The following is a 65,375-nucleotide window of genomic DNA, read 5'->3' as shown; positions in this document are numbered from 1 at the left end:
TCCTCCGGCGTCTGGTTCGTCTTCTCCGGCGAGGGCAGGCGGCTAGGGTTTTTGTGGTCAGGTGTGGGGGTTCTATTTATACCCTTTTGCCTTTTGATCTCAGCCGTCCATTTTGATTAAATCTGGGCCGTCCGTTTTTGATTGAATCTGGGCCGTCCGTACGATTGCATCTGGGCCGTCTGTGCGCACGCTTGATCTGGGCCGTCCGTTCGCGCGGGGATGCATCTTGGCCGTCCAATCACGCGCACGCGGATCGCCCACGTGGCCCGTTCCCTGGTCGACGTGGTCTTGCCACGCGGCAGGTCCTGGTTGGCCAGGGCTGCTGACTGGGCCGCTGACGTGGCTGCTGATGTGGCACTTTTTTTTTTAACTTAATAAATAAAATTAATAATATAATAATAAAAATGCCCAATTATTTGGGCGTTACAAATAATACATGCATTCAAAACTATAAAATTAATCAAATTCTCCTGTCTTTTGGCTCCAATTTGGCCATGTGGGTGTTTAAAATTGAATTCCGAGCAAATGAGAAATTTTTTACCTCTTTTGGCGATCATAAGTGGCTCCGGCACGGCGGTGGGTGGCGTCGGCTGGGTTTTCTTCTCCGGCGAGGGGGTCTTGCGGCTAAGGTTAGGGTTTGGTGTGAAGAGGGTTATTTATACCCGTTCTCTTTTAATCTGCGCCGTCCATCGCATTTGATCTGAACCGTCTGATCATGATTAAATAGGAAGTAGATCTGAACTGTTGATCACGTGTAAATCTGACCGTCCGATCGCATCTGGGGAGTGCACACATCTGGGCCATCCGTGCATACGGGAACAGATTTGGGCTGTTTGATCGCAGGCATGTGGATTGCCCGCGTGGCACCACGTCAGCATCCGTGGCCACGCATCCCGTTTTAGTTCGTCGGGGTTGCTGACCGGGCATCCTACGTGGCACAACTTTTCTAAATTGTATTTTGACCTTTAATTTTTTATTTTTCTTTCAAAAATACCCATAAAACCCAAAATTTCACTCATTTTTCTCAAAATTATTTCCAATTTCATCCTCTATCAAATTTTCTTCATTTTTACACTAAATTAAAATTAAAAAATTATAATTTTAAATTAATTTAATTTTCATTAAATTAATTTTGAGCATTACATTTAGTCTTAACCCGTCCAAAAATTATACTTGATTCATAAACTCTTCAAATAGTTTGTGCTCATACCAGACAACCTTAAAATAGAGTAAGACTTGTGAATTATTAGTTTTGATAAGGATGGAATCATTGTATGAGGGCATTCGAGGGAGTACCTGCATTATGTTATTCGGGAAGGAGGCAAATTATAGTTATAAAAGTATTATTTAACAATCTAATTACATATAATATATGACCAATACTGCTATAATAATTTCACTTCAAAGATAATTTAGTTATCATTCTTATTAGTAATTTAAAAATGTGTTAACTTATTATCATGTTTCTTATTGTGGATGTCTAAGTTCGTTAAAATAATAAATGTACAAAAACTATACAATAAAAATATGATTATGATAAAATTGTGATAATGAGACTTATTCTTTATAAACATAATTTATAAAATCCTAATCTTATGATCAATCTAAGATAGACATCATTTAATTTGAAGAGGTTTACATATAATATATTACTTTTTTAACAAATATTTAGTTTAGAATAGTGAGTATTGGTTATACTAATTTAATATCTATATATTAAAAGTAAAATTTTATATCAGTGGGATACTATTAAAATCCTGTTTTGATAGATTTTAGTGATAGGTAATTAATATATGTTAATGATAGTAATTGGATGATAATGACACAAGATGAGAATGATAAAAAAAATTTATATTTGAATGATTGTGTATTAATGTATATTAATAACGGTTGTTTGTTTGGATAATATGATGATATGGTTGTATTTTTAGTCAAATTATTATTTTACCATTACCTATTATATGTAATAGTAAATAGTATATAAAAAGTATGTAATAAAAAAAATTATATACGAATATAATTAAATTTGTATTTAAATAAATAATTATTATACATAATTAAATTAAATTTTTATATTTAATAAAATAAATCATTATTATTTATATTATCATATTAATTTTATTTTAATAAAAATAAAATTATTTATATATTAGAAACAAATAGTTATAATTATATATTACTATATTAAATTTAAAATTATTCCAATAAATAAAAAATTAAAATGTATTTGAAATAATTACATACTATGAGTTAATTTGAGGAAATAAGAAGAGAAAATAGGGTGTTTATTTAATGATGTAACTAGAATTAAATATATTTTATGAGGATATAATGGAAAAATAATTACTTGTCGGTCACATACCACCGATTCGGTGATTTTAAAATTATCCAAATTTGCCAGTCAGATGTCATTTGTTACTATCTCATCAGATTGAAAGTTGAAGCAAATATGATTTTCTCACACCCGTAGAGTACCATACATTAATTGATTATCATTTACCACAATCCAAACATGGTGTAAATGAAACGGTCCGTGAAACATAAGGAAAATAAATTTATAAATTTAATACAGAAGCGTATAATAACGTTAAGATTTACATTCCTTACACATAAATTTGAATGCCCAATAAAGTTACGGAAATGTCCATTTCATAGCGGTGTATAAAAAGAAACAAAATAAACGTATGTAAATAGTAAACAAATGTTGTTGGGAGGTTAACCTCCACTAGCTCTTGATGGAGTCCGGGAGACACCTACTCACAGCTCTCCTGTTGATTAGGATCTGAGTCTGGATCTTCTTGATCTGAAATAGTTAATAGGGGTGGGCTATATTAGCCCAATAAGAATATTATACTATTCACCGATACGAAAACTGAAGATTGGTAAAAAAATATAAAACAACTAATGAAACTCTTAATTTAAGTAAGTTCATTTATCACAAGAAAAATTATTTATTGCATATTTAACGTTATGATATTTCTAAAATCAACCTATAAAGGTAATAACTCAAATGACATTATGATCTCTTGTACAAGTGAACAAGAACAACAACTTTCTCTTTTTTATCTACTTACTGGTACTTCTGGAGGTCCATAGGAATGTCACTCTACGCTTGAACCCAATATCTAAACTTGTCGATTATCCGGCCATTCCCATACCCGGTCCGGTATGAGTGCAAAAATGTCATCCCTTGATACCTCGTCCGGTATGAGGGTGAACCGAATCGTCCCCATACCATGTCCGGTATGAGTGCTAAAAATACTCTCGATACCCTGTCCGGTATGAGGTGACATTCACGGTAGAGTTTCTTATGTAACCGGTTCATCCACCGTCTCCCAAGATATCCAGTAAGACAACTATTTATTAATTCATATCATCAAACAATTTTTCATCAGTATATTAATTTCACGTTTCACAATCAACCGTAAATCACGCAACACAAGTGATATATGTATTGAGGAAACATAACTAAATCATTTAACTATTGCAGTATATTATCATATATTTAAAGCTGTACGTGTAACGACCCCAGAAATTTAAAATGAAATGTATATTAAAAATATCAAATGCGGAAGCGAAGTCAAAAATTCGATTAACATCCCTTACACTAAAACCAAAAACGTGCTCACAAAATATAAAAGATCAAACTACCTAAAGGAGAAACTTGAAAGTAAAAGCTACGAATATGACTATGGAGTCTTTAGGCGTCCCCTTCGTCGTCCTCCTGCGGAACCGGCTCGGGAACAATGTCTTCCTGATCTGAAATGATTAAATAAGGAATGAGCTACACTAACCCAGTAAAGACATCATGATATCTCACCGTCACGGAGGTAAAGTTGGGTAGAAAACACAAAAAAACCAATGGAGCATAACTTACAACAAATTCTTTTATCAATAATAAATCCTTCACCATCCACTTACCTCGGTGAAATTCATAAAACAGTATACGAAAGCAATAACATTATCATCATCATGAAATCATATATGAACTGTATAACATAATACTTATCAAGCCTTTTGTAATTCAATCGTTACACAATATATTTTCCTCATTTACCAGCCCACTAGTATCCATGGGGATCCATAGGGGTCCCGCTACCCGTTAACCCTTAACACTTGAAATCAGATTCCAGGGCCATCCCCATACCCCGTCCGGTATGGGCGCCAAAACTATAAACCTCATTACCCCGTCCGGTATGAGGGTGAAACGGGCCGTCCCCATACCTCGTCCGGTATGGGCGCCAAAATACATAAGATCTCCATACCCTGTCCGGTATGGGAGACCACAATCCCGGTAGGGTTCCCTACGGATCTGGTCCGTCCACCATCTCTCAGGATATCTAGTCAGGCTGACCACATTATACAATTACCCATTTACATAATCTTTCATTCTCTTTTCCCTCAGTCAGCATCATCAATCCACATACAAACAAGCAAAACGATAATTTATGTCAAACAGACAACATACAACATCAATATCCCAGTCATTCAATTCATAATCAGTAAAACAGTAAAATATGCACACGAAAATATAAAATGAAAACATCAAACCTAATACTGCATTTAAAATTGTAAAACAGGCCAAATAATAGTTAACCAACAAACACACTAGACTCGGGCTCCATTAACGACCTTAAGTAATTTCACACATTCGTTGATTCATGAAATACCGTTTTATCATTTATTGAACTTTAATACCGTGATAGGAAATAGGGTGAGGGGTCCTTACTCGTTTTGGGGTCCGAACACGGCTTCACAGTGCGCCTACAGGCTGTCCCTAATTTTCCCTGAATTTTTTACGGGGAACTGAAACGCACTACTGGTACCTGCACGTGTTCCAAAAAATCCCAAATTAGGCCACACTTGCATCGGTCCTTGTGATAAAACAACCCTCGGGCCCTCGGGGGGCCCAAAAATTACGGAAAATCGAAGCTTACCGGCGGCGGTGCTCTCGGGTGCGGCGGCTCTCCGGTGAAGTTCGTGTTTTGGTGATTCGGCTCCGATTAACCTGTAGAGAAAAGAATGGTGATCACGGTGATATAAAAATTGCATCAAACGGAGGCCGGGAAGGGCCTCATCGGAGGCAAAAACCGAGAAGGGGTGCGGCGGCACCGCTGGGTTTCGGCCGTGTTTTCCAGCCGTTTGGCCAGGATTTTGGCTCCGATTTGGCCACAGGGGAAATCAGCGTGGAAAAACGAGTCGGGGGTATGAGATTACCTCGATCGGCGGTCAAAAATCTCCCCAGTGCGGCGGCGGGTGGCGGCGGCCGGCGTTTCCGGCGTTTGGTTCGTCTTCTCCGGCGAGGGCAGGCGGCTAGGGTTTTTGTGGTCAGGTGTGGGGGTTCTATTTATACCCTTTTGCCTTTTGATCTCAGCCGTCCATTTTGTTTTAATCTGGGCTGTCCGTTTTTTGATTAAATCTGGGCCGTCCGTGCGATTGCATCTGGGTCGTCCGTACGCACGCTTGATCTGGGCCGTCCGATCGCGCGTACGCGGATCGCCAACGTGGCCCGTCCCCGGTCAACGTGGTTTTGCCACGTGGCAGGTCCTGGTTGGCCGGGACTGCTGACTGGGTCTGCTAACATGGCCCTTTTTTTTTTCAAATTCCCGGGCGTTACAGTACGAGCAAGTAATCAGTTAAACAGAACATATAAACGACTAACCGATTCTGACTCTATTAGTGACCTGTAATTATTCTCAAAATTTTTTAAATTCCATAAAATACCATATTATTGATTTTTAAGCTTCAATTCCGTAATAAAGAATAAGGTGAAAGATTCTCACCTGAATCGGTGTCCGAAATCTTGTACTTTCTATCGCGTCTCCTAGCAGTTCCCGAATTTCCTGACTTTTTATGTGGAGATTAAACACGCTTCTCGTACATAAAAAAATACCCCAAAAACTCAAAATCAGTGCTAAAAATTCCTTCTGACTAATTTTAAAATTTTGGCACGGCGGCGGTACCGTGCTCTGGCGATGGCACCGCCACCCGCGGCAGTGGTTTACCTCAGCCTGGCCATTTTCGATCGACTTTAGAGATATCCCTACGAAAAAATACGTTAAGTAGCATCGGTTGGGAAAAAAATTAAAAAAATTGAAACCTATCGGTGGTAGAGTTTTCGAGTGTGGCGACTCCATCGATTCTCCTTCGCGATTGGGATTCCTCATTCGGTCAACCTGCAGAAAACAGAACGGTAAATATAATGGTAAAAAAATTACATGAAACAGAAACCGGGTAGGGGCCCATCGAATGAGGTTGCAGGTTTTGGGCCGTGGCGGCCTCGCCGGGCTTTGTCTGCAGTCTTCGACACATGCGCCATTTGTTTTGCTCCGATATGGCCACAAGGGTGCTCAAAATCGAATTTCGAACGGGTAGGAGAATTTTTATATTTTTTTGCTGTCGGAGGTGGCTTCGGTGCGGCGGCAGTTGGCGGTCGGCTTCCTTCTCCGACGTCTGGTTCTTCTTATCTGACGGAGAGGCTGGCGGCTAGGATTCAGGTTCTGTGTGATACGAAATATTTATACCCATCCCACATTAATCTCGATTGTTCATCTCAATCGATCTCGTCTGTCTGATCGCGTCTAAGGAGGAAATGAATCTAAATCATTCATCACGTTTGATCTCGACCGTTTAATCGCGCCTAAGGGAGAAACAAATTTGGACCGTTCATTACGTTTGATCTCGACCGTTTGATCGCACCTAAGGAGAAAGTCGATCTGGACCGTCCATGCGCGTGGGATTGATCCTGGGTCGTCCGATTATGGGGCACGAAGATCACTAGCGTGGCCTCCCGCGTGGCGCCAACGTTAGCTCACATGGCCATGCGACACGCTTTAGTTCGTCGAAGCTGCTGACTGAACAGTTCTACGTGACTGAACTTTCTCTAATTGCATTTTGACCCACTATTTTTAATTTTTCTTTTAAAAATACATTTAAACTCAAATTTTTACCATTTCTTTTCAAAATTATTTTTAATTTCGTCTCTAATTCGTTTTTTTTAAAATTTAATTAAATTAAAATTAAATAATTTATTATTATATATATATATTCATAATCCGTAAACATCATCTCGGACTAATTTTTGGGACCGGGTGTTACAGTAAATGTACTGACATTTTTAGTAACTGGTATCAATTATAAAATTTTTTAAAATTTTAAATTTTTTTACTTGATCGTTAAAACTTAAAAAAATTTATAATTAATGTTAATTTGTATGGAAAAACAACTTAATATAAACATTCTATTTTAATATATTTTTAGTTATTTTAGTATAATATTTATATTTTATATTTTAGATTACAAAAATCACTTATCTAATAATTATTAAATGTTTTTAAAAAATATACAAATTTAATTATTAGAAAAGTCACACCTCTTTAAATAATAAACTTTTAAAATAAAAATAGAACTAAACCGAATTTGAAAAAGAACACTAATGAAATTGAGATTTCTTTCTTCAGTTTATCCTCATGTCCCCACGGCAAAAGCCCGACGGCTGATTTCTTCCTCTTCTTCTTCTTCTTCTTTGAGAGAAAGAGCTGTCTTCCTTACTTCTTATGCTTTAAGAGACTGGAAAAACCTTTAAACCCCTCGGTTGAAGGAAGCAACCAGCTAGCTTCAACGAAACCCACCAGAAATCTGCATCAACAAAATGATGGAAGCCCAATCAGATGGTAACGATAACGCTGCCATTTCCGCTATCAAAGACATGCGTACCCGACTGGAGACCCGAATCAACACCCAACACACTACCCATATCCACCGTCTCTCCTCTCTCCAGTCTATCATCCCTAACTTGGTTCCATCTCTCGATCTCTCTCTTAAGGTTATCTCCTCCTTCAATCACCGCCCCTTCACCCCAACTCCTTCTCTTCCCAGCGCCGACCTCAAAAAACGTCACCAACTCCTACCCGAACATGACCCCCGCTCACTACATGATCCCAAATCGGCAGCCAACTTTTCGGGTCCGGGTCATAAATCGAGTTCTATGGACCCGGGTTCTCGACCCGAGGCGGAGAAGTTCGCACTGGACGAAAGTGGGAGCCCGTTGTCGGTAGTGAGGGCGATGGTGGCGGAGTGTTTGCTGCACAGGGTCCCGTTCTCGCCGATTGATTCCTCAACGGTGTTGAGGAAGCTGGAAAACGACCAGAACGCCACGCCAGCCGATAAGGCTGCGCTTCGGGAATTGGGCGGAGAGTCTGGCGCGATACTTGCAGTGGAGATGGCTCTTAGGTCAATGGCCGAGGACAATGGCGGAGTCGACCTCGAGGAGTTTGTGGTCAGTGGCAAGTCCAGAGTCATGGTCTTGGCCATCGACAGAACGAGGTTGCTCAAAGAGCTGCCTGAAACGGCAAATTACCATCAGCAGCAAGAAACCACCACCAACAACAGTAGCACTAACAACAGCTTGAATAATGCTAACGATATGAACCGGATGGAGACCCAGAACCAGAGTGATGCTGGGGTTTTTGGGATGGGTAGTGGCTCGGCACCGAGGCCCGTACCCGACATGTGGATGGGACCCGGGGATCCGCACATGATGTATGCGGGAAGTGGCGGGTCACTAATGGGTGGTTCAAGGACTGGTGGTGGTGGTGGCCCGAGAGGAATGGCGATGATGGGAATGCACCATCAGAGGGGTATGGGAATGATGGGAGGGATGGCAGGTAGGCCTCCTCCAGCATCGGTACCTTTGGCAGGGCAGAGGACGAGGACAGAGGAAGATGATATAAAGGACGTCGAGGCTCTTCTGAGCAAGAAGTCTTTTCGAGAGAAGCAACAGTCAAGGACTGGTGAGGAGCTATTGGATCTTATTCACCGCCCTACTGCTAGGGAAACCGCCACTGCTGCGAAGGTATTACCAGTTTCCTTTAGTATCTGCTCTATTATATTTTTGTTGATAGAGTCAGCACTAAAAGTTTCTTGATTTATTTTGAAATGGCTCTATTTGCTTGTTCAATGAATAGATATGAAGCCATGGTTTCAGTTGGTTGGGAATGAAAAATGATTTAAAGGGTTAATCTTTATTTCTTTCCCAGTCTACGTGTGTTCGTGCTGGTTTATTCTGCTATCAATTGCATGCCTTGGATATATGTATTGTAAAATTATTAATTCATTTAAACAAGTGTTTGTTATCGATGTCTCTACGTTTTATCTTGTAGATCATCTCTGTGTTCCTTGTAAGCTTGTAGTTAATTTTGTCAGTGACAATAATGTTAAATAATTGTTTCAGTTCAAAAGCAAAGGTGGCTCTCAAGTTAAGTACTATTGTAAGTACCTGACAAAAGAGGATTGCCGTCTTCAATCTGGTTCCATCTTAGCATGTAACAAGGTCAGTCAAAGTATAGTTTCCAAACTTTGTTAGAAAGCCTGAGATAGCATATATTCATTTTGAATTGTATTTCCTTGATGTAATTTTGGTTTCCCCAATTGAAAATCTGGTGAAATACTTATTCTGGTTACGGCATCTTTGATGGAGCGAAAATATACATGTTAAATTAATGCTACATACTTCTATGCTAGGGGGTGAGATTTTCTTTTTGAAGCTTCTACAACTGAATTTCATTATATCATATTGGAGCCTGGTGTTTCTTTTTACTGCATATGAACTTAATACTTTTGATTTGGTGATCAACATCTTAGTTGTTTTAGTTCTCACCATTTATTCCCTAACTATTTTGTGCTACAAACCAAATAGAAAAGATATTTTTTTGGAGGATGTCTGGTTTTAGTTGGGAATATGAGAGCCTACCCACCCCTTGACTGTATGGCACTCTCTAGAATGACAGAACATGGCAAGAACCTAATTTATGAGTAGTGCACCATTAAGTTTAAGTTTACTGATCCTTATTGTTTCTACCTTTCGCCTTTGATATAAAATATGTATGCGAGCTTGTTGTGTGTTTATGCATTTTAACGTAGATGGCATTTATGCCATAAAGCTTGTGAGACTAGATAGAATAAGAGAGTGAAGTACCATGTTCGGTAGCAAATATATGGCGATTGAGCTGTACAAAGAAGTGTCTATTGGTGAAACAATTTTGTTCCTACAAAATGGTGGAACTCCTGAGGCAAACTATATTTTATCTCAAATATCCCCCTTCTCTCATCTTCTCTCTAATCATTTTTTCCTTTAATTTTTACACTGTTTAAAGGTTATTTTTAAATCGAGTAGCACATGCATGGCCCTAACTATGGTAAGATTGTCACTTTGTCTTCAACACCATTGATAATATCAATGTTTCTTTTTAATTTCATTAGAAGTTATTTTAATTTTAATAGTTCAATTTTTTACCGAAACAATTTAAATTGAAAAAATCAATAGTTAAGTTACTAGTTAAGTAAATATAAATTAATTTTATAAAATATTTAAATAATTTAAAACTACAAAATAAAAAATAAATTAAATAACTTTAAAATACAAACTAAAACAATAAAAAGTGCAAAGGCATTTGAGTAATTATATACTGTATTGTTCAGTTCAAATTGAAGTGAATCAAACACGAAATTTTTTTGTTCGATCGTGTGTAATTCTATTCTATTCTATCATATTCTGTTCTATTCTTGCACGAACACTGCCATAGTAGTGGAGAATCATGTTTTGATGGCTATTGATCCTTTTCCAGCATGAGCAGAAGGGAAACTTATTAATGCTTTTGAGTGAGAACTGTATATCTAATGGATTTCATGACAGCAGAGAGTAAAAGAGTTGTTGGGTCTAGCTTGTCCTGCCTTCCCTCAGAGAACAAGACTTTCTTGTGACAAACAATTTTGTTATTTATCCGCATTGATTCTTAAGAATGTATCTAATTCTATTTCAGTGCTTACCTTTTAACATGTTCTTATAATTCTCTCTTGACTACAAATAACATTGACTTATAGTGGCCTAGATAATTTTTATTGACTTCTTTAATTATTTTCAGCGTCATTTTCGGCGATTAATTGCTCCACATACTGATATCAGTTTAGGGGATTGTTCATTTTTGGATACTTGTCGTCACATGAAGGTAAATACTTTACTTTACCTTTCCCAACACTTTTGACTTGGATTTAATTCTATCATATGCTATAAAATGAATAAATTATCAAATTAGTCCCCTAAGTTTGATACTTGTTACAATTTGGTCCCAAATATTTTTTCGTTATAATTTGGTCCCTAACATTTTTTGTTTGTTTCAAATGTTTAATTTTCTTCCATTTTTTGACAAGAAAAGCTAAAATGGTCAAGTTATATTTGGATGCTTTTAAAAAACAGTTCAAAAGAATGACTTTAATTAATTAATTAAATTACTAGATTAAATTAATAATAATATTAGACCTATTTTACATTGTTACTAATTCATTACTTTAGTTTATTAATCGAAGTCATTTTTTTTTTCAATTATTTTTAAAAAGTATCTGAACATAACCCAACAATTTTTAACTTTTTCCATTAAGAAATGGATGGAAACTTGGTGTTTAAAACAAATAGAAAACATTGGGGACTTGCTTGACGTTAGGAAATTTGACGTTTAAAATAAAGTCATTTTCTTTCAATTATTTTTTTTAAAGTATCCAATATAACCTAACCATTTTTAACTTTTTCCATTAAGAAATGGAAGGAAACTTGATGCTTAAAACAAATAAAATACATTAGGTACCTATTTATAACCAAAAAAAGGACCAAATTGTGATAAGTGCCAAACTCGAAGACTATTTTAATAATTTGTTCTAAAATTTGTACATAGCCTTGAGTTAGAAAAAATTTAATATATCTTTTCTCCCGTTGCTAGACATGCAAATACGTTCACTATGAGCTTGACCAAACACCAGATACTACAATGGGTCCTGAAAAATCATTGAAGCCTCAACGAGCTGATTATTGTTCAGAAGTGGAACTTGGTGAACCTCAATGGATCAATTGTGACATTCGAAACTTCAGAATGGACATTTTGGGGCAATTTGGAGTTATAATGGCAGACCCACCATGGGACATTCATATGGAATTGCCTTATGGGACAATGGCTGATGATGAGATGCGAAATCTGAATGTTCCTGCATTGCAAACTGACGGTCTCATTTTCCTTTGGGTCACTGGACGTGCAATGGAGCTAGGACGTGAATGGTATCTTTTAGTTTTGCCGTTTATTAGCTATTGCATTGATTAATATCGTAATAAGAATGTTTTTTTTACAAGAGAATCTTGAAATATGCTGCAGAATTTCTGTGAACTTTTTTTTTTCCAGATGGATTTTTGGGGCTGTTTCAGTATAGGATTCTTTTTGTTCTGATACTAAATTAAAGTAGGTCAAATAAGGTTGATTTGTCCAATCATAGTTTGGAAACAAAGACCTAGACATCACACCTAGGATTTCTCAGACATCACAGCTAAAAGTTTTAACCATCACAGTTAAGAGTTTAATTACATTACATAACCATAAAATTGAGAAACTTTCAAAATGTTGTTGAATAGTTGAATGCTCTTATCTTAAGAGGTTATAATTATATTTATAGAATGTTAAGTAGGTCTTTCCTAAACTAGATCATGAAATACCAAAACTAAATTAGGAATCTTATTTCTAACAAAGTAGGATTATTAATACTAAAAAGATTATGACTACTAATCCTAATACAAATGGGACACATAAAAACAAATAGGAAATCTAAATACTAAACAATAAAATCCTAAAGTTGCCAAAACTATAATAATAGACTCCTGAATAGTATGATATTCAGGAATAACCCATTCAGCATTATGTTTCCCTTGTTGGAGAAAGAGCTTATGAACCCATCTGAGCAAGTCGTGCTCCAAGAGCAATCCATAATAGAGATGTCCCAGAGCTTGTATTTACATAGAAGCTGTCCAACTTTCTGAAGGGTCATGACAAGAGCTTATGAATGAGCTTCTCGAGCCACAGGAAGGGAAATAAAGACTAGGAAGTTAACGATAGCCTGTTACAAATGTGGCAACCATTATTTCCTAAGACACCGTTACCCAAACAAAACTGTAATAGCGATGGAAGAAATTGCCAGCAAAGAGCTGTTGGAAGAAAAGGTACCTAAAAACTTGACCGAGGGTGTAGAAAACTCCATAGGCGCCTTGTCCATCCAGGCAATAGAAGGGTTGCTGTAGGAAGTACCCTCAAAAGCCGAGGAAAGTTGGTAGGACATGGCATCTTAGTTCTCTTGGATAGTAGATGTTCGCACTCCTTGGAAGAGGCAGTGGCCAAATGGATCAAGATTCATGTGGTTAGCAATAAACCATTAATAGTTATGGTAGACAACTTGCAGAAAATGTCTAACAGCATCGAATATCCAGGAGTCTCCTGGGCAATGTAAAGATGGAAGTTGCTATAATTTTCGTGTAATTCCATTGGGTGGATATGACATGATATTGGGTGTCAATTAGATGAAGCAGTTCTGCCCAATAATATCCAACTTTATTCAAGCCACTATTAAGTTTAACTATAGTGAATTACTCGTAATGCTTCATGGAAGCGATTCTTATGGGAAGTTAACCACCGAAGTAAAAGAGACTAAGGTAAGGAAGTGGGCCAAGCAAAAGCAAGTAATTGAAGGCAGAACCATATTTTTGGTGATGGAAATTGCAAGGGAGATACAAACTTCAGAGACCTCCAACAAAGCATTCGGAGCATTACTTGACCAATATAAGGACGTCTTTGAGGAACCCAAGGGTTATCTCCAATCAAGGCCTTCAATCAAACCATTTCGTTGGCTCAAGAGAATACTATAGTGAATATACGTCCTTACAGATATTCGTTCCACCAAAAGAACGAAATAAAAAAGCAAGTGCAAAAGATGTTGGATGAGTCACTCATCCGGTCCCAGTTGCAACCCATTCTTATCACCAATACTATTGTTCAAGAAGAAGGATTGTCCTTGGAGGTTCTGTGGTGATTACAAGAACTCAATTCTCTGATCATAAAAGATAGGTTTCCGATGCCCATTATTGATGAGTTTCTTGATGAATTACACGAAGTGATTGTATTTCTAAAATTGATCTTTTAACAGGTTATCATTAGATTTGTGTGAAGGAAGAAGATATACGCAATACAACTTTTAGGATACTTTGGATCACTATGAATTCAAAGTGATGCCTTTTGGCTTTACTGATGCTCTACTCACATTTTTGTATCTCATGAATCATATTTTCAAAGCTTTCCTGTGAAAATTCGTTCTTGTTTTCTTCGATGGCATATTAGTTTGCAACACCACTAAACAAGAACACTTCTAACAACTTGAAGAAGTCCTGAAGCCTTAGAAGCAACAAATTGTATGCCAAATAGTCTCAATGTTGCTTCTTCCATACCAATCATTTGACATACTAATTGACTTGTAAATATTTGTTAGTACTCGTGAATTAATGATAAACTATACTTTATATTTAAAAAAAAAAATGTTGTTTCTTCCATGCTGAGGTAGAATATCTATAACACATAATCTCTCGGAAGGGAGTAAAGTTGAATTCTTGAAAAGAGAAGTCATGGTCAATTGGTAGACTCCACAAACATTGAAGGTTCTCAGAGGATTTTCTTGCCTAATAGGGTACTACTCTAAATTCATACAGAATTATGGAATCATAGCCAAACCACTTATCAATTTGTTGAAAAAGGGTGCTTTCCAATGGAATGCAGAGGCCGACCAAGCCTTTCAACTATTAAAAAAAAACCATGACTTCCAACCCTGTCCTAAGACTGCCCAAATTTAGGAACCCATTCACTATCGGACTGACGCCAGCAACGAAGAAATCAGAGTAGTCCTAATGCAGGAAGACCAGCCTATAACATTCTTAAGCAAGGCTATAAGTCCCAGAAATGAAGACAAATGAGTATACCAAAAGGAACTCATGATAGTTTTATATGCAGTAGGAAAAGTGCGGCATTTTTTGGAAGAAGTTCCTTTTGTCACCAAGATTGACCGAGGCAGCTTGAAGTATTTCTTAGATCAAAGAGTATATTCGATGGTACAACATAAGGGCGTCTTGAAACCATTGGAGTTGAACTATACTATCCAGTATAAACAAAGATCATACAACACAGCTACATATGCTCTTTCAAGAAGAGAACTGGAGGATCATATGGAAGAAAATGTTGTCCATTGTATCTACCACTACCTCTGCTTGGATGCTAGAAGTACTCAACAACTTTACCAGTGATCCATTTACTCGACAGTTACAGAATTGATGGTATCCCGTCACAGCAGGCCTCCCTTCAGACTGTAACAAGGCATTGTCAAGTACAAAGGGAGTTTGGTAATTGGCAACAAGGAAGAACTGCAGAGTCAGCTACTTCATAAGTGCCACAAATGAACTGTAGGGGGAGACTTAGGAATCAAGACCACCTACGAGCGAGCCAAACAACACTTTTGTGGTCCAACATGAAGGATATCACTTCAATGGGTCCAACAATGTGATATTTGTCAATGTTGTATGACAGAAAGGGTCCTTATACCTGGTCTTCTGTGGTCTTTGCCTATACTCTCTAAAACATGAACTCATATATCCCTAGAGTTCATCGAACAACTTCCCAAGTCCAAAGGAAAAGACACTATCTTGGTGGTGGTACAATCCATTCACTATCATAGCAGTTGCTTGGTGCTATATGGAAATTGTGCACAAATTATATGGAATTTCACAAGTGATAGTGTTCAACAGAGATAAGATATTCACTGATCTATTTTGGACGGAACTAATGAAAGCCGGGGGGGGAAAAACTTACACTTCAGTTTTGCATATCATCCACAGACGAAGGACTAAACAAAACGACTCGACCAATGTCTCAAAATGTATCTACCTTGCATGACCAATTAGCAACTCAAAACCTAGGCTAAATGACTGGTCGCAGCAAAATGGTGGTATAATACTTCTTACAACACAAGTTTGAAGATTACACTGTTCCAAACACTTTATGGGTATGCTCCTCCACATTTCTTGGATGTTGTAGACCTTTACTCCGCTTCGCTGTGAATGGAGATGTTCATGTTCGAAAGAGAGGAAACTAACAAAAAAAGTTCAGACAAAAGTTTTTGAAGGCACAATCAAGGACAAAACGATACGCAGACAACCATCAAAGTAGGAGAGGTTTTGAAGTTCAAGACTAGGTACTACAAACAGGGTTCGGTAAGACAAGGAGGTAGGTCTAAATTATCCACCCCCCCCCCTCTCTACTTTGGTCCTTTCCAAGTCACATAGAAGATTCAAAATGCAACATACAAGCTCAGGTTGCCAACAACTTCACGAATTTATCCTGTCTTTCATGTATCCTAACTCAAAAGATATGTTATAGGCAAAGAAGTGATCATACAAGACTTACCTCCTAATACTTGTGAAGGCTTAGTGTCTAACCTCCCAAGTTGTGCAACAAAGGACCGTAATTCATGGAAATCAGCCTGTGGACCAGGTCCTTATCAAGTGGGAAGGTGCTCGAACTTAAGAATGCATGTGAGAAGACAGGATGTTCGACATCAATTTCCAAGTCTTAATCTTGGGGACGAGGTTGCTATTCAAAGGGAGGGTAACAAAACTATTTTTTTTTTTTTTTTGAAGTATTGTAACAAAACCATTAGGAGTATATTATAGGGATAAGGGGAAAATTGTAATAAATGTACAGGGGCAAAAGAGTAAAAAATGCAAAAGGTAAAATAAGGTTTTCCTCACCACTTGCACAGAAGGTTCTCCTGATGAAGCTGATAGTCAACTTTTGTAACACGAACCAGTTGCAATGGTTTCAACTGACAGATTCTCCTCTGTAACGGGCATGGACTAATCATTTCAAATCAATTCGAATCTCTCTTCTCTCTTTCTCTCTTGTCTATCATCTTTTCTTATCCGAATTTTGTCTGACTTGGTAGGAATCATGAGTAAGGGTTCTGACATACTAGTATTTATTAATCTAATTCTACTTTGGAAAATGTTACTTAAGGGATGTTATAAATGTTGTGCCATTTCACTTTTTTGTGAGATTTCATTTATTCAATGTACTTAGAGTTTCTCAATTTTCTAGTGTATAATAATTTAAGTGTGATGCTTAAGCCTTCTCAAGTGTGATGTCTAAAAAACCTCTCTGTGGTCTTATAGTTTTCTATCTCCAAATTTGTACGTCGATTAATTGACTTTAATTTATCCTACCTCAGAACCAAACAAAAGGGAATTGTTATTCACATGTAATGGCTATTTCTTTAGTACTCATTCTTCTTGGTTCTGCCAATTAAACAGGTTATTAGTTTTTAATCACATCAGTATCACTTGCTTTTTGCAGTTTGGAACTTTGGGGGTACAAGCGTGTCGAGGAGATCATCTGGGTGAAGACTAACCAACTTCAACGAATAATTAGAACCGGGCGTACCGGCCATTGGCTCAACCATAGTAAGGAGCATTGTCTTGTCGGAATTAAGGGGAACCCAGAAGTAAACAGGAATATTGATACTGACGTCATTGTTGCTGAGGTTAGAGAGACAAGCCGTAAGCCAGATGAGGTTCGGGAACAACAGTACCAGATTTCTTAATAGTCAATTCATGCTGCAGCCTTGTTTTTTTTTTTTTTTTTGAATGTTGGTGCTTAATTGTTATTGGCCTAATGCTTCTGCTTTTTTGCTAGAAGTATTTCTCTAGGACTGTCTTTTTGCAAATGTCATCTTGTTACTGCCTCTGCGTAGTTAAATTTGCACAGAATTGTTGAGTTGATCTAATTCATGATGGCAGATGTACCCTATGCTGGAGAGGATAATGCCAAGGGCAAGAAAACTGGAATTATTTGCTCGAATGCACAACACTCATGCTGGGTTAGTTATGTTGGCTTTTAGCTTTGTCATTAAATGATTTGTAGTTTAGTTCTAGATTTTAGAAGTCTCGATACATTATAATGAATTGTCAATGCTCCAGAAAAATGAAGGATTTAGGTGAGGATTGAACTGGGACCATTCACAAATAAAAAAGGGTGGTCTGAAGGCACAAACCAAATGCAACAATTTATTAGTTTACTAAACTATGTTTATCATCATAACTAGGATTAATTAGGATAAGCTTTTCTGGCCTCATTGGTCTCTGTGCAATTAATGATCCCCCCTTGTTAAGGTGGCTGGACCATCTGCTGCCTTATGTATCATTCTTCTTTTTTGGCACAAACCCTGCTGCTAATCGCATATGGAATTAAATATCAGGGTTTGCAACTAACCTGTCTTGCCAAAAAAAAAAAAAAACATCTAACACTTGTTTGATGTTATGGTTCCTTATTTTACTACCTTAACCAATGGCTAGCTATTATACTGCACATAAAAGATGAGATGGTTATGATCTTGAATTCTTATTTTTCTTGTTTTCCATCAGATGGATGTCACTTGGTAATCAACTAAATGGTGTACGATTGGTGGATGAAGGCCTGCGGGCAAGGTTCAAGGCTGCTTACCCAGATGTGGATGTTCAACCTCCTTCCCCGCCCAGGGCTTCTGCAATGGAAATAGATTCCAACGCTGCTGAAACTAGGAGCCCGTTTGCAGTAACTGAATCAAAATCGACAGGTTTGCAGTACGGAGAGCCTGCAGCTCCAGATGCATCCTATGCAGCTGAAGAGAGACCAATGGTTGTGGATGCTGATGGAGTCAACTGAATGCCACTTATGAAGTCAACCATAGTCTGGCAAGTCAGACCTTAGTCCATGTACTGCCATCGTGGGTGATTGTATCTTCAACAACTCTGACATATCCTTAACTGGGAGGGCCTTGCCATCAAGTTTTCCAGTCTGCTAACTATTTTTTGTTAGAATGGCGGATGGAAAATGTGATAAGAGGCCTTTTCTATCTTACCACCATTTGTAAGATCTGAATCAGAACACTCTTTAAGAGTATCAGCACTTGGGAGGTATGCCACTAGGCTATGATGCTGGAGTCAAGTCAGCATGTTACAGAGGCTTTCGTAAGCCGTTAGATCATGCTGGGAAAAGCATGTTATTTATGTGGCATTAGATCAGGTTGTAAGCCATTGGCTGTTGATATGTTTTTTACCTTCGGAAAAGAAAAAAGAAAAGCTAAATACAGAAATCAGAAATTCACCTTTTTTGTTGAACAGACGTAGAAATTTTTGGAATTGTAGAATATGGTTTTTCAGTCTTCAGAGCAATTAGGGATGGTTTTATTTTTCCTCTTTCTAAAAATGTTGGTGTGGAGTAATCAAAATAAGACTAGTTTTTTCTTTCATTACACAATTTGTCATTCTGTTACTTAACAAAACTTAAAGTTAGGATTTAATAAATAGTAAAAGAAAAAAAGCATACTTGAAACGCTCTGCCCTATCCAATTACATGGTTTATTTTATACAAAATAAGAAAAATTATTGCAAAAATATAACATAGTGGACATTATGTTTTTGTATTGATGTTAGATTTATTATATAACTAATTAGTAATAATATTAAAAATTACAAATATAATATTTACAATGTAACTTATATGATATATTTTTCTGTAAGATTCAACGAAAGATAAAGAAAATTAATATAATAAAAAAAAACGTTTCCTATAAAAATGTCAAACCTAAAAATTTCATTAAAAATAAATTAACTTTATTGTCTATTACTATTTATACTTCATTTATTAAAATAAATTTAGAAATTAAGATCATAATTAATAAGGTTAATTAATTTTAACCTTTAGACATTTATATTATATATCTAAAATTCAAAATTCAATCAAAACTAAAATATCAGAAAGTAAAACAATTATTACTAAAACCAAAATTTATTTGTTGCCTATTAATAATTGTATTGAATTATAAAAAAAAAAAAAAAAAAAGACAGAAGAAGAAAAGTAGATTTTAGAGGAAAGAAAATTAAAAAAAAAAGTCTTGATTGCTTAAATAATTAAAAATTATTTTATGTGGTTTAACTTTATAAAAGATAAAAGATTAATTGAAAAATTAACAAAATATGACAAGTTTAAGTAATAAAATTAAAATTAAAAGAAAAAACTTGTTTGAAATTTTTAGTTCATTCCTCTTTTGTTCATTTCCCGATTTTAAAGGAGTGGAACTATTGGAATATAACCAATAGCAACAAATTATGTTCTGAACATATATAATATATATATGTTCAACTTAATATTAATATAAATATTAAAATTATAATTAAAGAAAAGGAAGTGATAATGGTACAGATACAGATTTTTTTTGTTGTAAATATACATATTAAAATAAAATTAGTTTAAAAATTAAAACTAGAAAAAAAAAACATAACAAAACATAATTTTGGAGTTTGGTTTACTAAAAAAAAAAAAAAAAGAAAAATTGGTGCTCAACAAATACATTTTACAAGTGGAGATATGATCTGTATACAAAAATCTGAGTGCTTACCTTTTCTCATGGTCCTTTCCCAGAAAAAAAAATAAAACCCAGTTACAGCAACAGTAGCTTGATTCAATCCATGTCCAAGTGACAAACAAAAATATGAGAGATCTAAGTTGGATTGAGTAAAACCCTTCACATGATTAAGCCAATTAGCAACCCAAGAACAGCTGAAAGGAAAAGTGGAAATGGTGGAAATGAAGAAGAAGAAGAAGAAGAAGAAGAAGGAGGTTGAGGGATTGAGCCAAAGACAGTTGGGTAAGAAGGTGCAGTATCAGGAAGTTGAGAAGGAGACGTGGCAGAGGCGGCCAACCCAACAGAAATCTGCAGCTTCTGTCTCTTTTCACAGTGCCCTGCAGCCCCACTGGTAAAGTATAAATTCCCATCTCCACTGATGTTGAATAAAGAGTTTCCATTGTTCATGTATAAGATTGGATCTTTGATGTTGCAAGACTTGTAAGATTCTTCTGTCACTTGGATAACTGAATCTTGACTTGGTGGGTACAAGAACACTGTAAATCAATCAAAACACTCAATCTAAGTCTATATATATACAAACACATCCAAATCTTGAAACAACAGAAAAAGAAAATACTAACAGAGAGAATCTCCAATCTTGAAACTGTGGTACTTTGACCATTTGTTGTAAACCTGTGGATTAACTTCGCTGGGTACTCCCCAAGCATTCAGATCTCCAACCTTGTATTCCAGGGAATTAACCACCAAAATAAGCTGAAAAGTACAGAGCAAATACCATCCAAGATTGCTCATCCTTCAACCTTTTACTTTTTTTCTTTTTCTTTTTTATTGCCTAAACTCCCTCTTCCCTATTAAAAGATTTTGATATTTATATACACTCAAGTCCCAAAAGACCTAGGATATAAAAGGAATTTTAATATTTTGGAGAGCAAGGGTTGGAAAAGAAATCAATCATTTGGCTAACAAGGGCACATGGCCAGTTGAGATTCGTGAAGTGGGGATGTCTTTGTTTTAATATATATATATATATATATATATATATCAAATATAATATTTGAGAAGAAAAATGCCTCCCTCCCAATCATCCTCTAACAAGCTAATTAATCATGGGGAAAAATATGGCTTCAAAAATTTTAAAATCTTAATGAACTTACAGCTAGCAATCAAGTGAATTCTTTTTTCTTTTTTGAAATAAAGCAATCAAGTGAGTCCTTGATAGCAGATATAGACATCAATGGGATGGGGGCATGTTATTTTTTTCAATTCTTTTCCAGATTTTCTATTACCATGTTTTATACTTCAAGAAGAAGACATTTACCGTGATCCCAGCTATTATGCAGCATATAATAATCTTTCTTTTTCTCTTTCTAAAGTTCCTCTTCTGCCTTCTGTATAAGTGAACTTTTTTTATAAAAACAAACACCCATATGTGCAACCAAACATTGAGTAGAACTATATGCTAAATTGGATCATCATAGTATCAATCAGTCACTTTATCCGTTCAATCTGGACAGCATTAGCATTGTTTTCTAAAGCACACAGACACAGACACTGTATGTATGTATATTGCCACAACAACCAAAAATTATCTCCTGCAATGAAATTGATAATGATACAACTGCATAAATTATGAACAAGAACAGGAAATCTTCATTTCACTTATTAATCATTAAAAAAATAGTTGACTGCACCATAATAGCTGAGAGAAATCACAAATAATTGTGCATTTTCGGCTGGATAGGGGAGTATTTCCTATAGTTCCTTGACCTAAAAAACATATCCTTCACTCTAAAAGCACCACTTTTCCACCATCAAAATTTCTTTATCAAACACGGAGTTGACTCATATTCCTCACTTATTAATCAGATTGCAGACAGCTAACTGGCTACACTACAACACCAGAGAGTAAGAAAAAGTGGCTGCTTGCAACCTTGCGAGTTCCAAAGGTCTAATTCCATGAAAGTAATTAATCATTTAATGGCTCAGACTCCGTGTCCCTTTCTTTGATCATTGACCAATCTTGTGATCCTGCATTAAAGAAGGTTACCGATAGTAGTTACAATAACTAAAGATGATTATGGCCATAAACAATCAGACAACCATTCAAGGAATTTTGTCAATGTGCAAAATAAAAAGAGAGTTCTGAATCTGAAAATACAGCTGGCTTCCCAATGCTTTCCAATAGTTGGCTTGTAAATTATCAGTTTGTGTATTTTGAGTTCAGAGTTCAAGCACTTAGAAGAACTACAAATGATGAGGACTTACTTGACTTTTGGATCTCAGAAATCACTGTAAGTCGCCTTTGCAAAAGAGATGCCACAAACAGGAAGATTGAGCACATGCCAAACATCACAGTGATAGGAAATGCGTCGACCTTCAAACAGGGAAATGGTAGAATCACTCCCAACATCAGTAAAGAATTACAGCATTATCCAATGCCTGAGCTCTCCATTTATTTTTCTTCATAATTTATAAATAATATCTCTTGAGGAGTGTGGTTTTGTAAAGTAGGTATTATCTTGATGATGCCAATTAATGTCACGCCACAAAAGGGATACATCTCTTAGGATGTAACTTAAAAAGGTCTTATGGAAAAAGACAAGATTTTCCTAAATGCAATAATTATGAGGTGAAAGTAAATTAAAGTTCTTAACTGGAAAGGTTGGCTGAATGGAAAAAGGAAATGAATGTAATGGACTCACATTGTACAGCACAACACACACAAAGATGTTGAGTGGAATGCGAAAGAAGTTCATTATAGTGCTTCTAGCCTCCTCTGGAATGTACTGGGACCTCATCTTCATTATAGATGGCCAAAATATTCCAACACATGCTTCAAATGTACAGAAGCCAATAAGCTGGATAGACCCAGAGAATGAAATCCCTCCACCTTTTACACCAGAAGGTGCTACCAAGAACTGTTCAAAATTGCATTCAAATTTTAGAAACCACCATTGTATTCATCATGTTTCTGATTGATCCACAAACACAAGGAGAGAGGGATTCTGAACCAAACATACATTTGTTATGATGGGAAGCAAGAGGGATGCTGCAGAGATTACAAATACAATCTGCATATAACTCTCAACTCTAAGGGATGTGCGGGCCATCAGTCTTGAGGCAACTGAGCTTCCCATCATTGAACCCAACATGAATGTTGCAAAAATGAAACCATGTGGAATTTCTTCTCCATTTGGGCTCAGTGCTGGAGTCCAGAGGAACACAAAGGTGTACATTGAACCTTCAAAAAGGGACTGTATGGCACCAAGCAATGCAATTTTCTCATCTGATTCCACATGAAACATCAATTAGCAGACTTCCCACAATGAAAAAGAGGAAATCGAAAGAATGAGTTGGGACCCAGACAAAAGTATTTATTTTTGTTTTCCATCTTTTCATTTAAAATCAACAAAAGCAAACAAGAAAATGACTACAGGAACTACATGGACATATTTCCTGCAGGACAGCAAAGCATAAGAATATTGACCGTAGAGCACCTAAAACCCTACTCATCGATTGTAATACTAAAAATAAATCAAGAAAACATTTAAACACCTAAGCCTAAACTGTCATACTTCACATGGACAAACAGAGAGATAATTATTGGCTCAAAGATACAATCATGAAGGCAATGTGAGATTTTTAGCTTAAGAGGAAATTCATTAGATCCAACTCTACCAAAGATTACTGGAGATTCCAAATTACATCTACAAAAAGTTGATTATGATTTCCTCATGATTATGTGTTCAAGAAAAGGAAGTGTTCGAGCAGGTGCAAATGGTACCAAGAGATGATTTCAAAAAAAAAAAAAAAAAAAGAGTTACACAGGTTGATTAGCACTTCCGACAAGTACATGGTATACTAATAAGCTTGACTAAATGTCAAAAGCGTAAGAAGAAAAGATTTGACAAGCTTAGTTTAAGAATAGTTAGATAATTTGATTGCCATTGAGATACTATCATTATCAAAAGAAAAGTATGAATTCACCAGAAGCTATGGCAACAGCAGCGCCCCTGAACTGCGTAAACAAGTCCTTATTTTCTGAAGGATCTCCATAATTTTCAGACCATGATGACATTATAATTGCCATACCAATTGTAAGAAAGCAAGCGGCGGCATCAAATGGAGCAACTGGGCCTAAGCTCAGAGTGTCTACCAGTAAATTACCAAACAAACCAGATAAGATGGCAACTAGCCCATTTCCGAGAAATATTGCCTTGGAGAATGTCACTGAAAGCCACAGTTGATCAAAACCCCTCTGCAGATATCAAAATATGCAATGACAGATAAAATCAGGAGAACCTTAGGGGTAGAAAAAGAAGAAAAAATGAAAGGACAATTCAATTAGATGATAAAGACCTTTTTTCCCTAAATAAAAGAACATTTAAAAAATAATTTGAGAATCTGCTGACCATGATGGCTCTTTAGACATGACAGTTTGTCCTTCACCAGATGATGACACTTATAGACAATGGATTATGACTCCAAAACTCGTTCAAACACAGGTTTGCAACTTTAAAATACATATAATGGAAAATATTTTGCAATTTGGCATTGCAGACTCCACTGACAGAAATATGATTAAGCTAAAATGTTACAGCATATCATTTAATTTCTGAAATTTTAATATCAGGGATCTGAATATCAATTAACTGTATAAGCTCGCAAAATTTATAGCAAATAATTAAAAATGAGACACCTTGTTGTGCTCTGCAACAAGCCAGGACTCAAAGGCTGAAAAGAGCAGAGATGTTGCGATGCCTCCCAATATTCGTCCCACCATTAAGACTTTGTATTCAGGAGAATGCTTAGTGATGCAACTCAGTATATAGGTAATACAATAAGTGATGCATGCTCTCTTTCGACCCCTAAAATTGGCTCATACTAATCAGGAAATGATTTAACAAGCAACAATTAATGAATAATACAAGAACAAAAGAAAAGAAGCTCTTACTGTTTGTCAGCTAGAGACCCAACAATTGTTCCAAACAACATGGAGGATCCAAAACCAGCAATAAAGAGTTGGCCAATATCTCCCTTTCCAAAGCCGTATGTACTATAGAGATAGTAAACATATGGGCCCTGCAACCAATCCCCAGCTATTGCCAGACAATAACTCAATTAATCACCACAAGAACATAACTGCTAAGCAATAACATAATATCACCAAGAAAGTAACATAATCAGACAGTTCTGGATGGTATGAAAATATAGTTTTTAACATTTCATTTGTTCTTCAGAGAACACACGGTTAGGCTGAAAACAGAAAATATATATATGAAGCAGACCCAGTCTATTGATTAAAAGAAAACATATAAAAAGCAGAACCAATTGCAAAATCATAACTAAACGAGGATGTTATACCATGAAAAAAACCAGATCAAGCGGACATTGGAAAACAATATCTAGAGACAAGCTGCAAATAAGAAGGGAAGATACAGAAACTACTGCGACTAGTCCATATACATGAAATCAGAGAAAACATAGCCGCGCATTATAGAGCTATCACTTTGATGAGTTAAGCTCCAACTATGCAATAAATCAAATGAGGTACACAACACCAAACAATCGGAAAGGAATATTCCCATCTAAGCGCTAATCAAACTACAATCAGCATAATCTCATTTCCTTTTTAAAAAGTGACATTAATGTGATAATCTGTGGGTAGTAAGAGAAAGAGGGGATCGAACCCGGATCAATTAATCATCAATAGCATCACGTAGTTCGTGGCAATTGGCAACAGCTAGCACAGAACCACGGGAGAAAAAGTTGGTAGATCTAAGCACGTACCCATCATGAGAGAGTAAACAACGAGGTAGTTGTTTTTGAAGGCATTGAAAGCAGAGGAAGTATTGATGCGATCTTTACTGGTTTTGCTCAGCTCCAAAACTGCCACCAGTGCTGTTAGCGCCCCAAATACCAGGAAATAGAATGCCTCCATTTTCAGTTACAAGGATGGATCGATCAGCAGAAGCTGAGAGGAGGAGAGAGGGAAAGCGAAGAAGATGGAGAGAAAGGGGTAAGAAAAATTAGAAGGGAAATGAAAATTTCATGGTGGAGTTGGACAAACACCAATGGGTTCTCTTCAAAATTCTAAATCAAAAGGCTGAAGCCAATGGAGAGGGACCCCTCGATTCATCATTTCCCGGGGATTTGCAATTTTTTTTTTCTTTTTCTTTTATTAAATTTTCCATTCTCACCGGTCATTTGTTAAGAAGCTTGAGATGGACTTAGTGCGTATATTTACACTAAACTCATTTTGCTAATAAAATTATAAATTTATATATGTCTTAAAATCATTTGATATCCATTCTACCCATAAATTTCTTTTATATATTTACATACCTTTTTAATTTTAGAAAATTTTATAATTACATACATTTTTAATTTTAGAAAACTTTATAAGAATATTAGTGCATTTCTGCGAGCACCCATTCTAGATTAACGTGTGCATTAAGGTTCTGTGGTGATTTCTGCATAAAAGGAGGAATTTTAGTGATTTTCAGCGGTGACATGTGGTTTTCTGGTTGCGGTGCGTGCGGCGGTGTCTGAACTCCAATGGTGGCAATGTGGTTCTCTTTGTTTTTTGTGTGTGAAAAGGTATTCTGTTTTCTCAGAATTTTTGGCTTATTTACAATATTTTTGGGGTATCTCTGACTGTTGTATTTTGGGTCTGAGTGGCATATTTCTTGTAATTCCTGAATTGAAATGGATATTGTATGCTATTACTGCCATGAATAAGGGCATATAAAATGATACTGTACGAAATTTCATAATCGCAAGATACAGGCCACTAATATTGTTGTTACTATTGCTAGCTCATTTTCTAAGAGAATGTTATGATTTTAGCTGACAAGTATGCTAAATTCACTCGGTACTAAGAATCTTTGAATAAATTTTTTGCTCTTGTTAAATTAGAGAAAAAATGTTTTATCTCATCATCGAACAGATGAGTGATTGATTCTGATGTTATAGATAACATGACAGGTAATTGTAATATTTTTTTCTAGTTTTTGACTACATAAAATACTTTTTCCTGTAACTATTATTGATGGGTCGACTTATAACATTGTGGGTTCCGGGACTACAAAACTAACTTCATCTGTTACCTTATCATCTATACTAAGTGTACCTAAACTTGCCTTTAATTTGATTTCTGTGAGTAACTTGACTAAAGATTTGAATTGTTGCATTACATTTTTTTCTGATCACTATGTTCTTCAAGATCTTATGACGAAGTAGATTATTGGTAAACAAAATATATCAGATGATCTCTACATTTTTTATACCTGAATGCCTCAGTCGGTTGCCTACTCTAGTGTTATATCTCTATTTGAAGCACATTGTCAATTAGAACATCCCTATCTACCTGTGTTGAAAAAGTTATATTCCCAGTTCTATGATATACCTTCACTAGATTGCGAGTTATGTCAGTTTCTAAAATATTATCATAGTTCGTCAGGTCTAAGAGTCAATAGACGAGTTGAGTTTGCTTTTGAGTTAGTTCATTCTGATGTTTGGAGCCTCTGTCCTGTTTTGTCTAAAATAAGTTTTAAGTATTTTATTACTTTTGTGGATGATTTTTCTCAAATGGCTTAGATATATTTTATGAAGAATTATTATGAAGTATTCTCTCATTTTAATGTTTTTTGTTTTGAAGTTAAGATACAATTCAATGTTTCTATGCATGTATTAAGAAGTGATATAATACCAAGAAATATATATCAGACTCATTTCAAAACTATATGACTCAATATGGGATCCTTCACTAATCCTCGTGTGTTGATACATCATTTGAAAATAGAGTTGCTGAAAGAAAGAACAAACATTTACTTGAGAGAGCTCGAACCCTCTTATTCCAAATGCAAGTCCCTAAAAAATTTTGAGCTGATGTTGTTTTTACAATATGTTTCTTGATTAATCGTATGTCATCTACAATACTTGATGGAGATATTCTTTACAGTCTTCTTTTTCCAGACAAGTCTTTGTTTCCGGTGCAACCTAAGATATTTAGTACCACCTGTTATATTCGAGATATGCGACCTAGTGTGAAAATTTAGATCCAAAAGATATGAAATTCGGACTGAAGAAGAATAAGTGTGATCATTCGATTTTTTATGGATAGTCAGCAACTGGTCTTATACTTATTGTTATCTATGTTGATGATATCGTTATTACAGGTAATGACTGTGCATGAATATCCTATCTCAAATCATTCTCACATACTAAGTTTCATACTAAAGATTTGGGTCAGTTAAAATATTTCTTGGGAGTAAAAATAATAAGAAACAAGAAAGGAATTTTTTTATATCATAGGAAGTATGTACTTGATTTACTTACAAAAACTAGAAAGTTGGGAGCTAAACTATATAACACACCAATGGTATTAAATGTATACCTTACTAAAGATAATGGTGACCCCCTTGATAATATGAAAAGGTACAGACGATTAGTTAGAAAATTGAATTATCTCATACTGACTCGTCCAGATATTGCATATACTGTCAGTGTTGTTAGCTAATTTATGTTTGCACCTAAAGTCAAACATTAAGAGGTTTTATAACATATTTTGTATTGCCTAAAAGGTGTTATAAGACTTGATATACTATTTAACAATCATGGACACACTCATATTGAATGCTTTGCATATGCTGATGGGGCTAAATCTAAAATTAATAGAAGATCCACTATAGGTTATTGTGTTTTCGTTGGTAGGAACTTGGTATCGTGGAGGAGTAAGAAGCAGATTGTTGTGTCCCATCTAATGCAGAGTCTGAATACAAAGATATGGCCTAGTCCACATGTAAAGTCTTATAGATACAACACTTCTTAGTGGAAGTGGATTTGAATCCCATATTACTTGTAAAATTATGGTGTAATAATCAAGTTTCATTCATATTATTTCAAATCTAGTGTACTATGAAAGAAGCAAACACATTTAGGTTGATTGTCACTTTATTCGTGAGAAGATTCAGGAGAACTTGATTTCTATTTGTTATGTGACATATGAAAACAATTAGGTGATATATTCACAAAGGCTTTGAATGGAACTCGGATTGGATATCTTTGGTAACAAGCTAGCATGATCAATATCTATACTTCAGTTTGAGGGAAAGTGATAGAATATTATAAAATATATTACGAAATATTTTTATATAATTATTAGTTGATTTTCTAGCATTAACAATGTGATTTATGTTTCCATATATAGATCCCTCTTCTATATATATATACCCCTAACTCTATGTAATGAACTATGTGTGTACATATTCAGTATTCCCTTTCCTAAGTCTTACAGTTTTAAATAGTCGAGAATAGTACCTATTTGAGATAGTTTGGTAAACTCTTCTATGAAATCCTTTCACGATGGTCTCCCAAATCTACGACACAGTTCTTTTATAAAATATTCCTAATCCATGACATTGAATTTGGCTTATCACTCAATATCATATATCAGCAACTTCTCCCAAATATAATGATTCAATCTCCATTTTTTGCTCATCCAGAATATTGTGAATCATAAAATATTTTTCATATATTCGAACTCACCCACAGGGGCTTACACATTCAAAAAATAGAATTTTCACCTTAGAAGCAAAAAGAGTGGGGTAGAACTGATTCAATGCATAGGATTCATTGGGTTGATTTGGTTTGGACCAATTCGAGCTGCAACTAAGCCTGTTCAGATCAAACTAGATTGGATCAGGTCGTGTTGGTTCAAATCGAATCGAGTCGGGTTAGGCCAGGTCAGATCGCGATTGATTTAAACTAGATCTGGTTAGGTCGGACCAGTTCACATCGATTCGGTCTAGACTGGTTTAGTATAGGCCAGTAAATGGTTCCAAACCGAGAAACTCAATGTTAGGGATTTGGGGAGCTCCTGGACCATAAATTATTATCTATGTTTCCTCGGGCATAAAAGGTAGCAACGAATTCATCCTCAACCCATCTGTGGTCTTGAGCGCAAAGGGGGTAGGCAGAAATGCCTTCTGCCTGTGCACGATTGCCATCTGGTCTTTCGGGGCTAGAGTTCTGTGGCACAGTGCACCAACACGTATTGTTTCATCGCGTACGAAAGTGTGCGGCCAGTCTCTGTGCAGCCCGATTGGAGCGATTATTGCCTGGTCAGCTGGACTCGGCTTCTCCTGATGCAGCATCTGATCGCATATCAGCTTCGCCAGGAAATTAAATTGATGCTAGAATTCATGTATCATTTTGTATACTTCTTCCATGAATGCGAAGAGTTTATGATCGACATCCTTCTGTGATCATCTCCGGATTCTTTGGCTTGACCACTGTTGCCTTCTTTTTGGGCTAAGTGCGAGATACGACACCGATAGAGGACTCGACTACTTCCTGCTATAATATTACCTTGTTAGAAGCCTTTGACATAGATTTTGACTTCAGAAAAAATAGAGAAGAAGAAGGAGAGAGTGAAGAATACGAAGAATAATCTGAAAAGAAAAATAGAGGTAATATTTTTGATTAATTTCAATTGATGATTACAAAATAGTGAAAGGGGCCTTTTATAGACCTTGACACAATAAAGAAAAACTCCATTGGTGGCCCAAATCACATGGCTGAAATTTTTCTTCCCATTATTAGCCGCAACAGCGGCCACAAGATGAATTGGTGATGGATTGGCACCAACTGCAGGATTGATGAGATGATTAGGGTTAACAAATCCTAACCCTAATTTTTTTACTATTTTGCCTTTTGGTGCACATTTCTTAATTTACCACTCCTACTTTACTAAATCCTAAGTGGCTTCCTGATATGTATTTGGATAAATGAAGTTATTAGAATGTCACAAAAAATATCTTGTTAAATTAAAATTAATTCAAGAAAAGAGATTGATCAAAACGCCACAAGTTACTTTAATAAGTAGACACCAATTCCCCACTTGACGAGAAGGTTGAAGAAACTTTTTTAAAGAGCAACATAGCCAACAGCTAAGCAAAGCGAGAAACTTAATTTATTGATCTCAAATATCTAAGTCTTTTCAACCAAAAGAGTAAAGCATTTATATAGGTATAAACCTTATTAATTCTCTTCGAATTCAAAATTTAATTCCTAGAAAAACTCAAATTGCATTATTATCTATGATTTTAATAAAATATTATTTTAAACAAGTATAAACATAATTAAAATAAAAATTCTCTCTTGATAAATATTGGTGTTGTGATCGACTTCTCCATACTTTATTATACTTAGATTTGGACTCAAATATTTAATTAATTATTGTTGAAGAAATTGAGTTGAAATTGCTTTAAACAACTTCCTAACTGAAGTAGAAAACAAACTTTCATCCATGAGAAAATCAAGAAAAAATCTAAGAGAAAATCCAAAAGAAAATATAAGAAGAGTGTAATCTCGACTAAGACTTGTAGAAAAAGATTTTTCTTCTCTTATCTTGATAAAACTCTAAATTGATGAAAGCTCTTGGTTTTGCTGATGTAGAACTGTTAAAACCTGACCATGCTGGATAGGATTAAGATTCTTAAATTCTTAGGAGATTTACTTAAAGTTGAGAATTATTTATAAGGAGAGTTGTGTTCGGTTGTGAATGAATGAACAATCAAGTGTCCAAAATTTTTAGAATTCTTATTATTCACATGATAAATGTGTTTTAGAAGAGATGAATATCTAGTTATAACTCGTCCAAGAAGAATAGACTCCCCCATGTGAAGTACTCGAGAGTCTATGATTGGGAATATTTTTTTTGGTCATTTGCTTGTAATCATTTGTTATGGTATCTTAGTGTGAGTTGCTTCCCTTTTGCTTGCATCCCTAAAAAAGAGAGAAATAAGAGAATACTACTATTTAGAGAGGGAGAGAAACAGATAGAAACAAAGAGGAAAATCCATCTAAGATTGAGTTTTTGTCTAAACAAATATCTACCAAGCATCATTAAAACGGAATATAAAGACTCGAACCCTTATTTACTGCGCAATCATGATAAAGAGAGCTACAATCACATTTTTATTAATTGTTGTATAGTTAGAATGTTTTGCTTGACTTTTAAATGGGGACTAATGTTGGAAGATTGGAACTTAGATTGACATAAGAATTCTCAAGATACATAATTAATATGTAAATTCAAACATTAATTTAACGAATGACAAGAAATTCTACTCTACGCATCAATAATGGCTGGCTTATTAGATTTGCAAATAAATAAAGGAATAGTTACAAGCATAAAAGAGTTACTTGGGGTAAAAAAATAAGTTTTTCTTGTAATGAATGAATTACAATTCTTGTTTAACTTCTCAAAAAATATCCTCCTAAAAGACAAGGAAAATCAACAAGAAATATATGTTATATCTAACTTTATTATTTATATATTGATATTCTAACTTTAAATTTTAAAGAATATATATTATCTGTATTTAATACTTTTATTTATATAATGTATATAATACACATATATATTACTTATTTATTTATTATTTTTATTTTTAATATTAAAAAAATATTAATTACAGATTTTCACTTATAACTAACTGGTTGCATAATCAGAGGCAATCCTGATGAGTGTGGAAAAAGCATAGGAGAACAGTATGAAAAGAGTCCAAATGCATAAGGATTTGCAGCTGACAGTGAAACTATTTTGCAGAAAAGAGGAAACCCTAGATTGGAGAATTGAAAAAAATGTGGCTGATACAAGGGAATTAACTCAGCACTTTGATCAAAGCATAGTATACAAAATTTTATGGCCCAGTTGGTGAACAAACTCTGTAATCTGTTATCTATTCTAATTAATGGATTTTCAGCATTCACCATAATCTTTTCTAATACAATTATTATCCATTAATTTGAAGTCATATTACAACATTTTTTATATATTTTTCTTGTTGATTTAACTTTTATTATTTACATTGAAGCAAGTTTTGCAGGAGAAATTATTGAGCTTCTGGTTTGAAGTTGAATTGTATAAATCGAAATTCCAGCTACCTCCATGGAAAATTTAGACAACACAAAAAATTCGTAAAACGATAAGACATCAAACCTAAACCATTTTCTTTGAGACTCACCTTCATGAACATGATCAGACAAAGAACTGCATTTACACAGAACTGAAACCAAAAAAAGAAAAAAGAAAAAGTTGAGTAGAATTTCATTCTCTCACTCGCTCCAGTACTTTTCATCTTCACCATCCCTTCCCCGTTCCTTCTCATCATCCGAACCCTGCATCAAACCCATCTTAAACCTCCTTACATCTTCCACAGCAGCATTTCTGAACATCCCAACATCAACCGCACCAGACACCATGTGATAACCTCGCGCCCGCAGATCATCCGGCCCATCATGCGGCATTGCAAAACCCGCTAAGTAGGCTCCGCCATTGCCAGGCTTCGTACCCAACACCCTCTTCTCTGCCACTCCCATCATCTCTCTAACCTTCTTGTGCCCTGGATCCCACAAGTACCCCATGCTCGCGCTCAGATCTAAAGGACCCATCTGTATGCAGTCAACCCCTTCAACAGCCGCAATGTCTTCCACTTTTTTCACTCCCTCCTCAGACTCTACCTGGCACATTATCAGTTGCTCCTCCTCGTAAGTACTCAGATACTCTTCATCCACCCCGTAATTCGAAGCTCTCACAACAGTGTGCGCCGATCCACGGATCCCTTTGGGGGGAAAATGACAGTACGAAACCGCCTTCTTCGCGTCTTTAGGGGAATCGATCATGGGGAACATGATGCCCTGGGGACCAAGATCGAGGGCCTTCTTCGCCCACGTGGGACAGCTCTCTGGGAGGCGGAGGATACCAGGGGTACCAGCAGCGGAGAGAGCGCGGAGGCAGTGTAAGGCCTCGGAAATGCCCCCCGGACCATGCTCCATGTCGATAACGACGAAATCGTAGCCGGCGAGGGCGGCAATCTCTGCGAGAGTTGGGGAGAATGATAGGAGGAAAAGCCCGTAAAGGGTATCCCCGTTCCGGAGGCGGGATTTCAAGGATGAGGAGGAAGAAACAGAAGCGGAAGTAACGGCGGCTGTGGTGATGGTGGGGGAGAGGTGAGAGGGGGAATTGAAGGTTAGGGTTTTAAGGCGAGGTAAGGAGAAAGGGAATGAGAGAGGAGGGGGTCTTGGGGAGAAGGATGTGGAAGAAGAAGGTTTGGTGAAGGACGATGAGAGAGGGAGATCGGAGAGGATAGCTCTGGCAGCCATGGTGGTGTTGGGAACTGTTGAGTTCTATCAATGGGGTTTTGCCGGTGGATACTTAAAACTTGAGGGGGCGCATGCTTTCAATTTTTTTTTTTTTTAATTTGATCAAATTTTAGTTTTCAAAAAAAAAAAAATGACTTGTTAATCTATTATACAGTGAGGACCAGCTTCTTAATCAAATTTAAGTTTGATCAAATTTTAATTGACTTTTCCACTTTTCTCTGTTTTTCAAAAAAAAAAAAAAAATTTCAACGGTTGATTCTTAAGTAAAATTTTTTGCTGACATCATTGGTTAAAAATTTATAATTTTTTTATTTTTTATTTTATTTTAAGTCTCACATGACAATTATGCCATTACTCTTGTAACGTTAATCAAAGTTTTCCACATTGTGCAAAAAATAACAAGCTAGAAGGTGATATATATTGTGTTGTTCTTCTGCAAACACATGAGACCCATTTTATTTTCCAGGTTTGAGGATGTTAATTTCTAACACTGCATAGCTAGAAAAAAACTCTCTCTTCCTACAAGTAATAAATATCCCTTGCTGTGTAAATATTGTTTCCAAACTTACAACGGCAGATTCTAAGTTGAAAATGGTACAACACCCTCTACTTTTCCTCTATAAACTTGTACCGACGGCCCAAAGTGCCAAAAAATGTCTGTGAATTAACTCTAAACTGTCAAAAAATAAACAACAGTTGAAATCCATATTAGAGCTTCAGAGCAGTTTTTGCCATGGCCAAAGCACCCTCATAATTCCGATTTCCACCAACGAAGCCACTCATATGAACGAAAACACACCCGGGTATGCCTGACTCTTTTGATAGATCATCGTCCCTCAGACCATTCCACTGAGCAGGGAGGGCCTTTCGGCTTTCAAATCTGTCTGGAGATACCGCCACTGCCTGCACTCGCCACTGCCTGCTCCTGTCATCCTGCACCATCTCAAATTTTTTATCACTATATCCAAACCTTGTCTTTTAGATAAACCTGTGAAATGACCAACTGCCAACTATATCTGCAACATACTTCAAACATGAGATGGGTAAAAAGAAACACAGGTAAGAAGACCATTTAACCCAAGCCACATAAAATGGTAATCATTTTTCTGGTAAAAAGAAAATTTGACTCAAGACTTTATAAATCTAGTTAATAATAACTTCTAGCTAAGTAATTTGAATAAACATATGTAAAGTGTACGAGAACCAATATGTAGCGTGCTTTTGGAGAAAACTGAGAACTTGATTGCCAATTTTTTAATTCATAGTGGTTTTACATAACACATATAAAGTGTGTGACAGTCCATTTTCAACATGATTTACCAGAAAAGTGAAAAAAGGATCCTGATTAAAGACATAAAAAAATAGTGAACTCCTTAAGGTACAAGTGAAAATACAAGTTAAGATTCAGGTATTTATAAAATACAAGTTAATATTTTCCCCTATTTCTACTTCAAATATAGAACTCCTATTCTTGCCTTGACTACGTCAACAAAGACGATTCTGAGTTTCAGATTTTCTAAAATTGGCATACTTCTTTCTAAAGTTTAAGCAAATACCTGGTAAAGAACATATTTGATAGGAGGCTCAAGTTTCATCTCCTGCTCAAGCTCAAATAAATGTAGCTTCCACTGCAAAAAGCAATATCCAATGAGATCATCTGAATAAAGCCTACCTTATGTAATATTAACATAAAACAAAGACATCCTACAATAAGTTACACAATGAAAAACTCATGTTTATTCTATGGATTGAATAAAACTCCCTTGCATCCTTGATTCTTAATATAAAATATATTTAGAATCTGAAACTCGCCATAAGAGCTGAATTACTCCATTTCACCTCCTTTCCATTTTCACACCAAATTAACTTTCTTTTTCACTTGGTTAAGTGAATGCATGAAGGCTAAAAGCTTATATCTTGTTCAGTTCTCAATTTTTTTTAAAACTTCCTAAAAACAAGAGCTCAAAATTCTGTTTGTGAATCATTTTACAAATTGTTGAGATTCTCATGATGATTACCGACAAAACTAAACACAAGAATTTTAGATGTCAGGGAATTATTAGACAAAAGTGGACTAATTTATCAACAATTAGTGATAATCTGCTTCCCAAGAAAGAAATACCAGGTAAGCTATGCGGTAAGGTCCCGACTTAAGGAGGGACCATAAACACAATTCAGTAATAAGGGAAGAATATTTTCTAGATCTTCCCCTGTTACCCATTTTAATTACTGTATGGCTCCTAAGAGAGAATCCAATCATCTCTTGGCTAAAGAAAAAAATACTCAACACTTTCTAAAATTAATTGTCTGCATCGGAATCTAATGCAGACATATAGTTATTGCATTAGAGATTAGCAAAACAGTTCCCTTAAGAACAGGAGCTGCCTATCCATTACAACCACTGGTATATATTCAAACATACAACTGCCTCCAAACTGATCCAACATCCTAACACACACTAGCATGTGTTACATGAGAACAAGTGTGATAGTGATAGTAACAAATTACAAAAAGACAACAGACCACAACATGAACGTAAAACACCAAAATGATAACATCTTAAAAACCTAGTGATGCAGAATAAGAAGACCTTAGAATTGATATGCTTTAATATTATGGAATATTTATGTATTATAAGGGATATGAAGCTTATTTACAAATGACCAAGATAGGTATTATTCAGATGTCCCCTAAGGGACACCAAGATAGGTTTATGATTAGTTTAGTATTTCATTCTTTATTTAGTTATTGTTTTTCATTCAATAACTCTAATCATATCATACTATGTAAACACCTTAGAAAACTATATTAAACAGACGGGTGACATATCATTATTAAATAGATTGTTTTTTTTTAAAGAAATTAGATAGATTGTTTATTTAAAAACCTATATTTTCTTTCACTGAATTAAGTGTCTAACAACCTTGTGATTGTGAGTGTGAACTATATTTTCTCTCATTGGATGGGATCTAACAACATTTTGGTTCTGACCGCAACAAGCCTGTGATTGTGTGGTTTGAACTTACCTTTTTTCTTTTATTCAATTTTATTCTCCCTCTAAACCATAGTTCACTGTCCTATGTCAATCTGTGTCAAGCTAAAATTCCTACCTTTGATTGTTTATTAGAAACAACAAAACATACAAAAGTGAGTTATTTAGAAACAAAATAAGATAGGAAACCAGGCTGTAAAACTAGATCCTGCAATATTAGGGAACTAGTAGCAATTGTCTTCCTTATACATGTAAGTTATTTCATCAATAAGACTATGAATAAAGAATTTCTCAAAAAAACATATTAGAGAACCCAATTAGAGATAGAAATCCCTTCAATTTTTTTCTTTTTTTAAGAAAAAATTCGAGAGATAAAAGGATTCTCTAAAAGCCCTAGACCCTAATCATACTTATTTCAACCTTCATAAACACAAGATTAGATCCTATGGAAGAATGAATTATTGTGTATTTCATTGAATATTAGATCCCTATATATACAAGTGAAAAGCAAAAAAGAAAAAGAAAACAGTACTAATTACAAAAATCCACAGTATAATAATTACAAATATTAGAAAGATTTGGGATAGATTACTGATATACCCTGACCCTAATGAAGAAAATTTGTACTTCTTAACAGATACTAATCCTAGGACTGATAACATTATATAATAATAAAGGGACTAAATCTAACGTTTCTGAATCCTAGTAAAACTAACAAAAAATTATACCTAAATAAAGATTTTAGACAGTAATATTTAACTTTTTCTCCCTTAACAGCATTATTGGAAGCTCAAACCAATCCAAGCTTATAAGCTTTAGTGGCATAGAACATAGTTTGAAGTAGAATTCTTTTGAGACAAAGTTTGAAATAGAATTTATCCATGGAAAGCAGCAACCAACAGAATTTAATGCCTACTTACAGGGCAAAATTTTGTCAAGACCATGATTTCACCACTAGGATCAAGATCATATCTTGCTGCAAGACATTCCATTACGATTGATCTTGCCGGTAACCAAGATCTTGCATGATATCGAAGACTCTGAAAACAGAGAACAATCATTAAAAGTAGAATAGAATGATAAACGCTTGAATGCTTCATACTCCAATTTATGCTACGCACTTAAATTTAGGGGAAAAAAGAGGGATCAGTGGGAAAAACCGAAACTGACATTATTGAAGGCCACACTGAATTTAAATTATAATTCAACAAATAGAAAGGACACCAGTTATATATAAATTCGTTAATTTCAAAAGAACCTCACATCCAAAAACTCACTGCCAGCTAAGGCCATTGCTCTTTGAAAGGCCTCATTCTCCTTCTCAGCTGATTGATCTGGTTCTATCCAGTCCAAGTTTAACCTTCCCACTCTAGAAGATAAATGTGTATTATTCACGTATCTTGGAGGTTGGTCCGTATCATACTGGTTAATTCCATTATCTATTGCATCAATTGCCTGATATTAATAACTAATAATCAGAAAACGAGAAATACTACCATAAGTAAAAGGAAGTAAAAAAGGGGCAACAGAATTTCCAAAACGAAAAACAAAGTATAAAACAAACAGCTGCTGAAATGCCTGTGACTGCATGATGATACCAACCAAATAACCAAGGATACAAGCAATAGAAACAGACACAGTGGACATCATAAGATCTAATTAAAAATCTTGGAAGTTTCACCATTGCCTGATTTACATTCACGAGAGTCAAATGCCTGACTGAATACATTTCATAGTTCTACTATATTATCTAATCATACTGGAAATGAGCATGTTTGCCAACATGATTAACAGGCACAGACAAGGTGAATGTATTTTTATGATCAACCAGAAGAATCAGCTGGATGTGGTGCCAGCAACAAGAAGCCCATATCTGGATAAAGAATACAGAATCTTTTCCAACTAAGTTTTCAAGTGTCCACTTTTTTGCTTCTTCATATTGATTATCCCCAGTACTGATGTCCCAAACTACTGAGCTCTAACATTATAGGTGTCATTCCCTTCCTGCTCCCCCTTTTTCGAATTAATTGATTGGGTATATGCAACAGAATTACCCAACAGAATGTGTATGTGTCACAACCAGGGCTCATGGTAAGAAAAATGGGCTTGAGGGCAAAGCAGACAAATCCTTATTAGCATACAAAAGGCATGCAAGTACAAGCGGACATGCAGTGGTTCAGGGTCAAGTAGGGAATAAAAAAGTGGCTGAAGCATTACATTTGGTTAGGATTAGTTTGTTGTAATCATCTTCATTTTATTTATATTTCTGCATCGATTTTGGTATAGTAAGATTGTAGCCTGATTTCTCAAGTATAATGATTAGTATCCAAAATCCATCTAATTCAATATCCTTACCGAGTTTTCTCTCTTCTCTTCTCTTACCCTTTCCTATCTCTCTTCTCTTACCCTTTCTTATCTCTCTTCTCTTACCCTTTCCTATCTCTCTATCTCTCTTCTCCTTCCTATTCCTCTCATCTATTCTCTTCATTCTCATAATCTAAACCACCTCTAGTATCCATGTCAAAAATTCCTGAAATCTTGGTATCAAAACCCAACAATTCCAACAAGCCACTTGGGAATATTATGGCAATGGCCAAGAACAAGGAGAAGGCTGTAGTATTGACCAACGTTTCGAACAGCTCAAGGAGATGCTACGAGGAGGACCATGGCCTGAAGAATCGACTATGCCAATAAGCCATTCTCCTCCCTATCAAACCCATGAATGGGGTATTCTTCCCACTCCAAAGCAGCGTGAAGTTGGTGAAGTAGTAAACAAAATCCATGGAATCACCCATCGGGAACCCTAATCCCGAAGGTGGAGATTCTCGTCTTTGACAGTCAAAACCCATGATCTTGGATCAGACATTGCCTAAAATATTTGCAGGCATTTGGTATAGCTAATGACAACAAAGCAGAAACAGTAGCCCTGTACTTGAGAGATAAGGCCAAAATCTGGTTTCACATGGGCGAGTCCTGCGAAACAAATAGATTGAGAAATGTTTGTGGAAGAGTTATGTAGAAAATTTGGAGGTTTGACAGGAATTAATATGGTGGAGGAATTTAAGAACCTTGTGCAAGAGAATTCAGTACTTAACTACCAGGAAAAATTTGAGGAGATGAGGTCCTTCTTGCTTACTGAAAATCCTAAATTATCCAAAAGATATTATATCTCCAGCTTCATCAGTGGGTTGAAGGAAGAGTTGTAACCCATCTTAAAAATGCATAAATGTTTCACCTTAAACCATGCCTTTGAGCTGGCCTTATAGCAAGAACAATCCATGGAGGCTATGAATCGCCTTAAACCAGTTAGCTATCAATCTTCTCCTGCCTACAGCCCAGAAACTCATTATTCACCTATCAGTCCCAAATATTTTCACAATCCACACCAACCCCTTCATGAAAAGCACCAAAATTAACAACACCCAAAAACCCTAAAAAGCTACAACCCACAACCTGCAGGAAGGAAATCATAGCAACTTCCCGGGGCATCAGTGTAAGATCAAAACAGTTATAACTGGGGAGAAATGTAGGGAGGAAGACGAGGAGTATGAAGAAAACAAGGAAGAGGAAAACCAAGAGACTCTTGAGGACACGGGAATCCTTTTGCTGCAAGCCATTGAATACCTGATACATGAGGAACTGTGAGGACCAAAGGATCATTAGGAAAGAGGGCCTTCATGATACTTCTGGATGGCGGAAGTTCTCACTCTTTTATTGATTCTGCTGTGGCAGAAGGACTAGAAATAAAGTTATACATAATAGGCCTCTCATAGTGGTAGTGGCAAATGGTAATAAGGTGATCACAGAAGAAGAATGCATTGAGGTGCAGTAGAAAATACAGAATTATTTGTTTTGTTACAACTTCAAAGTTAATAAATTGGGTGGTTATGATATGAGATCAGGGATGAACTGGATGAGGATATACAACCCCATAATTTTTTATTTTCGGAGTCCAAAGTTAGCTTCAAAAATAGAAGGGCACCAGGTAAAATTGCATCGGATAAAGGTGCTGGACAGGTTAGTTGAATTGACGAGTGACAAGCTCAACAAAATGCTTAAGAGGGAAGGCAGCTAAAGTACAGGAATAGTATATTGCCTTTGATTCAGGAAGGCTTGCCCATAGACCTGCCTTTTGAAGATGCATCCATGAAAGCAAGCAATGAGATGGACCAAGTGTTGCAATCATTCTAGGCTGTTTTCAAAGAGCCTGAAGGATTACCATCATCCAAAACCTTGGACCATGCCATACCACTTGTGACTGTCAATTCCCCAATTAACTTAAGGCCCTACTGGTACTCACACTTCTAGAAACAGAAAATTGGACAGCAAGAGAAGAAAATGCTTTATGCTTCAATAATTCGCACTAGTCATTCTCCATTTGCATCCTTGGTTCTGTTAGTAAAGAAAAAAAATGGTACTTGGAGGTTTTGCATTGATTATAAAGAGCTTAACGGAATTACAGTTAAGGACAAGTTACCAATTCCAATTATTGATGATTTTCCCGATGAGTTACATGGGGCAAATGATATATTCAAAGATTGACTTGAGATCTCAGTACCACCAAATCCATGTGGAGGAGAATGTCTGTAAAATAGCTTCTTGAACACATCATGGGCATTATGAATTCCAAATTCTGCCTTTTGATTTAACCAAAGCACTAATCACATTTCAAGCCTTCATGAATCATATCTTTGAAGCATATTTGAGTCCTTGTATTCTTTGACGACATTTTGGTGTATAGCTCCTTTGGAGAACAGCATAAATAGCATTTCCAACAGGTTTTTACATTACTCAGACAGCACTGACTTTATGCTAAGAGATCATAAGTGTTACTTTGCCAAAGAGGGGATTGAATACTTGGGGCACATTATCTCCAAACAAGGAGTCAAAACTAATCCTCAAAAATTTAAAGCAATGCCGTCCTAACCTGTTTCTACTTCGATTAAAGGCCCAAGAGAGCTTCGAGGGCTCATTGGATCTTACTAAAAGTTTGTCCGAAACTATAGTGTTATCAGCAAACTCTTAATAAACATGCTGAAGAAGGATTCCTTCATATGGATTGAAAAGAAAAAAAAAAAATTCTTTGAGCAATTGAAGAATTCAATGACTGATGCATCGGTGTTGAGGTTACCTGATTTCTCCAAACAATTTGTATTTCTTTTTTACATAAAAGAGAAGTATTATTATACACATAGCTATCAAGGGAGTAACCCCCATATACATAACTAATTACAAGTCGATCAAGTGGTCCATGACAATTCCAAAATCTTCCCAATCTTTGATGTCATGAGCAAACAAAATAGAACCAAAAGTGTGTAGTCATCTATCCCTACTGTGTGTAAAGAAATAGGAGCAGTACTTATGCAGAAAAACAAACCAATTGCCTAGATCAACAAAGCCCCTCTGCAGATGAAATTAAACCTTATCTGTACATGAGAAGGAATTACTAGCCATATTGTACGCAGTATGTAAATGAAGACATTACCTTGAGGGAGCCCTGACTTTATGCTAAGAGATCATAAGTGTTACTTTGCCAAAGAGGGGATTGAATACTTGGGGCACATTATCTCCAAACAAGGAGTCAAAACTAATCCTCAAAAATTTAAAGCAATGCCGTCCTAACCTGTTTCTACTTCGATTAAAGGCCCAAGAGGACTTCGAGGGTTCATTGGATCTTACTAAAAGTTTGTCCGGAACTATAGTGTTATCAGCAAACTCTTAATAAACATGCTGAAGAAGGATTCCTTCATATGGCTTGAAAAGAAAAAAAAATTCCAAAATCTTCCCAATCTTTGATGTCATGAGCAAACAAAATAGAACCAAAAGTGTGTAGTCATCTATCCCTACTGTGTGTAAAGAAATAGGAGCAGTACTTATGCAGAAAAACAAACCAATTGCCTAGATCAACAAAGCCCCTCTGCAGATGTAATTAAACCTTATCTGTATATGAGAAGGAATTACCAGCCATATTGTACGCAGTATGTAAATGAAGACATTACCTTGAGGGAGCCCCATTCATCATCAAAATAGACCAAAAAAACATCAAACATTTGTTAGAACAAAGGGTTATTTCTATACTGCAGCAGAGGGGGATTGTCAAGCTCTTGGAGTTAAATCACTCCATACAGTGTACGAGAGGAATAGAGAACAAGGTAGCAGATTCCCTATTTAGAAGGTATTGTGAGAATCCGAAGAAAACAGAAAAAGAGGTTATCTTGCCAGTAGTGACCACCATAAGTTCTATGTTCTGGCTTTCTGAAGTTATGGCAAGCTATCAAGGGAATCCTTTCATGAGGGACTTGATGGCAGAATTAATGATGAAGACAGATGAAGACAGCAATTGATACAGGGGTATCATGACATGGCTATAGGGAGCCATTTCTGAATCAAAAGGACTTATGAGCGGCTCGGACAGTATTTTGTCTAGCCTGGCATGAAGAAACAAGTCATGGATTTGGTGTAGAGGAGTGAGATATGTCAGAGGTGTAAGACGGAAAAATACCTATACTCGAATTACTACAACCTCTATCCCTCCCAAATCAGACTTGGTCCCATCTATCGATAGATTTTGTTGAGCAATTACCAAAATCCAAAGACAATGATACTATCATGGTGGTGGTGCATTGTTTAACAAAATACCCTCATTCATAACTTTGAAACATATGTTCACTGCTTCCAAGTTTCCCCACATGTATCCATAGATTTTGTTGAGCAATTACCGAAATCCAAAGACAATGATACTATCATGGTGGTGGTGCATTGTTTTACAAAATACCCTCATTCATAACTTTGAAACATGTGTTCACTGCTTCCAAGTTTCCCCACATATTCCTTGACAATTTTCATAAACTACATGGTACTTCCAAGGTGATAGTCTCAGATCATGACAACGTATTCACAAGTCTGTTTTTAAGGGCACTCATGAGATTTTTGGGAACTACCTTACATTCAAGCTCTACATACAACTCACAAAAGGATGGGCGATCAGGGAGACATAATCAATGTTTGCAGTCTTATCTCTAATGCATAATTCACGAGAACTTGAAGGCATGATCAAGATGGATAAACCTCGTGAAATGGTGGTATAACTCCACCTACCACTCCAGCATCAAGATGTCTCCATTCCAACCATTGTATTGATCTTCTCCCTGCACTTTGTCGACACTGTGGAGATTGAGACTCCATCAGCTGAGCTAGAAGTTTTTCTAGATGAGAAATAGCAGATGAGTGTGTTGCTTAAGCAACAGGTGACAGAAGCTTAGAATTAGGAAGAAGCAGTATGCATGTCTGCATAGGATTGAGAGACAAATTTGAGGAAAAAGACTTGTGTTTCTCAAATTACAGTCATACAGGCTTATTCCAAAAAAAAAAAAAATTACAGCCATACAGGCAGCAGTCCCTAGAAGGAAAAAGGAATTACAAATTGTCCCCAAGGTTTTATGGCCCTTATGAGGTGGTGAGTAGAGTATTCTGGTGGCTTACCGGCTTAAGTTATCAGACAAGGGAGGGTACACACTGTTTTCCATGTATCCTTATCATATTCTAGGGAAGCAGAAGTACACCGAAGAAATGTCTAACACTGAAAACAACGATAGAAATTTATTGATTGAACCTGAATTCTTCTGCAGAAGAGAACAATCATCAAGAAGAGAAAACAGATAGAACAATTTTTAATAAGGTGGAAAAGACTGGATAATAGCGGGAACACTTGGGAAGATGTCCAGTATCTGTAACAGTGACTTCCTCATATAAACCTTGAGGACAAGGTTTTTTCTCTAGGGGACATAATTGTCCCTACCAGGGCTCAAGGTTTTAGTGTACCCTATACATAAAGTTTATATATTCACTCACTGATTTGTAAATATTTCTGTACATGGGCGGCACTCCCTTGGTGCCTCTGACTTAAAATACTATTTATACTTTTTATTTCAAATAAAAGAATGGTAAGAAATATGGGCTTGAAAGCAAAGTAGACAAACCCTTATTAGTATACAAAAGGCATACAGGTACAAGCGGATGTGGCAGTTGTCCAGGGTTGAGTAGGGAATAAAAAGGTGGCCTACACATTGCGTTTGGTTAGGGCTCCTTTTTCTGTTGTAACCAATTTTATTATGTTTAGATTTCTTGATTGATTCTGGTAGAGTATACAAGCTTGTAGTCTGAATTCTCAGGTAAGACGACTAATATCCAAAATCTATCTAATTCGGTATCCTTGCCAAGTTTTCTCTCTTCTCTTCTCTTACTTTTTCTTATCTCTCTTCTCCTTCCTATTTCTCTCATCTATTCTCTTCCATTCTCATAACCTAAACCGCCATCGGTGCACATGTCAAAGATTCCTGACAGTAGTTCTTAAGCCTCACTACATACTACTTCTAGTTCCAAATTCACATTTTAGATCTCTCTTCTTTAAGCATATAGCTCACCATTTTATAAATGCTAATCAATATCAACTTCTCCTCTTACTTCAACATAGTAACAACATATCATATAATCAAATCAAACAATTAATATAACTACTTGTCAGTCTAGACAGCCTAATCTCTAAGCAGTACCAAAATACCAAGTGAAACATGTTCAACAGAATGAAGAATATAGAATTTATGTTTCACAAAAATATTACCTTGGACTTCCTAAAAGTATGTATTAGCAAAATGGGGCCATATAATCCAAATCATGTAAGTAGAGAAACATGTCGTTGCAAATAACATTTCAAACAACGGAAAAAAATTTGAGAATTTGGAACCTCCATGAAGCTTTTGTAAACAGCCAAATATAAGCGATCCACATCTGGGTGTCCTTCGTCAACTTGAAGTTCCTTTGCGATTATCTCCTTCCCAAAATGCTAAACATAGATCCAACTTCAATTAGCAATCCGGTAATACATGAAATGGGAGATCACCAATAAGTAGATTGATTAAATTAGACACAGAGCTTCCAGTATCAACACCATCTCAGCCAAATGCAAAAGAACTCAAGAATGCTAAATTTGTGAGTTTTAAACAAATGATACCTTATAAACAAGGCCAGCACTACTGAGCTTGGTAGTGAAGCCATGTCCAAACACCTCCACAAAACCCCTCTGGTGATGGTCGTAGCAGTCAGTCTTTGGATCATATACCCCACCAACATCGAGAACAGCATCAAGACCCTCCAACACCTGCAGCCCACACCAATTGATATAGTAGCATTAGAAGGAATCCAAATGAGCACGGAGTTAAAGCACCTAATTTAATTCTACATTGTCCTATATCCACAAAACAGAAAAGAAAATTCAACTTTGTTTCTTTTTTCCAGCAAAGTCTCAAAAAGCAAACTCTTGCAATCATTCAAGTAAGAAAGTAAATAAAAATCAAATAGAAAATTAAAAATGAAATTGAACTTGAAATTTTGGGGTAAAACAAAAGGTGAAGTGGATATCAACCTATTATGAAAAGTCAATCTTTGCTCTCAATCACCACATACCTTCAGCAAATAACTGGAGCTAAGGTAAGATCCATTTGGTTCACAAAAAAAAAGGTCCCCTTCAGTACATAAAAAGTTATTTAGTATTTGTTTTCTAAATCTATAAGCATTTTATTCACAAATCATACAACTAGTTGAAAATGTTTAGGAAATTCGAACATTTTTAAAAACTAGTTGATTTATGTTTCAAGAGAAGAAAATTGTGTGTACCCTTGGTGTCGTTGTTTTAATATACTTTGTATACTTTTCATTTCAAAAAAGAAAAAAAGAAAAGTGTCTTACTTCAAGATGAATAGAACCCATATATATATATATATAAAGTAACTTGCTTATGAGATGTAAAGTTATATAGTATAACTATAGTTTAATTAACTCTCATACTCCCATGGTAAAAATGAACAGAAGATAATGCTTTAGCAAACACATTTGCAAGTGATGTTGTAAACGGATAAGCAACAACTTGACAGTTCCTGCGGCTAAATGATCTCAAATAAAGTGACAATCTATTTTAACTTGCTTGGTTTGTTCATGAAATGTAGGATTAGAAGCTATTTGTATTGCAGCTTGATTATCATCAAAAAAAGGTAGTTGGAGCATCTGTGCATTTACCAAAAATCAGTCAACAATTGCTTTATCCAAATCAATCCACTAGTCATAGCTGCTAAGGCACAGTATTCAGCCTCAGCTGACGATTGAGAAACTGGGGTTTGCTTCTTAGTTTTCCATGAAATGAGTAAACCTCCAAAGGAAACACAAAATCCAGAAACAAATTTTCCGGAATCAGGACAGGAACCCCAATCTGCATTAGAGGAAGCTTTAAGCTTAAGAGAGGAAGATGCTGGAAATAGAAGATCTTGATTGGCCTTGGCTTTGAGGTATCTAAGAACTTGATGAACTACCTTAAAGTGAGGTTCACAAGGTTGAGATACAAATTGGCAAAAATTGTGAACAGATAAAACTCGATAAATCAGCCTACCAATCAGTCTTCTATATTGAAAAGGATCAGCAAGTATTGGCCCTCGGTAGCAATAAGAGAAGTCTTAGGATCCATTGGAAGTTATACTGGTTTAAAGGCAAGAAGACTGGCATCTTCAAGCAACTGTAAACTGTAATGTTTTTTTTTTCTTTTGAAATATCAAGTATATAATATAGTATTAATAGTGGCACCAAGGGGGCCCATGTACAGGAAATTTACATTTCAATCAAAGTATCAATAAGATCCCCTAACTCCCCCATTAAATAAGGAGAATGACTCATTAACAAAAAAATCTAAGGTCTGGAATCATCTATTTTTAAGTAAAGTGTAATGTTTTTAAGATAGATTTATTCTTCTTAAAGATCGAGCTATTTCTAGGCAAGAAAATATTTGATATTTCCCAAATTCTTTAACTTGAACTCAGAATAAAGTAAGTCTTTTACCAGGTGAAAAGCTTTAAGAGATGGATTGATTATCATAATATCATCCACGTAGGCTAGGACTGCCACAAATGAATTTCCACCCTTTTGTGCATAAGTAGTAGTCTGACTTTGATTGACAAAAACCAGATTTAACAATTGCTTGAGTGAATCTGGAATTCCATTGTGATGCTTGTTTGAGGTCGTAGATAAAGTTGTGAAGTTTGCAGGCAAGTTTAGTTGAGTGCAAAACATTTTTCTCGTCCTATGTTGCATAACCGTTAGGAAGGTTTATGTATAAGTTCTCAAATAAGTCAATATTAAAAAGGCACTATTGATATCTAGTTGAGCTAGATGCCATCCTTGAGAGGCAGCCAAAGCAAGCAAAATCTTCATAGTTACTAGTTTTGCCACCACAGAGAAAGTCTTCATAAAATCCACTCCTTGTTGTGTATATCCTTTAGCCAATAAACAAGCTTTATATCTTTCAATCGAGCCACTAAAGTTATACTTTATTTTATAAATCCATTTGCAGCCTATTCTATGTTTTCCTGTGGCAGCTTTACCACTGACCAAGTATGAATAGATTCTTTCCTCTAATTCAGCTTTCATAGCCTCACGCCAATGTTTGTGAGGGATTGCTTGGTGGTAGGACTATGGCTCAAAATGAGAGGAAATATCTAATACAAAAGCTTTATAAGACTGAGATAATGAATCATAGTGAATATGATTAGACAGTGGATACATTGTTGTTGTTGCCGAGATTTTGCAAACCAGAAACCTGTTAACACGGAAAATCTTGTAGATAGGAGAGAGGTCTGCTTGATCTAGAAGACTTTTTGACATTAATTTCCTGTGTAGGCTGTAACAAAGCCTCTGAAGATCGTATGAGAACATTAGAATTTGTTTCCAACTTGGAAACTGTACAAATCTTGCAACACAGCATGTACACTTGATGTATCAGCATATGAAAGATGTAAAACCAATTCAGGAATGGATCTTATAAAGCTTTTGTCTGAACTATAGAATGAAAAGGAAATATATCTTCATAAAATATAACATCCCTGGACCCAAAGGTGGCATTATTTTGTATATCATAGAATTTATATCCTTTCATGTTACTTGAGTATCTAACAAAAACACAAGCTTTGCCTCTCAGATCAAACTTCTTTCTTTGAGCAGCTAATGTGGATGCAAACACTAGACAACTAAATACTCTAAAGTTTAAATAATCCACTTTCTTCTTATGCAGAATCTCATAACAAGTTTTGTTGTTCAAGACAGGTGAGGGAGAATGGTTTATCAGGTAAGTTGCCGTAAGTATATACTTTTTCGAATGAGATTGGAACTGTAGAAGAAAATCAGCATCGACAGCAAGAATTTTTATGATTGTTTATGCTGGCAGCTTGGTAATGGAGTTGAAATTAAATTCTGGAAGGATGAGTGGGCTGGTGACTTCAAATTGAAAGATAAATTCCTGAGAATTTTTGAGATTGCTAGTGAGAGGGATGTTCTTGTGGAGAAGGCATTTGAGAAGGAAGGGATGGGTGGGTGGTGTATCCAGGTTAGAAGAAATTTAAAGGATGAAGAAGAGGTAGAATTCTGTAATCTGCTTTGTTGGCTTGCTGTTTTTAAGGTGAGTAATGTGAAAGACAAAAGAATTTGGAAACCAGACAAGAAAAGAGGTTTATCAGTGAAGTCCTACTATAACTTCATTGTCAAAAATGGCGAGGAGAATGCCAAGACAACACCGTTTAAGCAAATTTGGAGGTCAAAAGCATCGCCCCGAATGGCTTTTTTTCATTTGGGAAGCTATTAAAGAAAAAATCTTGACCGTTGATATGTTGAGAAAAAGAGATATGATAATGGCTAATAGGTGTTACATGTGCAAGGACGAAGAAGAATCATGCAATCACTTGTTACTTCATTGTCCTATAGTCTACAGAATTTGGGAGTATGCGTATGGGATTATAGGGATAAAGTGGGCCATGACGGGTAGCGTTAGCAAGGAGTTGTGAACGTGAGCTGGTTTACATAAAAAAAAAAAATTATTCCTCATTCCGATTTCTATTATGTAGGTTGCTTGGGAGGAGATGAATGTTAGGGGTTTTGAAGGTATTGAAACTGACATTGTATATATTAGGGATAGATGGTTTCATACTCTTGATTCTATTTTGATTGGTCATGACATAATAGATTGGGAAGATATTGGCGCTGTCATGAACTACTTGATTGACTTGTAATTTTGTGTTTTTGGGTGATATTTCTTTAGTACCTTTGTGCATAATAATATTCTTTATCTTTTATTTCAAAAAAAGAGATTAAAACTGTAGACTGAAAAAAAAGGGTTCTGGCAATATTAAAGAGGTGTTCATGTTTTCTTTCTACATTGGATTTTCTAAGGTCTTTCAACACAAGAATATTGATGGTGTACTCCTCTTTGATTTAGAAATTCATCAAGGGCAAACTCTTTTGCATCGTCAGATTCAATTCTCTTAATTTTAGAAATAAATTGAGTATCAATCATATTGAAGAAAAATGGAATCACAGAAGCAACATCAGATTTATGCTTAAGCAAAAATACTCATGTGAACTGTATGTGATCGTCAACTATTGTCAAGAAGCACTGATGTCCATATATTGATGTTCCATGAAAGATACCCCACATATCACAATGTATAAGGTCAAATGAGTTTATAGACATGTGCTTGTGAAATATTAAAGGTAACCTGTGTTGCTTAGTTAATGGATATATGCAACACGGCTCACTACATTTTCAGACATGTTCATCTGTGCTTTCAGAAAGTCCAAGATGGTCAAGCCTTTTGTGCCAAGTCTGCAGAAAACATTTAATACCAGCACGGGTCTTTTATTGTCCATATCTAGAATGTAAAGCTCCTCAACCTATCCTTGCCAATCATCCTCTTGGTGTTGCAGTCTTGAACCAGAAAATGATCAGGAAAGAAACTGATTATGACAGATGATTGCTCAGGAAGAGCGGCCACAGAAAACAGATTGTATTTGAACAAAGGAACCAATACCACATTCTTTTAAATCAAATGAGAATTCAGATACATCACCACACAAACTGACTGGTAAATCGTATCATCATTAAGCAGTTTGACAGAAGCATTCCATATAGGCTTCATGCAAGTGAATGAATTAGCATTTGAGCACTAGGTATCTAGAGGTGCCAGAGTCGATTATCCAAATATTCAAAGCAGATATTTCTGAGTTTTAAAGCAATATAAAAGCTTATACCTGCTGCGAATGAAGCAGAAGTATCATGTTGTTCAGTAGCTTTAACTAATGACACCAAATGATTAGATTGTAGACTCACCAATTGCTGGTTTTTTTTTTGAGATAACTCATCAATTGTTGGTATTGATTGGCATTAAGATTCTAGATGAAATTCCCCACACTGCCTACTGACTTCTCAGTCACACAGGCATGATTTTGGACATAAACTTGATTAACAGTCGAGTTTTTTCTTTTCTCCGCTGCATGTATCCTGGAGGATATACCCGTGTAGCTTATAGCAGTTCTCAACAGTATGGGCCATGATAGTTGCAGCAGGTGCAGAAAGGCCTATATTTCTTTTGGATTATGCCTCTAGTTTCATTGCTTGAACGCCTTATATTTTCACCTTTCACCATAAACCCCGTGGCAGATTCAGCATTCTTGGTATTAATGATTCTTTGTCTTTCCTTGACACTAGAGAGAATACCTTATTACTTGAGGGCAGAGGATCTAGCAACAGCAACGTGCCCAAACTTGAGCAAATGAGCCGTTTTAATCCCACTAAAAATGAAATAACATACTCCATTTGAAAATAGGAATTCAGCTCACTCACTCCTTTGCAAGTGAATTTTTCAAACGAGCATGCTGGACAGAAATTGCCTAATTATTCCCACAAAGCTGAAAGCTTTGTGAAGTAAACATTCATACAATTTTGGTTCTGGAGATGATTGATCAGTTCGCAGCATAATTGAAAAATTCTTGGCCTGTTGCTTTGTTGAAAACAATCTCTAAGATCGATCTATGTATCAAACGCCAAACCAAAAGAAAATAATGCTGGCAGAAATTTGCTTTGAGACCGAGTTCAATATCCAAGAAATTAGAATATTGTCATTCAGGATCCATGTGCTAAGCAGATTCAAATCCATCTGGTTATGGAATGGAACCATTGACAAATCCTAATTCTTTACTGACAAAGCAATTGTCATTATTCGGCTCCAAAAGGCATTGCGAAACCAGAATCCACCCAACGCTACCAGAGTGAAGAAGAAAATATGGAATAAGAAGGTCATCTAAGGCGGACTTGCCATGTTGAAGAATAGAAGACGCAGATGAAAAATTATCCATCTTCAGGTTTATCGAGAAAAGAGTTCTAAAAGATTCAGGATGAAGAGAACTCTGATCCCATATTACAGCAGTTCGATATTGAGAGAGAAAAGAAAACTGTCTTACTTCAAGATGAATAAAACTCATATAAATATATATATATATATATAAAGTACTTTGAATTGGAAATATAAATTTAGCTATTTAGTCTAACCGTAATTTAACTAATTCATGGAAATATATGAATAAGAACATGCATAACTAAAATAATAAGAATTCAGAAAATGAAAACCAGCAAATGGTTTCATTTACACGGAACCTCAGTTCTCTTCAGCAAGTGTAGTAGTTTGCTAACAATGCTTAGTTGTTCCAACACTAAAACAGAATAAAGCCTCCCTTTAATTTCCTCCTGAACTTTCCTAGAATACATCCGCAAGAAAAACGAAAAAAGAGAAGTCACCTGGGGATCACGTGTACGGACAATCTCGGCATTGAAGAACTTGTCAGTGAGGCGGATCATAAAGCAGCCAAGAGCTTCATCGCAGTGAAAGCTTCCGTTGTGCGTACCTACGCGCTTAACAGACTCGTGGTTGGGGGAGCCAGTAGAGAAGGCTTGCGGAGAAGAAACCCTAGCGATATTGGTGATGGTGGCCATGGCTAAGACAGGGCGAGTGATGGAGTTAGTGTGAAAGTTGAATAGCTTCTGGTTAATCCCTCTTGTTAGTGCAAGCATACCTCGGCTTCTCGGTTAAATCTTCAGAGTAGAAGAAGCCGAATGGACGCGAGCGAGAAAAGGCCTGTTCTAACGTTGTGAAATAGATCAACAATTTTGTGGAAATTTTATTTCCAAAAATATGGTTTAATTTGTTAAACATCTGTGAGCTTTTCATTTAAGATAATAAAAATTAAATTTATAAAAAGAAATATTTAAGTGAACTCAACTAATATATTTTAAAACTTAAATTAATTACATTTAGAATAATGTTTTTCATACCATATTTTTATTATACATAAAATTATTTAGATAATTTTTTGCTTAAATACTCAATTTACTTTTTTACTATTTTTTTCTATTTAAACTCTTATAATATTTTTTTTTGTTTAAGGAGGTTCTTGTAATTCTAAAAATTTTGCAACTAACTCCTTCAATATAATAAAAATTAAATTTTTGTTAAGTCAATGTCATGTGACTAGACGTGACATCCTCGCGGATGCCACATTAAATGTTTATAAATGCTCTCCACTCTGTAAACCTGATGTTCACAAACTATAATGTATTTAAATAGTACATACGAAAAGTAAGAAAAATTATCATATTATGACTCCAACACAATCAACTAAAAAATTAGCATTAATAAATTACTAAAAATTTATATGAACTTTAAACAATAATTCTAAAATCCAATCAAAATAATAATTTTTATTTTTTATTTAAATCATTATAGCAATCAATATAAATTAAAGAGATACTTTTAATCAAATTTTCACTTAATAAAGCTACATCATACCCATATGATGTAATGAGCTAAATATTAACAAAAAATACTTTCTTTTGAATTTTAAATATTAACAAAAATCCAAAATTAATGTTAAAAATCTTTTTCGATCAATTACGAAACTATGGCACGACACCATTGTCATGCTCTAGAGACGGGCTTATCGAAGGCGATTTCGGATTTTTTTTTGCGACGGCACCGCTGGGTTTTACCCGTGATTTTTGGCTCATCGACCGTTCCTTTTGCTCCAATTTGGCCATGGGATGCTCATAATCAAATTTCGAGCATATAGGATAATTTTTACCTTTTTTAGCGATTGGAGGTGGCTCCAGCACGGCAACAGGCGGTGGTCGGCTCTCTTTTCCAGCGACTGGTTCTTCTTCTCCGACATGAAGCTAGCGACTAGGTTTTAGGTTCGATGTGATGTGAGATCTTTATACTCATCTTCCTCAAATCTAGACTGTTCATCGCATTTGATCGCATTTAAAGAGAAAATGAATTTGCACCGTTCATCACAATTTGATCTCGATCGTACGTTCACGTTTAAATAGGAAATGAATATGAACCCTTCATCGCATTTAATCGCGACCGTCCGATCGTACCTGAGGAGGGAACAGATCTGAACCATCTACGCACGTATGAACGCATCCGTGCCGTCCGGTCACGAGCACACGGATTGCTAGTGTGGCCTCCCACGTGGCACCGAGTCAACATGTCTTTCCACGCGGTGCACTCTGGTTCATCAAGACTGCTGACTGTGCAGTTCTACGTGGCACAATTTTATTTAATTGCGTTTTGACCTTCAGATTCCGATTTTTCTTTCAAAAATACAATCATAACCTAAATTTTCACCACTTTTTTTCAAAAATTATTTTTAATTTTATCATCAACCTATTTTTTTCTTAATTTCACATTAAATAAAAAATTATAAATTTCAAAATTATATTTTTATATATTTTTTAATTTTAAAATTAATTCCGGGCCCGAATATTACAGATACCATTATTATCGGAACTTCATGTAGTCTGACTATCTCTCGAATATAAATTCTAGCTAACTTATTCAAGAGATCTGTTATTCTAATAGCCAGGAAGTGTGAAGATTTAGTAAGTTAATCAACAATTACCCATATCGCATCGTGTCTTGAGTTTACTTTAGGTAATCCTGTTACAATATCCATAATAATATATTCCCACTTTCATTTTGAAAATTGGTTTAGCTTGAGGCCTAGCGTGAAACTTTTACTTGGTGAGGAAAAAGATTAATTTGGAGCTTTAGAGTTTGAGGCATCAAGTTTGAGGGTGTACTTATAGATATCTGACATGACATTTGCATAGATGCCATATTGGAAAAAAATTCTCAAGTCTAATTTGTTGTCATATCAGACAACAGTGATGCTAATTTAACGTATATTTAACTTCCACCGTGTTGATAAGATTATTTAAAAAATTTTAAAATCACAAGAACTTGTTTAGACTAAAAAAATACAATAAAAACTTAAATAGAAAAAAAAAGGCACAATAGTATATTATGTATTCAAGCTTTTAATTTTTTTTAACACTTATCTTCTACTTCAATTCCAAAATAACCCCCATTTTTTTAACTTTTAAATTAGAAAATCGAGTTTTAGTTTGATTTTTACTTTAGTTATTATATTAAAATTTTGTATCAATCTTAGTAGAAATCAACTCATAAGTAGCACCTCATTTAAAAATGATCATGTGACATTAAAATTTAAACAATTTATAGCATGTTTAGAATGAATGCTATTTGTATTGTGAGTGATAGGAATTCTATTAAAATATTTTTTAGTAAAAATTTCTTTAATAAATATGTTTGAAGAAGATATTATCAATTTAAAAGTTGAAGTTATTTTATTTAATAAATTTAATAAAAAAATTATATAAGAAAAAATAAAATATTTAAATAATTTTTATTATTAGTTTTATTCTATTTTTTGTCATTAAGTTTAATAAATATATAATATTTGAATTCTCTCTTTTTAGTTTTAAACATAATTGAACAATTATTATTTTAAATTATAACATAATAATAAAGAAAAATATAATGTGAAATATTGTTTATATAGTAATATTAGTAAATAAATATTAGTTGATGATTTATTTATTTTGTTAAATAATTAAATAATTTGATTGAAAATAATTTTAAAATAAATCTTTAAGTTTTTCCTTAAATGCAAAATCATATTTTGAGAAACAAATAAAATATTCTTCTATATTTATATATGTTAAAAACATATTTTAACTTCACTTTTTGTAAAAAAATATTTTTAATTTATAGTGTTTAATAAATTATTATTTCTTTATTATAAAAGCAACTTTTAGAATTTTCTTGCGCATTCTAGAGTTTTCCTACGGGATGATAATATTTTCCCTAGCTTCCGGACTTTTCCTACGGCTAAGCAGCATGAACGCGTGCGCGCCTGATGACCAGCTTTTACGTGAGCACATTTCCTTGCCCATTGGACGTTTGGTCGGCTAGCAACTTACACGGGGCATAACACACTCCAGTAATTGATCACGCGACGTCCTTAATGCACTTTCTTCCTTGTATTGTCGGATGGTATCAGCGAATTGCCAAAGCAAATCTTATCGTTACCATGTGACTTTGATGTCTGGACAGTCTTTCCACTTCATTAAGTATTTAGTGTAACTTGGCACACCATGTTTGCAAATCGCGCTATCCACAATGATGTATTTTACTTTTTTGTCAAATTCAGTGACAACCGCAATAAGGGCTCACTTAGACCCACCTTTGTTTGGATCTTCCTCATCTTCGTAGTAAGTCTTTAGAAGACTTACATAGAAGACATGGCGGATTTTGAGTTTTGATGGGATTTGGACTTGATAGGCTGCTTTACCAACCTACTTAACTATGAGAAAGGAGTTTTCATATGTCCACACCAAATTATGGACTTTGTGTAAAGACTTGAACTATTCGGGTAGGAGCTTGACTATCACTATGACACCCTCAGTATACTCCACTAGTCACCTCTTGGTGTCAGCCCATTTCTTCATCCATTGAGCAGCCTTTGTCAAAGTAAGCTCTCATGATGTCTGCCTCTTTATGCCACTTCCATGTGAGTTTATGGGCCACTAGGCTACTAGCTTCCTAGGTTAACGATATGGCATTGGGTGTTAAGGCTGTTGGCCCATGATGATATTGAAAGGGCTCTCTCTAGGGGACTCACTCCGTTAGAGATTATATGAGAATTAAGCTAGTAACTTCACCCAATCTCGCTGATGGGCACTAATATAGTGTCTCAAGTAGAGCTCTAGCAGCGTGTTCACCCCGTTCAGTCTAGCCATTGCTCTACAAATAGAATCTAGTTGAGAAATTCAATTATATTCCAAATAACTTGAGCAATTCTAGCCAAAATATCCATGTGAAACACTAGTCTCTGTCGTTAATGATGCTTCGTGGGACTGCACACAACTTCATACTATTATTAAGGAATAAACATGTGCTTTTATCCACTTTACAATCGGTTAAGGCTAGAATAAAGGTGGCGTACTTATTGAATCGATAGAAAATGACCATGATGCTTCTGCACCTGTCAGACTTCTGTAAGACCATAATGAAATCCATGAAAACACTTTTCCACAATCTTTTACCAATGAGTTTAGGCTCTCGTAGTCCAACGGGGTGCTGTTGCTTGACCTTATCATGCTCCTAGACAAAACAGGTCCGCACATAGGCTTCCACATCATCTTGCATGTTGGACCAATAATAATAATTTTGGACAAGCGCTAGTGTACGCGCTATTCTTGGGTGGCTAGCCCATTTTATGTCGTGACTCTCTTGAATGATCTCCTTCTACAAATTCCATAATTTAGACACAGAGACTTGGTTTTCAGTGTTTAGGATTGTCCCGTTCTCCAACCATAAGTGTTGTGATGACAGTATGATGAACTTTCTACCAAGAAAGTAATGCCTCCACATTCGTCGGTAGTGAATAATGGTTGCCATTTTCTTCTTCTGCATGATATAACATCTCCCCGTATAATTGAGATACTAGCTCTCGTAGGCAATGGGGTGCTCTTCTTGCATTAGTATTGCCCTCTCCCCCCCCCATTGCGAAATCATAGGCGAATGTGTGTGCCTCAAAGGGTCTAGAGTAATACAGAAGGGTCATGACAGGCTCCTCAGAGGCTGCCTGTTTAAGTCACTTGAACGTAGCTTGACACTCAGTTGTCCATTCCCATGTTTAGTTCTTCTTATTGAGATCTATGAGGGGCGAGCCAATGACAGAGTACCCCTTGATAAATTGTCAGCATTAGTTCATTAGCCCAAGAAACAATCTCAAGTCGGGTATTTTCTAAGGAGCTTCTAATCTTGAATGGCTTACACTTTGGCCCGGTTAATCATTAGTATGCCATCATTGACCTTATGACCAAGAAATTCCATCTCCTACTAGGGAAATGATTATTTCTCTGCTTTGATATACAATTCATTTTCGTGAAGGACTTGAAAGACTTATTTAAGGTGTTATACAATATCGTGCTATACATCACAATATCATCCAAATAGACTACCATGAACTGGTTGAGAAAGGGGTGGAATAAATTGTTCTAAAATGTGGCAGAGGCGTTGGTAAGCCAGAGCTATATGACTAAGAACTCAAAAGTACTATATCTTTCATACACATTGTCTTCAGTTCATTGCATGCGGCAATGTGCACTTAATAATAAATCGAGTGCAAGTCAATTTTCAAGAAGTATCATGCCTTAATTGATCGAATAAGTCAACTATCAAGGGTATTGGATATTTGTTCTTAATAATGACTATGTTAAGGGCTCGATAGTTGATTCCTAGGCGCAACAACTTGTCTTTCTTATTTTGAAATAAAATAGGTGCACTATTAGGGACTTTGGAAGACTGGATGTAGCCCACTTCAAGACAACCTTAAAGCTATATTTTTAATTCTGTCAGTTTTGTGGGTGCAATGTGTTAGGGATCTATGCCAGGATGTTTGTCACCTGATTCCAACTCGATCTAGTGATCTACCTCTCGCCTTGGTGGAAGCTTTTTGGGGAGTTCCAAGGGCATTACGTCCTTCTATTCCTTAAGAATCATTAGACACACTTCTACACCATTTGCTTGGTTTTGGATATACTATTGCTTAGTTTCTGCACAATTGCAACAAAGTATATTGTAGACTTTAATCATCTTTTGAATTACAAGGCGAAAATCATTGGATACTTTAGCTTCTCAAGGAATTTTATAGGAATTACTCATATCTTTCTCCCGTCGAGTATGACGAGAGAGCTCAATATAGGGATGAGGAATGTTAATGCCTTGTGGAAGAACGCTAGACTAGGACACCTATAAAATCATCTATATACATGATGAAAAAGTATAGCATACCTTGCCATTCATCAATCTTTATGGGCACATATTCGACAATGCCAACAACGAGCATAACACCTGAGTTTACTAATTTGATGGTGCCGACTGTCTACACAATGTGTAAGCCAAGGTGCTTAGCTTTTTGCTCATCAATTAAGTTGTGTTACCCTGGTGTCTAGTATTATGGTTGTTGATTTCTCTCCAATGACTGTGTCAACATACAACATGCTCTTGTTTTTAGAGTGATTGAAAAGAGTAACTGGGTTAGGTTGACGGGTAACTATAGGGATCCCATGATAGCATGGGGATCTTTTTGGGATTTACCTTTGTGGAACTTAGTCACTAAGGCAATTAGGTTCTTTTTGTTGGGACAGTCCTCTACATAATGTGCGTCATTTTAAATGATGTAAGGGCTAGTTGGTTTACAAGAGTTACACTTAAACTTATCCTATTTTGAGCCACTAGAGGAGGGTTTTTGTTACATATTTTCGTTGTGACTTTGCTCTTTCTTCTGCTTGGACTTGTCCCTCGCACTTTTGCCAGAATTGGACTGTTTTTACATGGATTTGGAGGAAAAGTTAGTGAGCAAATCTGTAGTCGAGATGACAGCATCTAGTATCTCTACAACATGCCTTTCAAGCTTAACCCTTACCCAATTTTAGAGCTCGTCCATAAAGAAGAAAGGGGCATCTTTGTTAGACAAATCCTCAATTTTGAGCATTAGGGTAGTAAGCTTCTTGATATAGTTGGAGTCACTATTGGATTGACTCAGGTGACATAGTTTGACTCTCACTTCCATTTCTGCATTTTGAGGTACAAAGTGCTTCCATTGTTCTGCCTTGAACTAATCTTATGCATTAATAATGGACAAGCCCATCTCTTTTTCAACGTGCTTCTGCCTCCATTAGAGTTGGGTAACATCCTAGAGGAAAGTAGGAGCTTTTTTATTGGGAGTAGTTATCAATTACTCTTAAAGCATTAAAGCATTATTCTAGGCCAAAGAGGAAATTCTCCTTAAGGGTTCACATTTCTGGTGCCGTTAAAAATTGTTGGCATTGACACCTTACGGGCATTGGTGCCTATGGTAGTAGTGCTAGTGGATGAAGGACTTATGACGCAGCAGTGGGTACCCCATCATGCGTGCAATTTGTCCATCTCCAAGAATAACCACTAATCTCTCTTTTGACAAAGCCAACAACACTACATACAAGGAAAAGCATTTCTCCCCTAAACATATTATGAATCTCTTTAATTATGGCTTTGGTAGCCAGTGTGATTTTTGAGTTCTAAATGACGAAGACTAGGTAAGTAAGCCTTTTGAGTGTAGAAAGAGTTAGCTAAAAGTAAGAGAGTAGTGATCTTGGAAGAGTAAGAGAACTTTATTGAGAGTTTTGTAGGCTTTACAAGTTTACTTCCATTGCTGTGTATGTATAAATGAAGAGGAATAACCTATTTATAGTAGTCGGCTTCCTCAATAGATGGTTAAGATCAATTTTATCCAACAATATATATTATATTTCTAGATAAATATAGAAATATTTACACTAAGGGACATTATTAGAAACATCTAGGCAACATGCTTTTAGCACCTTCTAGAGACTTTTGGGCTGGTAGATTCTTGGAAGGTACTTGCTAGAGCTCTCTAGTGGTTGATGGAGCTTGTGGTTTCCCAAAGCTTTTAAAATTTTCCTACACCTTTTAGAATTTTCTTGTACCTTCCAGGATTTTACTAGATGTGGATTCTTCCCTTTGCTTTTGACTTTTTCTATGGCCAGGCAGCATGTACGCGTGCCTGACGACTAGCTTGTTCATGCACACATTTCATAGGCCATTGTGCGCTTGGCCAAGCAACAACTTGCACAAGGCGAAACGTCTTCCCCCATTCGATCACGTGACGTCCTTGACACACTTTTTTCCTTGTACTATCGGATAACATTAGTGAATTTCTATAGCAAATCTTCTTGCTCCCACGTGACTTTGTTGTTTGGACGATTTTTCTACTTCACTAAGTATTCAGTGTAGCTCGATACACCACACTTGCAATTCATCATATCTACAAGGATATATTTTATTTCCTCGTCGAATTTAGTGACAATCGCAGTAAGGGGTTTGTCTGGACTCACCTATACTTGGAACTTTCTAATCTTTGTAGTAAAGTTTCAAAAGCCTTACGTAGAAGACATGATGGATTTGGAGTTTTAGTGGGAGTTGGACTTGATAGGCTACTCTGTCGACTCGCTTGACCATAGAAAATGGGCCATCATATCTTTGCATCGACTTGTGATACAATGATAAGTGCCCCTATATGCACACATTTCATCTATTTAGAAGTGTGGCCTACTGATCTCTCCAATGATAAATCTTCAGAGATCAGCAACATAGTGGGCAAAGGAAGCCACTTCTCCCCTCAGCATGTTGCCAAGCTCTTTGATAATGGTTTTGGCAACACCTATGATTTGTAGGTTTTCTTGGACAAGGTTATTTACAGTAAGGACATAGGATTTAATTTACCTCGCTTAGGGTGAGCACGTAGCTCTTGCCCATGAGTTTACTCTAGGAGTATTTCGACTCTGACAACTTTTCCTTCTTTCAATGCATGCTCGTTAGCTAAAGTTTTGTGGAGTCAAAAATAGACAAAACCTTTACTTTGATAGTACTGTCACATGATGAGTAATTTTGAGGTTATTTGCATGACACTTAATCGATCTAAGTAGTCAAGACTAAGTGATTCTTTTGTGTGTAGGAAGAGTTAGTTTAAAGCAAGAGAAAATAGTGAGCTTGAAAGAATAAGAGAGTTTTATTAAGAGATTTGTAGGTTTTACAAGATCGCTTGTGTTACTTTATATGTACAAATGAAGATGGGTAGACTATTTATTATGGTTGGCCCCCTCAATGGACGATTAGGATCAATTTTATCCAATTGTATATATTACATCTCTAGATAACTCTAGAAATATTTACAACAAGAGATACAAAAAGAACTTTATTAAGAGATTTGTAGGTTTTATAAGATCGTTTGTGTTGCTTTATATGTGTAAATGAGGCTATTTATAATGGTTGGCTCCCTCATAGGATCAATTTGATCCAACAGTATATATTACATCTATAGATAACTCAAGAAATATTTACAATAAGAAACATTACTAGAAGTTTTTAGGCATCATGCTTTTAGCGTCTTCCAAAATCTTCCAAACTGCTAGCGTGTAGGTAGGCACTTGTTGGAGCTCTCTAGTGCTTGGTGGAGCTTGCTAGAGGTTTCCTGCAACTTTTAGAGTTTTTCTGTGCATTCCAAGTCCTCCCTCCGACTTCTGGACTTTTCCCACAACTAGGCAGCATACACGCGCTCGCTTGACGACTATTTTGTGTGCCCACGCATTTGCTGATCCATTAATCACTCGACTGGGCAATAGCTTACGCAGGCATAAAACCCTCCCCCACTCGATCCCACGACATCCTTGACGCATTTTTTTACTTGTACTGTAAGATGGCATCAGCAAATTGCCAAAGCAAATCTTCTTGTTCCCATGTGACTTTATTTTTTGGATGATCTTTTCACTTCACCAAATATTCAGTGTAGCTTAATATACCACATTTATGAATCGCTCCATTCGAAAGGATGTATTCTACTTGTCAAATTCGGTGACAACTGCAGTAAAAGCATACTTGGACTCATCTATGCTTAGATCTTTCTAATTTTTGTAATAAGGTTTTAGAAGACTTACATGGAAGAAATGGTTGATTTTAAGTTTTGGTGGGAATTGGACTCTATACGCTACTTTATTAACTCGCTTAACCACGGGTATCTCTGCACCAACCCTTTATACACTCTATATAAAGACTTGAATTGGTTGAGCAGGAGCTTGAACATCACCACGTCTCCCTCAGCATACTCTAATGGTTGCTTATTTGTGTCAGCCCATTTCTTCATCCGTCAAGTGGCCTTATTAAGGCAATCTTTTATAATGTTTGCCTCTTCGTGCCACTCTTGTGCAATTTTTTGGGCCACTTGGCTACTACCTTCGTAGGTTGAGGCTATGACGTTAGGTGTCAAGAGATGTTGGTCCCTGACGATCTCAAATGAGCTTTTTTTGGTGGACTCGTTCCGTTGAAGATTATATGAGAATTACACCACATCAAGTAAATTCATTGAATCTTGTTGATGGGTGCTGATATAGTGTCTCAAGTGGAGCTCTAATAAACATGTTCACGCACTCGGTTTGACCATATTGTTATGGATAAAAGTTGATTTAGAAATTCAATTCTGTCCCCAATAACTTGAACAATTTTAGTTGTAATTTTTTTGTGGAGTTTGGGTCTCTATTGTTAATGATGTTCTGTGGGACAATCCAACTTCACAATATTATTGAGGGATAAATGTGTGGCTTTATCCACCTTACAATCGACTAAGGGTAGGATAAAGGTAGCATACTTACTAAATTGATCAATAATGACCATGATGTTTCTTTTCCGTCAGACTTTCATAAGGTGATGTGACCTCAGGAAGGGCCAAGCTAATGCAAAAAAAAAGATACTCGAGAGAAGCGAGAATCCTACAGTAAGCTAGATTCCCACTGGATAATTACCTGCAAGGTAGGGGCAATTAGCCGCGCACATGAGACTACCCAAGAAATGCCCACGGGAGGATGATGTTTTCAAGGACTTTTACAAGTCCAAGACCGAAAAAAAACTAAAGTTCAACCTCCTAAGTTTCCCAAATTATCCCAAGAAGGAAGACACAAAACTCAAAAGGAATCAGGCTTAGAAGGTTGATTCAAGAGTTTTTAAAATGCCTAACCCATGAGCCCCAAAGAGATCGAAGAAAGCTTTATGTCATGACGTCATTACTCAATTGTACAGTTGAGATTAAACAAGTAAGCCTTTTGAGTATAGGAAGTATTAGCTAATAGCAAGACAAAATAGTGAGCTTGAGGAATATGAAAGCTTTTATTGAGAGCTTTCTACGCTTTTACAAGTATGTCTGTGTTGTTGTGTATGTACAAATGAGATGGGAGACCTATTTATAAGAGATGGCCCCAAAAATGGATGGTTAGGATTTACATAATCTATAATATACATTAAACAACTATAATATTGTAAAACTATATACAAGAGTTTACAAGGGGTTGGAAGTGTCTGGATCTTCCTTGGTCATCTTGCTTCTGTAGGCTTCTAGAGACTTCCAGACTTGTCTCGCCCTTCCAGAATTGTCAGCAAATTTTTGGAGGCTTTCTGACATGTGTTGGGGCTTTCTAGCATTCTATGGCATATTCCGCGAGCTTTTAAACTCTTCATGTGTGTTCTAGAGAAATCTAGTGGGATCAAGACTTTTCTCCATGTCTTGGGATTTTTCTGTGGTTAAGCAATAAATATGTACGTGTGCCCGATGACTATCTAGCATGTGCGCTTTCAGTACTCATCTGAGGCTGGACTGTGTGATAGGCACGTGGGGTGTAACATTCTCCCTTATTAGAATGCATGACATCCTTGACGCACTCGCCTCCTTATAGCATCTCCACACCATCCAACGTATTCTTCTATTTCACAAAGTATTTGATGTATTTTGACATGCGGTATCTTTGTACCTTCCTGTCTGTAATGATGCATTCTACTTTTTTGTCAAGCCTGATGATGATGACAGTGGGGGTGCACTTGGATATATTTATGCTAAGATCTTCCTTATCTTCGTGGTAAAGCCTTGAGCTCTGGAGGGAGTTGAACCTAGTAAGATGCCCTGTCAATTCCTTTAATGATGGAGAATGAGCCTTTGTATTTTTGTATTAACCCTTTGTGCACTTATCCCAAAGATTTGAATTGATAGGGTTGGAACTTAACCATCA

At 36.0% G+C, this 65,375-nt stretch overlaps 4 protein-coding genes across 6 annotated transcripts; 1 reads left to right on the top strand and 3 right to left on the bottom strand.

The window, feature by feature from the left end:
* Positions 1-7,505: 7,505 nt before the first annotated feature.
* Positions 7,506-19,057, top strand: MTA (mRNAadenosine methylase). Its single transcript, XM_088218005.1, has 7 exons — positions 7,506-8,854; positions 9,233-9,331; positions 10,923-11,006; positions 11,772-12,103; positions 17,256-17,472; positions 17,699-17,778; positions 18,323-19,057. The coding sequence occupies exons 1-7, from the start codon at positions 7,652-7,654 to the stop codon at positions 18,600-18,602; spliced, it is 2,295 nt and encodes a 764-aa protein (XP_088074131.1). The 5' UTR covers positions 7,506-7,651; the 3' UTR covers positions 18,603-19,057.
* Positions 19,058-20,271: 1,214 nt separating this feature from the next.
* Positions 20,272-21,180, bottom strand: ENODL8 (early nodulin-like protein 8). Its single transcript, XM_022037733.2, has 2 exons — positions 20,928-21,180; positions 20,272-20,840 (listed from the first exon to the last, which is right to left on the bottom strand). The coding sequence occupies exons 1-2, from the start codon at positions 21,097-21,099 to the stop codon at positions 20,464-20,466; spliced, it is 549 nt and encodes a 182-aa protein (XP_021893425.1). The 5' UTR covers positions 21,100-21,180; the 3' UTR covers positions 20,272-20,463.
* A 754-nt stretch (positions 21,181-21,934) lies between these two features.
* On the bottom strand, positions 21,935-26,473 carry LOC110811279 (uncharacterized). Of its 2 annotated transcripts, none has more exons than XM_022037711.2 (8): positions 26,098-26,473; positions 25,262-25,406; positions 25,007-25,175; positions 24,295-24,565; positions 23,328-23,593; positions 23,010-23,225; positions 22,573-22,681; positions 21,935-22,335 (listed from the first exon to the last, which is right to left on the bottom strand). In XM_022037711.2, exons 1-8 carry the CDS (start codon positions 26,246-26,248, stop codon positions 22,274-22,276), a joined length of 1,389 nt encoding a protein of 462 aa, XP_021893403.1. In that variant the 5' UTR covers positions 26,249-26,473; the 3' UTR covers positions 21,935-22,273. The 2 variants fall into 2 exon arrangements, with proteins under 2 accessions (XP_021893403.1, XP_021893413.1); XM_022037721.2 differs by having other exon boundaries at positions 25,998-26,136.
* Positions 26,474-34,995: 8,522 nt separating this feature from the next.
* LOC110807343 (Metal-dependent protein hydrolase) lies at positions 34,996-53,511 on the bottom strand. 2 transcript variants are annotated; one of them, XM_088218003.1, is made up of 7 exons: positions 53,133-53,508; positions 46,482-46,628; positions 46,215-46,313; positions 38,735-38,926; positions 38,392-38,511; positions 36,036-36,107; positions 34,996-35,412 (listed from the first exon to the last, which is right to left on the bottom strand). In XM_088218003.1, exons 1-7 carry the CDS (start codon positions 53,403-53,405, stop codon positions 35,188-35,190), a joined length of 1,128 nt encoding a protein of 375 aa, XP_088074129.1. In that variant the 5' UTR covers positions 53,406-53,508; the 3' UTR covers positions 34,996-35,187. The 2 variants fall into 2 exon arrangements, with proteins under 2 accessions (XP_088074129.1, XP_088074130.1); XM_088218004.1 differs by lacking the exon at positions 38,735-38,926 and having other exon boundaries at positions 53,133-53,511.
* Between the last annotated feature and the right edge of the window lie 11,864 nt (positions 53,512-65,375).

This window comes from Carica papaya, chromosome 4 (genome assembly GCF_054855325.1).
Source record: "Carica papaya isolate Zhongbai chromosome 4, ASM5485532v1, whole genome shotgun sequence".
Classification (NCBI taxonomy): Eukaryota; Viridiplantae; Streptophyta; class Magnoliopsida; order Brassicales; family Caricaceae; genus Carica; species Carica papaya.
This window is presented reverse-complemented; position numbering and strand designations above follow the sequence as displayed.

Bases quoted from the DNA above. Each gene is read 5' to 3' on its own strand.
- MTA (XM_088218005.1), top strand. From the start codon at position 7,652: ATGATGGAAGCCCAATCAGATGGTAACGATAACGCTGCCATTTCCGCT. The intron at 17,473-17,698 runs GTTCGGGAACAA...TCATGATGGCAG, and splicing joins CAAGCCGTAAGCCAGATGAG to ATGTACCCTATGCTGGAGAG. The intron at 17,779-18,322 runs GTTAGTTATGTT...GTTTTCCATCAG, and splicing joins ATGCACAACACTCATGCTGG to ATGGATGTCACTTGGTAATC.
- ENODL8 (XM_022037733.2), bottom strand. From the start codon at position 21,099: ATGAGCAATCTTGGATGGTATTTGCTCTGTACTTTTCAGCTTATTTTG. The intron at 20,841-20,927 runs GTTAGTATTTTC...ATTGATTTACAG, and splicing joins CAAGATTGGAGATTCTCTCT to TGTTCTTGTACCCACCAAGT.
- LOC110811279 (XM_022037711.2), bottom strand. From the start codon at position 26,248: ATGGAGGCATTCTATTTCCTGGTATTTGGGGCGCTAACAGCACTGGTG. The intron at 24,566-25,006 runs GTGTCTCATTTT...TGATATCTGCAG, and splicing joins TTGTTGCAGAGCACAACAAG to AGGGGTTTTGATCAACTGTG. The intron at 23,226-23,327 runs GTATGTTTGGTT...AATTTTGAACAG, and splicing joins TGCTTCCCATCATAACAAAT to TTCTTGGTAGCACCTTCTGG.
- LOC110807343 (XM_088218003.1), bottom strand. From the start codon at position 53,405: ATGCTTGCACTAACAAGAGGGATTAACCAGAAGCTATTCAACTTTCAC. The intron at 38,927-46,214 runs GTTCCAAATTCT...TATTAATATCAG, and splicing joins TTTACAAAAGCTTCATGGAG to GCAATTGATGCAATAGATAA. The intron at 36,108-38,391 runs GTAAGTAGGCAT...TGCTTTTTGCAG, and splicing joins TCTTGACAAAATTTTGCCCT to TGGAAGCTACATTTATTTGA.